Source organism: Oncorhynchus keta, chromosome 28 (assembly GCF_023373465.1).
Source record: "Oncorhynchus keta strain PuntledgeMale-10-30-2019 chromosome 28, Oket_V2, whole genome shotgun sequence".
NCBI lineage: Eukaryota > Metazoa > Chordata > Actinopteri > Salmoniformes > Salmonidae > Oncorhynchus > Oncorhynchus keta.
Window position 1 is genome coordinate 66,168,014 of NC_068448.1, and position 72,089 is coordinate 66,240,102.

General features: G+C 42.8%; 2 protein-coding genes and 1 pseudogene across 2 annotated transcripts; all 3 read right to left on the reverse strand.

The window, feature by feature from the left end:
* Positions 1-6,378: 6,378 nt before the first annotated feature.
* chrnd (cholinergic receptor, nicotinic, delta (muscle)) lies at positions 6,379-21,396 on the reverse strand. Its single transcript, XM_052483662.1, has 12 exons — positions 21,237-21,396; positions 20,378-20,523; positions 12,836-12,880; positions 12,600-12,709; positions 11,985-12,140; positions 11,766-11,875; positions 11,310-11,510; positions 11,087-11,198; positions 10,805-10,919; positions 10,418-10,628; positions 10,180-10,298; positions 6,379-9,927 (listed from the first exon to the last, which is right to left on the reverse strand). Exons 1-12 carry the CDS (start codon positions 21,292-21,294, stop codon positions 9,745-9,747), a joined length of 1,566 nt encoding a protein of 521 aa, XP_052339622.1. The 5' UTR covers positions 21,295-21,396; the 3' UTR covers positions 6,379-9,744.
* A 4,458-nt stretch (positions 21,397-25,854) lies between these two features.
* On the reverse strand, positions 25,855-28,779 carry LOC118361699 (protein CIP2A-like; annotated as a pseudogene).
* An 8,156-nt stretch (positions 28,780-36,935) lies between these two features.
* si:ch73-264p11.1 (uncharacterized protein LOC100000923 homolog) lies at positions 36,936-47,929 on the reverse strand. Its single transcript, XM_035739769.2, has 4 exons — positions 47,447-47,929; positions 39,351-39,414; positions 39,097-39,265; positions 36,936-38,951 (listed from the first exon to the last, which is right to left on the reverse strand). Exons 1-4 carry the CDS (start codon positions 47,584-47,586, stop codon positions 38,911-38,913), a joined length of 414 nt encoding a protein of 137 aa, XP_035595662.1. The 5' UTR covers positions 47,587-47,929; the 3' UTR covers positions 36,936-38,910.
* Positions 47,930-72,089: the final 24,160 nt, after the last annotated feature.

Consider the following 72,089-nt stretch of genomic DNA (forward strand, 5'->3'; position numbering starts at 1 on the left):
CAGTTCCCCAACTGGAACTGTGGGGGGAACTGTAATTCCAATCCCCCAAGAACCCTCCAATGCACCAACAACCAAGAGAATGAACTAAAGAAAAAAAGGAAAAGACAGAAGAAAACAGCAAACAACAATGCAATTAAAACATATATATAATAATACATTTCAAATCAAGGACAACTGAAGTCATAACAGCAATGCCTACTGTATATGTTTGTGTGCATGTCTGGCACTATTACATGTATGTGTGTGTTCTTCTATGTGTTTATTTGAATGAGAGTGTGTGTATATGCTTGTGTACAAACTCCTGCATGGCATCAGCCTCAGGCAAACCGGCATTAGTTGTAAAAACACTGCCACTTAGTGTTCAAATGTACTTTTATTATGTTTAACTTGGACTTTTCCCCACCCCCTTTATCTCAGACTCTGTGTCATGTACCATATGAGTACAAGGTACAAGGAGTGGAATGCAGCTGAACTGAAGGTAGCAACCAAGCTATCAGTTATTGTCCAAAGGTTTGAAATTACTCCTGGCATGACTCGACACACTGGATGGGCAACATTCTTTTACTTGGTAAACACCCAGATGAAAAAATACTATAGTATACTATGGAATAAATACAATAGTGTTCACTGTAGTGTTTTTGCGAACTTTACTGTCGTATTCAATGTGTTTTTAAGCACTAAATTCGGACAGGACTCAGCCTGGCCCAGCCACTCTGAGCTGAAGAAGGACTACTGAACCTTATTCCTCCCTCTTACTCACTCCCCTACTCACAGCACCACCTATTCCAGGAAACTCAAGCCGTATTTACTTATACTGGATAGTAAATAGCTGTGCTAAGTTCCCTGGCTATGAAGTGAATGTGAACATTCAGACTGTGCACTCACTCAGTATAACGTGTTCCTTTACCATGCTCCTTTTCCGAACGTCACAAACATTTTCACAATAATTAGAATAATGCAGTCTCCACCACACTGATTCAATTTACAATTGTAAGGATACACACATACACACCTAATCCTACTGTATAAAGGTCATGTTACAGCCAATCAAAAACACTTGTTTTTCCTATGAAGATCAGTCACTCTGGGTGGATGGTCTGGCTTTGATATGTGTGATGTTCAGTCTATTGATAATTTAGACTCAGTACTGATTTCTGACATTGACATTTATACGTTTGTGTTTTTAATACATATTTACAACTGACACACTTGTGTGTTTGAATACAGATACTGTAGGCAAATCCTGTGGTGTGTTTGAATACAGATACTAAAGGCAAATCCATTTTTTGTGTGTGGTACTATCATGATGAGAAAGATGGGGCCACTAGAGGGTGATGTTCAATTGTCTTTGACCAGCGACATCTTTGGGTGGGTAGGAGTTCCCTTTAGACACAGATCTAGGGTCAGCACTGGTTTCCTTACCTAAAGTCTAATCTAAACCATGAAGGAGATACAAAACTGACCTCAGATTATTGTCTAGCAGAACCTTCATCCTACTCTAACGCCAAATTTAGTACACATGGCCCATAAGGATGCAAGCCCCCTCCCAGAATTCAGGTTTCACTGACCAGTCTCAAGCAGGACAAATGGTATTAGATTAGACTCAAGACAAAACCAGTGGTTACTGGTTACTGGCAGGTTGCTATGGACCCAAGAGATCAGTAGACCTTCACCTTGCCCCCGTGGGCTCTGTAGGCTGGTGCAGTGGTCAATTGATTGTTTCAAGGACAAAATTACATGATATTTAACTGTCATTGTTAGTATTCTCAAAAAAGTATACTTTAGGAAAATGTTTTAATATATTTTTATGTTCAGTTCACGTACTATAATTTAATATTATGCATTAAGGTGTCTGTAATATAACATTTCTCTATAGCTTTACAATGGTGTAGGAGTATAAAAAAGGCTTCACAACAGCGCCTCTTATCTGTCATCTAGGGTATATTATACACATCACATTTCAGTTATTTAGAAGATGACATCTTTTCAGTCCAATATAATACAATCCTGTAAAAACATCCTGTAAACATCCACAGATAATAAATACATCTAGAAAGTAAAACACAAGCGTTTAATATAGAGCAGTTCAAATGAAGGCTATTAAAATACCTATTTCTTTTACTTATATTTGTATTAGTTTTCAAGCATAGGTTTATAGTTCAGTAATTCATCATAGAGGTAGTGGAAAAATCATTATCAACATCGTCATTATGATTGTCCAGCTCCCCTATCCATTCCCAACCACTGCGGAATGAATGCCAATACTATGTGTCTGTGCTATGTGCAGTCCACAAACCAGTATACTATAAACCAGAAACTATACAATAAGCAACAAAAGGAAATAAAATAACTCGAAAAAAGAAATACACAGTCATCAAATATGTATCATATGTATAGGTTGCTTCGAGACTAATGAATCTTACAGTATGTCTACACAATATTTCTTACTAGGAACGGTTCCCATTTTTTTTTTCACATACATCTGTTAGCGGTTTTATTTTATTGGTGATATTAATAATAAAATACATTTATTTCACTCTACAAGCCCACTCTTCCATAGCAGGAATGTCCTTATTAACCAATATGCTGTAATACATGTCTTTGCTGCAGTGGCGTGTATTCATGAACGCTAAGGGAAGCCAGGCTTCCCCCCAAAAATGACTTTTTGTGGGTAAAATCACTAGGGAAGCCAAGCCATAAAAAAGGCGTATTACAACCTGTAATGGTTGCGTTATTTGCTCTATAATGTTAGTTCATATGCCTTGCCACCATGATATATAGGCCTAAAGCCGAGACAAGAAAACACAAGCTAGGTTTCCATCCAATTGGCGACAGATTTTCATGCTGAATATTCATAAATACGCATAAAAACTATATGCGCATTTTCCCACCAGAGATGTTTCCATCAAATTGACTTGATGCAGATAAAACGCTGTGCGTGATAATGTAGTACACATAAAAATACCTTTTGTGGTTAAATGGGTTAAAAGTTAAATGGATTTCTATCACATTTTTTACTCTACTGATGTGTGTTATATAGCGAGTGTGCCCAGTCTGGTACTCTCTGGTATTGGCACGTGTGCTCTAGCCAACAACGCACATGTATCTATCTACATGCTGTTGGCTAGAGCACACATACGGCCTACGTGATGAGATTGCTATTATTATTATTATTATGATTATTATTTGACAAAAAGCAGCCAAGCATTGATGATCATGTCACCAGAATAAGACCCTATACGTTCCAAAATGCAATGCGGTTTGAGGGAAACACTTACATTCTGCCATGGAGATGAGTGACAGAGGCACGCAGACAGCAGGGGAGGCATTCATTCTGGTCTAATGACAATCACCAAATGTCTTTACAGTTATTGGTGTTTTGTGTAACAGGTATCTCTTTCCATTCAATACTGTTTGAAGGCTGGAAATATGTTGCAAGTGGATGAACGTGCCCAGGTAGCCTACGAAAGGAGCCCATTGAAGTGATTGTTTGAAAATCAGATGAAAACATCATGACTGGTAGTGTATATGCCACAATAAAAGGTCATACATTTTTAAAGTTAAAATTAGAAATCTTTATGACTAGGCCCACACAGACGCTATTGAATTAAATATAATTATATGATTAGGCCCCACAGCCGGCCCCACAGCCGGCCCATCCATCAGGATAACATGCTGATCACACTGCCCACTTGAGTCCACGAGCGTTGCAAAATAAATGTACGCATACATGTTATTCAAATAATTTCATCCAAACTGCTTGCGCTAGTCAATGAGCGTCTGTGTAGCCAGGCACTAAAATAGAACATGGATCAGAACATGCAGGTTGAAATATAAAAACAAACCTGGAGGGCGGAGCAGTTGCCGTACCAGGTGGTGATACAGCCCGACATGATGCTCTCAATTGTACATCTGTAAAAGTTTGTGAGGGTTTTAGGGGTCAATCCAAATTTCTTCAGCCTCCTGAGGTTGGGTGGACCATTTCAGATCGTCAGCGATGTGTACACTGAGGAACTTGAAGCATTCCACCTTCTCCACTGTGGTCCCGTCGATGTGGATAGGGGCGTGCTCCCTCTGCTGTTTCCTGAAGTCCATGATCAGCTTTTTTGCTTTGTTGACGTTGAGTGAGATTATCTTCCTGGCAAAACTCTCCCAGGGCCCTCATCTCCTCCCTGTAGACTGTCTCGTCATTGTTGGTAATCAGGCCTACTACTGTTGTGTCGTCTACAAACTTGATGATTGAGTTGGAGGCTTGCATGGCCACGCAGTCATGGGTGAACAGGGAGTACAGGAGGGGGCTGGGCACACACTCTTGTGGAGCCCCTGTGTTGATCAGCGAAGTGGAGGTGTTGTTTCCTACCTTCACCACCTGGGGGCGGCCGGCCAGTCAAAGTCCAGGACCCAGTTGCACAGGGCGGGGTTCAGACCCAGGGCACCGAGCTGAATGATCATGGAGGGTACTATGGTGTTGAATATTTAGCTATAGTCAATGACCAGCATTCTTACATAGGTATTCCTCTTATCCAGATGGAATAGGGTAGTGTGCAATGCGATGATGATTACATCGTCTGTGCATCTTTTGGGGCGGTAAGTGAATTGAAATGAGTCTAGGGTGTCAGGTAAGATAGAGTTGATATGATCCTTAACTAACTTTTCAAAGCACTTCATGATGACAGAAGTGAGTGCTCAGAGGTGATAGTCATTTAGTTCACTTACCTTTGCTTTCTGCAGGAACAATGGTGGACATCTTGAAGCAAGTGGGGACAGCAGACTGGGAAAGGGAGATATTGAATATGTCTGTAAACACCCCAGCCAGCTGGTCTGCGCATGCTGAGGAAACAGCTAGGGATGTCCTTTGGGCTGGCAGCCTTGCGAGGGTTAGCACTCTTAAATGTCTTACGTCAGTCATGGAGGAGAGCCCACAGTTCTTGGTAGAGGGCCGCACTGGTGGCAGGCACTGTGTTATCCCTAAAGCGGGAGAAAGAAGGTGATCAAAATCTTGAAGCATGGACTCCAATTGGTCAGACCAGCATTGAATAGACCTTAGCATGGGTACTTCCTGTTTGAGTTTCTGCCTATAGGAAGAGAGGAGCAAAATGGAGTTCTAATCAGATTTGCCGAAGGGAGGGCGGGGTAGGGCCTTGTAGGTATTTTTAAAAGTTGAGTAGCAGTGGACCAATGTTTTACCAGCGTGAGAATTACAGTCAATGTGTTGATAGAACTTTGGTAACATTTTCCTCAAATTTGCTTTGTTAAAATGCCCAGCTACAATAAATGTGTCCTCAGGATATGTGATTTCTAGTTTGCACAAAGTCCAGTGTAGTTCCTTCAGGGTTGTCATGGTATCGGCTTGAGGGGGAATATACACGGCTGTGGATATAACCGAAGATAATTATCTTGGGAGGTAATATGGTCGGCATTTGATTGTGAAGTATTCTAGGTCAGGTGAACAAAAGGACTTGAATTTCTGTGTTATCACAATCACACCATGAGAGGTTAATCATGAAACATACACCCCTGCCATTCTTCTTCTTCCCGGAGAGTTCTTTATTCCTGTCTGCATGATGTACCGAGAACTCAGATGGCTGTATGGACGGGGACAGTATGTTTCTGTGAAACAGAGCATGTTACAATCCCCGATGTCTTTCTGGAAGGAGATCCTCGTCCTGACCTCGTCTACTTTATTATCCAGAGACTGAACATTCACAAGTAATATACTCGGAAGCGGTGGATGGTGTGCATGCCTCCTGAGTCAGACTAGAAGTCCACTCTGAATACCTCTTCTCCACCGGTGGTATTTAGGAGCTGCCTCTGGAATGAGTTCAATTGCTCTGGTGGTACGAACAAAGGATCCAATTTGGGACATTCGTATTCCTTGTCGTAATGCTGGTAAGTTACTGCCATTCTGATATCCCAAAGTAATTTCTGTCTGTATGTAATAACATAAAACAATTATTGGCTAATATAATGTAAGAAATAACACACAAAAAACGAAATACCGCAAAGTTGCTTAGGAGCTAGAGGCAGAGCTGCCATATCTATCGGCGCCATCTCTGAGACCCGTCATTCCCCTGTCTTTTTACAACCTCTTCACATGATAATACCACACCGAACACAGATACAATAGGCAAATTGCTTTTTTAAACACACCTGTTGTAAATATTTATTAAAAGCGCACACATATATTAGTCATAAACAGTCAAGTTAATCCAAATTGCCAAGACACTACCCAGGGGAAGTTTTAAGTAAAAAAAAAAGTCTAGGCACCTAGGCAGTTAAAGATTACACATTGAAAGCAGGACGTCAACCCAGAGTGACTTAGCCTTATCGGGAAAGACAACAAATGTTTTTGATTGGCTGTAGCATGGCCTTTAAGCCTTTAGGTGTCTTGCGTGTGTGTGTGTGTGTGTGTGTGTGTGTGTGTGTGTGTGTGTGTGTGTGTGCGTGTGTGTGTGTGTGTGTGTGTGTGTGTGTGTGTGTGTGTGTGTGTGTGTGTGTGTGTGTGTGTGTGTGTGTGTGTGTGTGTTATGTGTGTGTGTGCGTGTGTGTGTGTGTGTGTGTGTGTGTGTGTGTGTGTGTGTGTGTGTGTGTGTGTGTGTGTGTGTGTGTGTGTGTGTGTGTGTTTGAGTGTTTGCGTATTTCCGTGCGTGCACTAGTGATGCGCGGTTGACTCAACCTGTATATATATATATATATATACGCGGATCGGGCGGGATTAGGGTCATGAAATATTGTGTGGATGGCGGGTTGAATAAAGAGGAAACAATGCATTAACATTCATATCTATATGCCACATTGTTTTCTATTTCAGAATCTGCTGTTAGTGTGTAGCATCCCCTGTATATAGCCTCCTTATTGTCATGTAATTTTGTAGAGTTACTTTAAAAAACATTTTTTTTACTTTAGTTTATTTATTAAATAGTTTCTTAACTCTATTTATTGAACTGCATTGTTGGTTAAGGGCTTGTAAGTAAGCATTTCACAGTCAGGTAATACCTGTTGAATTTGGCGCATGTGACAAATAAAATTTGATTTGAAGCCTAAACATTAGGGCCCAACTGTAGCGCTCCAAATTGTCCAACACGCCAATTGCGAACTTCTTTTAAAAAGTTAACGTCAATCCACTGAGGCAAAAAGGACAATGTCAGAGTTAATTCAATAAGAGAAAAGCTGCGAAATAGAGAGTTGAAAATAAATAGGAGGGCCAGAACAGTAGTCTAATGTTTGGGAAAGATTAGGTGAAGTGGTAAAAGAAGATGATAGCAGTGGTAACTATGTTATGTGTGATGATTGTGAGGCGCTATACAAATTCAACAGTCACATGACGGGGACTTCAAAATGGCACGTCAAGAGAATTGTACTGTTCAGATGGGTTCAATGGAATAGTAAGTAGCCTGACTGAAATCTGGACACTGACTGTAGGTCTATAACCTCCCACTTAGCCTAATAAAATATTAACTCCTGCAGAATAAAGAATTGCATGCAGTAAAATGATACACATCATTTTGACTCAGGAACAGAATTAGAAAAATGGTATTTACAGTGCATTCGGAAAGTATTCATACTTTAGATTTTTTTCCACATTTTGTTACGTTACAGCCTTATTCTAAAATGTATAAAATAATTATTTTCTGTCAACAATCTACACACAATACCTCATAATTACAAAGTGAAAATATTTTTTTTGAAATGTTTGCTAACTAAAAAAACATACCTTATTTATATAATATTCTGACCCTTTGCTATGAGACTCAATTAGAGTCCACCTATGGCAAATTCAATTGATTGGACATGATTTGGAAAGGCACACACATCACTATAAGGTCCCACAGTTGACAGTGCATGTCAGAGTAAAAACCAAGCCATGAGGAATTCGAAGGAATTGTCCGTAGAGCTCCGAGACAGGATTGTGTCGAGGCACAGATCTGGGTAAGGGTACCAAACATTTCTGCAACATTGAAAGTCCCAAAGAACACAGTGGCCTCCATTATTCTTAAATGGAAGAAGCTATGAACCACCAATACTCTTCCTAGAGCTGGCCGCCCAGCCAAACTGAGCAATAGGGGGAGAAGGGCCTTGGTCAGGTAGGTGACCAAGAACCCAATGGTCACTCCACAGAGTTCCTCTGTGGAGATGGGAGAACCTTACAGAAGGACAAACATCTCTGCAGTACTCCACCAATCAGACTTTATCATAGAGTGGCCAGACGGAAGCCACACCTCAGTAAAAGGCACATGACAGCTCACTTGGAGTTTGCTAAAAGGCACCTAAAGGACTCTCAGACCATGAGAAACAAGATTCTCTGGTCTGATGAAACCAAGATTGAAATGTTTGGCCTGAATGCCAAGCGTCACATCTGAAGGAAACTTGGCACTACCCCTACGGTGTGTGAAGCATGGCGGTGGCATTATCATGCTGTGGGGATGTTTTTCAGGGGCAGGGTTTGGGAGACTAGTCAGGATCGAGGCAAAGATGTACGGAGCAAAGTACAGACAGATCCTTGATGAAAACCTGCTCCAGAGCTCTCAGGATCTCAGACTGGGGTGAAGGTTCACCTTCCAACAGGACCACGACCCTAAGCACATAGCCATGACAATGCAGGAGTGGCTTTGGGACAAGTCTCTGAATGTCTTTGAGTGGCTTATCCGAGCCCGGACCTGAACCTCTGGAGAGACCGTAAAATAGCTGTCCAGCAACGCGCCCCATCCAACCTGACAGAGCTTGAGAGGATCTGCAGAGAATAATGGGAGAAACTCTCCAAATATAGGTGTGACAAGCTTGTACCATCATTCCCAAGAAGACTCATGGCTGTAATCGCTGCCAAAGGTGCTTCAACAAAGTACTGAGTAAAGGGTCTGTATACTTATGTAAATGTAATCTTTCATAATAATTTTTTTCTGTTTTTGCTTTGTCATTATGGAGTATTGTGTGTAGATTGATGAGGGAAAAAACAATTTAAGCAATTTTAGAATAAGGCTGTAATGTAACAAAATGTGGAAAAGTGAAGGGGTCAGAATACTTTCTGAATGTACTGTATTTCCTTCAGGATCTTGAGAGAATGAATGCACGTTTAGGGAACGTCTGTGAAGGTGGCGGTGCTATCTTTATCAGCATCATAAAAGCTGATAGCATTTCAATCACATAAAATATGCATCCAAGCCGAACTGAAATCTTATCAAAAACATGTTGGCTATTTTTAATAGCTTTTACATTTATAAAAACTGGTCAAACTGATGTCATTTGGAAATTTGGCAAAAAATCTTTCACGTTTTTTTTTTTTGTTATAGACTTTTCTCCCGGGTCCTACATGTCTTTGCTGCAAAACAAGCAGAGATGAAAGAGAAAACAAACTTTACCGATGTCAAGTAGACTGAAACATTAATTATATGGATTAATTACATTTTGGTTAAGGGATTACTTAGTCTTCTAGGTCAACTAGTAATGACAGTAGAGGAGCTACATTTAAGCCTATCTAATTACAAACAAGTTGACTAACAAATAACCTACCAAAATGTTGGAAATGATAAGCAGAAACATAGGCCTATATAAAAAGGCCTGTCCAAAAATAGTTCTGCCATCTGACTGTAGGCCCACAGTGCATTTTCTATATTTGTGGGTTAGGGTCGGGGGCAGGCCTCATATTTTATATTTGGGCGGTTGCGGATGTGTTAGTGAAGGTGAAGGTGAACAAACAGCAGAACCACACTTCACATGTGTGCGAACGTGTGTAAGCGTTGGTGTGTATCAGACGTAGCGCTTGTTCTCCTCCAGGTAGTTGTAGGGGTCTCCCTCGAAGGGCAGGGGCGGAGGGTGGTTGTAGATACCCATGAGGAAGATGACGATGGTGCCTGCTGTCATGACTGGGGTGACCAGGAACAGACACAGACGGTCCACCGTACGAGCTATACCAATCCAGTTATCCTTCTCCTATGGGGGGAGCAGAGAGAAGATGAGAGGAGGGGGGGGTCAGCAAGCATTGCATTCATGTATGTCATGATCACCTTTGTTGAGCCGTAATGACACATACTAGTGACTGAAGCCTTTGTTACAGACCCAAGTCCCACTGGGGAGTTTAACATGAATAGGATAATGTATTGTATTATATCTAATGTTCTGTGCCTCCCTCCTTTCCCCCTGCCCCTCCCTCTCTTTCTCTCCATTTCCCCCCTCCTCTCTTACCTCGTTGTAGTCATTCTTGTCATGCATGTGTTTGACAATGTAGTTGGCTCCATCCACACCAGGCTTCATCTCAGAGTACAGCTGCTCTGTCACCTCTCCATCTGACTGGGGCTTCACAGCTACACACACACAAAGTAAGGAATCATATACCTTCCCGTACATAACATTCAGTATAGAAGATTGTGCATGTTCATGTGTCTGTTCTCTGTGCCTATATATGTGTGTCTGCTCTGTGTACCTGCCGCAGGTGTAGCCCGTGTGGCCAGTCCATGTCTCTCAGACTGTTTCTCAAACATCAGCTCGCTGCGTGACTTCACACTGTAGTACTCTTCCGCCTTAGCAATGTAACCAACGGAGCTAGATCGCCTTGGCAACGCCCCCTCCCAGCTAGACTCTGACTCTGCAGGGCGGGACATCCGTAGCAGGCGGGGCAACCTCTCCAGGAAGAACTAGTGGAGGAGAGGACACAGACACACACAGAGACACAAACACAGACACACACACACAGACACACACACACACACAGACACACAAAACCATGTCACATTTTAGTTTAAATTGCAGTTGCAGGTATCCATGGAGTAACAATTAGGCCTGCTCTACTCCTTGTGTAGTCTGTGTGTACCTCTCTAGTCCACTCTGTCATGATGTGTGTACTGGGGCTCCTGAAGTGCAGGTTGAGGACCACCACACAGTGCAACACCACCACCGTAACCAGAACCATGATGAACATCAGATACCTACACGCATGTATGCACACACAGACAAAAGACACACACAAACACCATGATCATCATGGGGATTCTTCTCAAAATCAAACAACTGGTAACTGACAGTCTGCAACACAAACACACAAACAGTGTGTCTATGAAACACAAACACATACAAAAGGGTGTGTGTGTCCTACTTGACAATAAGTGGTATAGCCATGGAGGTCTCCGGCAGTCTCTGTGAGATCAGCAGCAGGAACACAGACTGAGCCAGCAGCACCGAGATGGACAGAGTCATCTTCTCCCCACCTAGACACACACACACACACAGTAATCACTGTGGACGTAGTGTGGTAGTTAGGTAGTAAGGTTCAGGGTTCATGGTAGAGGTAAGGGATAAGAGGTTAAGGGTATACTTACTGTCAGCTGGTAAGTAGTAGACCAGTGTAGCCATGAAGGAGATGAGGACAGAGGGGATTATGATGTTGACGATATAGAACAGAGGTTTGCGTTTGATGATGAGATAGAAGGTGATGTCCTGGTGCTTGTTGCTCTCTATAGGGATATTCTTATAGGTGTTCCTACGGGCCGGTTTATGAATGATCTCCCACTCTCCATTCTCTATAGGGGGAGGGAGAGATGAAAGTGAGCGATGAGTGAAAGAGTGGTTTATATACTGGCATTTCTATGGGCTGGCTTATGGATGATTCAGCAGAGAGAGAGAGAGAGAGAGAGAGAGAGTGTGAGAGTGTGAGAGTGTGAGAGTGTGAGAGTGTGAGAGTGTGTGTGTGTGTGTGTGTGTGTGTGTGTGTGTGTGTGTGTGTGTGTGTGTGTGTGTGTGTGTGTGTGTGTGTGTGTGTGTGTGTGTGTGTGTACCTGTGAACCCTGCAGGGTCTATGATGATCCACTCCACCTTGTAGGACTTGTCATCTTCCAGCTCCTCTTTCAGCTGCATGGTGATCTCCTTAGCATTGTAGGTCAGGGAGCTGCATCATGGGAAACAGAGTTTTACGTGTGTGTGTGTGTGTGTGTGTGTGTGCATGCCTGCGTTTGTGTGTATGTGTGTGGGGGGGGGGGGGTCAGACCCTTCCTTACGTGAACTTGAGAGTGCAGTTCTGCCAGTCGAAGGGGAAGTAGTTGACGTTGATGGCACAGGAGGATCTGAAGATGGCTGGCGGCAGCCAGTACACATAGCCTTCCGGATTGATCAATACGTTACAGTAGTATGCCACCTGGAACTGGGCATCGTTACTGACACACCCACAGCAATATATTAGAGTAGGAAACAGTCTGGAACTGGGCATCGTTACTGACACACACCCACAGCAATATATTAGAGTAGGAAACAGTCTGGAACTGGGCATCGTTACTGACACACCCACAGCAATATATTAGAGTAGGAAACAGTCTGGAATTGGGCATTGTTACTGACACACCCACAGCAATATATTAGAGTAGGAAACAGTCTGGAACTGGGCATCGTTACTGACACACCCACAGCAATATATTAGAGTAGGAAACAGTCTGGAACTGGGCATCGTTACTGACACACCCACAGCAATATATTAGAGTAGGAAACAGTCTGGAACTGGGCATCGTTACTGACACACCCACAGCAATATATTAGAGTAGGAAACAGTCTGGAACTGGGCATCGTAAGACAGAGGAGAAAAGGATAACAGACCCAGAGAAGATGAGGGTGTGTGTTACTTGTTCTCTAGGACGATCTCCGGCAGCCACACCATGCTGGGCGGGAGGCGCAGGACATCGATATCATCAAACTCAGTGGTGTTCCAAGACAGCCTGGTGTCATACCAGCCCTGGACACACACAGTGAATAATGTGAACGTGTATGTGAATAGGAAACTGTTATAGATGTATTATATTTATAAAGAGACACAGTGAAAAGACCAACTGGTTTAAATAAAGCAGAAGAATATACTCACATGTTCCATCCACACATTGGTCAGCAGAGTCTCGGTTACCTCTTTCTACAGAGAGAGAGAGAGAGAGAGAGAGAGAGAGAGAGAGAGAGAGAGAGAGAGAGAGAGAAGGCAGTGTCGGTTTTTCTACATTCTCCAGGTTGTTCAGGCTGACTGGATCGTGGTCCTCTGTGTGACATACAGTACCAGTCAAATGATTGGACGCACACAGGGTTTTTCTTTATTTTCACTATTTTCTACATTGTAGAATAATAGTGAAGACATCAAAACTATGAAATAACACATATGGAATCATGTAGTAACCAAGAAAGTGTTAAACAAATCTAAATATATTTTATATTTGAGATTCCTCAAAGTAGCCACCCTTTGCCATGATGACAGCTTTGGCATTCTCTCAACCAGCTTCAACCAGCTTCTCAACCAGTCACCTGGAATGTATTTCAAATAAAAGATGTGCCTTGCTAAAAGTTCATTTGTGGAATTTATTTCCTTCTCAATGCGTTCGAGCCAATCAATTGTGTTGTGACAAGGTAGGGGTAGTATACAGAAGATAGCCCTAATAGGTAAAAGACCAAGTCCATATTATGGCAAGAACAGCTCAAATAGGCAAAGAGAAACAACAGTCTATCATTACTTTAAGACATGAAGGTCAGTCAATCCGGAAAATGTCAAGAACTTTGAAAGTTTCTTCAAGTGCAGTCGCAAAAACCATCAAGCACTATGATGAAACTGGCTCTCATGAAGACCGCCACAGGAAAGGAAGACCCAGAGTTATCTCTGCTGCAGAGGATACGTTCATTAGAGATACCAGCCTCAGAAACTGCAGCCAAAATAAAAGTAACAGACATCTCAACATCAACTGTCCAGAGAAGACTGTGTGAATCAGGCCTTCATGGTCAAATTTCTGCAAAGAAACCACTACTAAAGGACACCAAGAAACGCAAGCAATGGACATTAGACCGGTGGAAATCTCTCCTTTGGTCTGATGAGTCCAAATTTGAGATTTTTGGTTCCAACCGCTGTGTCTTTGTGAGACGCAGAGTAGGTGAACGGATGATCTCCGTACTTGTGGTTCCCACCGTGAAGCATGGAGGAGGTGGTGTGATGGTGTGGGAGTGCTTTGCTGGTGACACTCACTGTGTGTGGTTTATTTAGAATTCAAGGCATACTGAACTAGCATGGCGACCACAGCATTCTGCAGCGATAGGCCATCCCATCCCATCCCATCCCATCTTTTATTTATTTATTTTTATTTAACCTTTATTTAACCAGGTAGGCTAGTTGAGAACAAGTTCTCATTTGCAACTGCGACCTGGCCAAGATAAAGCGTAGCAATTCGACACATACAACAACACCGAGTTAGATATGGAATAAACAAAACATACAGTCAATAATACAGTAGAACAAAAGAAAACAAAAAGTCTATATACAGGGAGTGCAAATGAGGTAAGTTAAGGAAATAAACAGGCCATGGTGGCGAAGTAATTACAATATAGCAATTAACCTCTTAAGTCGACCCTCTACTTTTTCGAACATTCTGTTAAAAATCGCGCAACATTTCAGCGCCCTGCTACTCATGCCAGGAATATAGTATATGCATATGATTAGTATGTGTGCATAGAAAACACTCAGACGTTTATAAAACTGGTTAAATCACGGCTGTGACTATAACAGAACGTGCGTTTCATCGAAAAGTGCAGGAAAATCTGATCACTGAAAATGGAAAAATATATCCATGCGCCACTTCAACCCATTGATAAAGGTGAACCACATTAAATGGGGCCAAGGTTGCAATACCTACAGCTTCCACACGATGTCAACAGTCATGTCATTTGCCTACTATTTGTTTCTTGGTCAAACAGACGCAAAGCAACTCCTTTCTTTGGTTGAGATTTACCCGGACATTATTTCCAGACGTACAGCTATAGAATATACATCGCCTCGTGATCAATTTGATCGCTTATTAACGTTTACTAATACCTAAAGTTGCATTACAAAAGTATTTCGAAGTGTTTTGTGAAAGTTTATCGTCTACTTTTTTAATTTAAAAAAATGACGTTACGTTATAAAACGATATTTTTTTTGTTGATCACACAGTCTTCATAGATCGATATCTAGGCTATATATGGACCGATTTAATCGAAAAAAAAGACCCAATAGTGATGTTTATGGGACATCTAGGAGTGCCAACAAAGAAGATGGTCAAAGGTAATGAATGTTTTATATTTTATTTGTGCGTTTTGTGTAGCGCCGACTATGCTAATTATTTTGTTTACGTCCCCTGCGGGTATTTTGGCGTGTTACATGCTATCAGATAATAGCTTCTCATGCTTTCGCCGAAAAGCATTTTAAAAATCAGCCTACTATTTTGTTGCCTGTATTCACAACGAGTGTAGCTTTAATTCAATACCCTGCATGTGTATTTTAATGAACGTTTGAGTTTTAACTAGTACTATTAGCATTTAGCGTAGCGCATTTGCATTTCCAGATGTCTAGATGGGACGCCTGCGTGTCAGGTAGGAGCAAGAGGTTAAACACTGGAATGGTAGATCGGCAGAAGACGAATGTGCAGGCAGAGATATTGGGGTGCAAAGGAGCAAAATAAATAAATAAATAACAGTATGGGGATGAGGTAGGTAGATGGGCTGTTTACAGATAGGCTAAGTACAGGTGCAGTGATCTGTAAACTGCTCTGACAGCTGGTGCTTAAAGCTAGTGAGGGAGATGTGAGTCTCCAGCTTCAGAGATTTATGCAATTCTTTCCAGTCATGGGCAGCAGAGAACTGGAAGGAAAGACGACCAAAGGAGGAATTGGCTTTGGGGGTGACCAGTGAGATATACCTGCTGGAGCGTGTGCTACGAGTGGGTGCTGCTATGGTGACCAGTGAGCTGAGATAAGGCGGGGCTTTTCCTAGCAGAGACTTGTAGATAACCTGTAGCCAATAGGTTTGGCGACGAGTATGAAGCGAGGGCCAACCAACGAGAGCGTACAGGTTGCAATGATGGGTAGTGTATGTGGCTTTGGTGACAAAACGGATGGAACTGTGATAGACTGCATCCAGTTTGTTGAGTAGAGTGTTGGAGGCTATTTTATAGATGACATCACCAAAGTCGAGGATCGGTAGGATGGTCAGTTTTACGAGGGTATGTTTGGCAGCATGAGTGAAGGATGCTTTGTTGCGATATAGGAAGCCGATTCTAGATTTAATTTTGGATTGGAGAAGTGAGTCTGGAAGGAGAGTTTACAGTCTAACCAGACACCCAGGTATTTGTAGTTGTCCACGTATTCTAAGTCAGAGCCGTCCAGAGTAGTGATGCTGGACGGGCGAGCAGGTGCGGGCAGCGATCGAAAAAAAAGCATGCATTTAGTTTTACTTGCATTTAAGAGCAGTTGGAGGCCACGGAAGGAGAGTTGTATGGCATTGAAGCTCGTCTGGAGGTTAGTTAACACAGTGTCCAAGAAGGGGCCAGAAGTATACAGAATGGTGTCGTCTGCGTAGAGGTGGATCAGAGAATCACCAGCAGCAAGAGCAACATCATTGATGTATACATAAAAGAGAGTCGGCCCGAGAATTGAACCCTGTGGCACACCCATAGAGACTGTCAGAGGCAGTCAGGCCCTCCGATTTGACACACTGAACTCTATCAGAGAAGTAGTTGGTAAACCAAGCAAGGCAATCATTTGAGAAACCAAGGCTGTCGAGTCTGCCAATAAGAATGTTGTGATTGACAGAGTCGAAAGCCTAAGCCAGGTCGATGAATACGGCTGCACAGTAATGTTTCTTATCGATGGCGGTTATGATGTCGTTTAGAACCTTGAGCATGGCTGAGGTGCACCCATGACCAGCTCTGAAACCAGATTGCATAGCGGAGAAGGTATAGTGGGATTCGAAATGGTCAGTTATCTGTTTGTTAACTTGGCTTTCGAAGACCTTAGAAAGGCAGGTTAGGATAGATATAGGTCTGTAGCAGTTTGGGTCTAGAGTGTCTCCCCCTTTGAAGAGGGGGATGACCACGGCAGCTTTCCAATCTTTGGGAATCTCAGATGATACGAAAGAGAGGTTGAACAGGCTAGTAATAGAGGTTGCAACAATTTTGGCAGATAACTTTAGAAAGAGAGGGTCCAGATTGTCTAGCCCGGCTGATTTGAAGGGGTCCAGATTTTGCAGCTCTTTCCGAACATCGGCTATCTGAATTTGGGTAAAGGAGAAATGGTGGGGACTTTGGCGCGTTGCTGTGAAGGGTGCCGGGCAGTTGACCGGGGTAGGGGTAGCCATGTGGAAAGCATGGCCAGCTGTAGAGAAATGCTTATTGAAATTCTCAATTATAGTGGATTTATCGGTGGTGACAATGTTTCCTAGCCTCAGAGCAGTGGGCAGCTGGGAGGAGGTGCTCTTATTCTCCATGAACTTTACAGTGTCCCAGAACTTTTTTGAGTTAGTACTACAGGATGCAAATTTCTGTTTGAAAAAGTTTGTGTTAGCTTTTCTAACTGCCTGTGTATATTTGTTCCTAACTTCCCTGAAAAGTTTCATATCACGGGGACTATTCGATGCTAATGCAGAACGCCACAGGATGTTTTTGTGCTGGTCAAGGGCAGACAGGTCTGGCGTGAACCAAGGACTATATCTATTCCTAGTTCTACATTTTTTCAGAGGGGCATGCTTATTTAAGATGGTGAGGAAGGCACTTTTAAAGAATAGCCAGGCATCATCTACTGACGGGATGAGGTCAATGTCATTCCAGGATACCCCGGCCAGGTCGATTAGAAAGGCCTGCTCACAGAAGTGTTTCAGGGAGCATTTGACAGTGATGAGGGGTGTTAGTTTGGTCGCAGACCCATTACGGATGCAGGCAATGAAGTTATCGCTGAGATCTTGATTGAAAACAGCAGAGGTGTATTTGGAGAGCGAATTAGTTAGGATGACATCTATGAGGGTGCCCCTGTTTACTGATTTTGGGTTGTACCTGGTAGGTTCATTGATCATTTGTGTGAGATTGAGGGCATCAAAATTAGTTTGTAGGATGGCCGGGTGTTAAACATATCCCAGTTTAGGTCATCTAGTAGCACGAGCTCAGAAGATAGATGGGGGGCAATCAGTTCACATATAGTATCGAGGGCACAGCTGGGGGCAGAGGGAGGTCTATAGCAAGCGGAAACAGTGAGAGACTTGTTTCTGGAAAGGTTCATTTTTAGAAGTAGAAGCTCAAATTGTTTGGGTACAGACTTAGAAAGTAATACAGAACTCTGCAGGCTATCTTTGCAGTAGATTGCAACACCGCCCCCTTTGGCAGTTCTATCTTGGCGGAAAACGTTATATTTAGAAATGGAGATTTCAGGGTTTTTGGTGGTTTTCCAAAGCCAGGATTCAGACAAGGCTAAGACATCTGGGTTGGCAGAGTGTGCTAAAGCAGTGAGTAAAACACACTTAGGGAGTAGGCTTCTAATGTTAACATGCATGAAACCAAGGCTTTACGTTTATAGAAGTCAACAAATGAGAGCACCTGGGGGGTGGGAGTGGAGCTAGGCACTGCAGGACCTGGATTAACCTCCACATCACCAGAGGAACAGAGGAGAAGTAGGATAAGGGTACGGCTAAAAACTATACGAACTGGCCGTCTAGCACGTTCAGAACAGAGAGTAAAAGGAGCAGGTTTCTGGGCACGATAGCATAGATTCAAGGCATAGTGTACAGACAAAGGTAAGGTAGGATAATAATAATAATAATATATGCCATTTCGCATTGGAGGTAAACCTAGGCATTGAGTAATGAAGAGAGAGATATAGTCTCTAGAGATGTTTAAACCAGGTGATGTCATCGCATATGTAGGAGGTGGAACAACATGGTTGCCTTGAGCAGGGCTAGAGACTCTACAGTGAAATAAGACAGTAATCACTAACCAGGACAGTTCCAAGTAGCTCTAGGTAGCTAGCAGGCCGATATTGTAGCCCAGGAGTATGCTTCGGTGGTAGCACAGGAGCCCTGGCCAGGCTAGCTTCAAGCTAAATTGGTGCTTGCTCTGGGATGGAAACGCTAGCCAGGAGTAGTCATCCGGGATTGCGGTTAGCTAGTTGTGAAGATCCAGATGAAAATGTTCAGTTTGCGGTAGGAATCCGTGGATAAAAATAACAGGTCCGTTATGCTCTGGTTAGAGTCACGTTGTTCGAACTGGCGAGAGCTTTCAGAGCTGAAGGTTAGCTGATGACAATGGTTTGCTGACTGATATCTGGTAGTTAGCTGGCTAGATTGTAGTTAGCTGGCTAGCTTCAGTTGAGAGATTCCAGATCAGAAGTAAATATAAATACTTTAGGAAAAAAAAGCAGATCCACGCCATATTGAGGCGGTGAGGCGGGTTGCAGGAGAGTATTTAGATGATGAGGTTTAGCAAAATATTTTAAAGGATATGCGAAGAAAAATATGTAAAACAATATATACAAGGGACACGACAGGACAAAGACGTCTGACTGCTACGCCATCTTGGATCATAAGTTGGGTTGCACTTAGCGGTGTAACAAATGTCTTTGGGAGAAGGAGAGGAGGACCAAAGTGCAGCGTGCTACATATCCATTATACTTTTAATCCAGAATGAATACACGAACAAAAACAACAAAACGATAAACGAACAGTTCTGAAAGTTGCAACAAACACTAACCCGAAAATAACTACCCACCAGCCATAGTGGAAAAACAGGCTGCCTAAGTATGGTTCTCATTGAGAGACAACGATCGACAGCTGCCTCTGATTGGGAACCATACCAGGCTAAACAAAGAAATACAAAACCTAGACTACACAACATAGAATGCCCACCCCAACTCACGCCCTGACCAAACTCAAATAGAGACATACAAAAGGAACTAAGGTCAGGAGTGGGACTAGCATTTGTTTTTCAACAGGACAATGACCCAACACACCTCCATGCCGTGTAAGGGCTATTTGACCAAGAAGGAGAGTGATGGAGTGCGGAGGCAGATGACCTGACGTCCGCAATCCCCCAAGCTCAACCCAATTGAGATGGTTGGGATGAGTTTGACCGCAGGGTGAAGGAAAAGCAACCAAAAAGTGTTCAGCATAACTGGAACTCCTTCAAGGTTGTTGGAAAAGCATTCTGGGTGTAGCTGGTTGAGAGAATGCCAAGAGTGTGCAAAGCTGTCATCAAGTCAAAGGGTGGCTATTAGAAAATATATTTAGATTTGTTTAACACTCTATTGGTTACTACATGATTCCATATGTGTTATTTCATAGATGTGATGTATTCACTATTATTCTACAATGTAGAAAATAGTACAAATAAAGAAAAAACCCTTGAATGAGTAGGTGTGTCTAAAACTTTTGACTGGTACTGTGTACATCCATGAGGATCAAACTGGGCTATTAATAACACACACACACACACACACACACACACACACACACACACACACACACACACACACACACACACACACACACACACACAGGAGCAGAGGACCCAGAAACACCACAGAGACGCATACCAGTCACAAACACATTGACACACACACACACACACACAGAGTGGTCATACCAGAGAGATGAGGTTAGAGAGTGTGAGGGCGATGTACACAACGACAGCTTCACCCTGTTTTTCTACGGGCCGGAGGTCCTTGTTGTAAGCCTTCTCCTTGAACAGATGTTGAATCAACCGCTCTTCCTCATTCCTGGCCAAACACTCTGACACACACACAGAAGTCAATGCACAGATACATTCATTATAGGCTTCGAACAGCAATATTCATAGGATTGAATAATAGGGTACTTGTATTAAATAGCCCACATAGTAGCCTCAATCCAATGGAGAGTAGCCCTTTGCTGCAGTCAAATGACCTAGTGGCATCATGGGTTGAATATTATTCATACTTTTCATATTTAATAAATATAAATAAATCAAATAAACAATCCAAATCCAGTGTTTCTATGTCAGTTTTGTTACATTTCAGTCTTATGTGACATATAGTATATAAAGTGTAATATTGGGATGCAAACTCAAAATGTAATATCTTTCAACTTTGTATGTGACATGGTACAGGCGTCTTCTTTTTTTAAGCCCATAACCATGTGTTTGAGGTATATACTTTTGTTTCATGGTAGATTTGTTTAAGACTACCAAGAAACACTGTGACTCTGATTTAGCCCACTGCAGTAAAATGTTTTAAGAAGTCTTGGACATTGAACCAGTGTGTGTAGTAAATCACAGGCCTAATACTGGTCATAACTCACTTTTAGGCTACAATTAGGCATCGGCTACAGAAAATATAGTCCACTTTCAATAGAACATGTTGAAGGATAAACGTTATTTTGGGAATAAATAGTCTTAATTGAACAAAAACAATATATCCAAAATGCTCACGAGGAAAAAATAAAACGTTACACTTCAACGGACTTACCTGTTACAAGGACCGCGAACAGAACCAGGGCTCCCGGTCCCAATAAACGGCAGTTCATGGCTGTTCGGCACCGGACAGACTCTGGAACTTTAAAAAAAGTTATCCATTCTCTCCTTGTGCTCGTGACGTGACCCCCGGAGCCGTGAGTGGCGGGAACAGGTGGAGACAGGCCGGGGTAGGCATGCAATCCCCCACTTCCGCCACAGAGATACAGGATAGGGGGTAGGGTGTGTGAGAGACAGAAAGTATGTAAGGGGACACAGTACACGTATGAGCTTTGCTTCACTAATGTGCGGCCTTCCAGGCAATGAATTTACAGAAATGGTTCCTGCATTATAGATACATTCATTGAGGACTGCAGAATATAAAGAGCAATTACAGGCCTACTGGGTCCCTATACAGTACTGTAGCTTTTGGATGGGTAAGTTGGATGTGTATAAAACTCCTTCATTTTAATGTACCTCCCTGTTGAGCTTTGTCTACTACAGAGGTCTGGACTTGTATAACAGGTCAGGTTCTGGTTGCTGGTTCAAACCCCACTCCAGTTGTTCCCACTACAGGTGAAATGTAGGCGTTTTGATCAAACAATGAATACACTGATCATCTGACCAATCAATATTTATTTCAATATCAATACAGTGGACAGTAAAACAGCGACAGCCCACTGGGCACACACTGGTTGAATCAATGTTATTTCCACGTAATTCCAATGCAATTACATTGAACCAAAGTGGACTAGACATAGAATTTATGTCCGTGCCCAGTGGAAGAACTTGACATTAACTTCTTTAGACGCTTGTCCCTCTGACATGCAGAACAGATTTTTTACTTGTCCCAGAAAGCTGAAGTCACTTGTCCCAGAAAGCTGAAGTCACTTGTCCCAGAAAGCTGAAGTCTCTTGTCCCAACACGAACAAAAGGTATGTAACACCATTGGGTGACTGTAAATGAGTGAAGTACATAGGAGGGATCTGAAAACAAATCTGTGCTTGCCCATAGACGATGTTAAAATAGTTTTAAATAAAAAGACAGCTACACATTTGGGGAGGGATTACAGGAATCATGACATTGTACAAAGATATTCAGGGAGTGGTTGAAATTTACACAATTGTTACCCAGAGGAAAATGTATGTTTTTTACATTTCAGTCAGAAGAGGGTTTAGTATTTTTGATTTAGTCCACAGGAGGGTCATGCAATTTGTAATCGACACCACATCAGTCACTGGCTTCATCAAAAAGTGCATCGACGACGTCGTCCCCGCAGTGACACTACGTACCTCAACCAGAAGCCATGGATTACAGGCAACATCCGCAATGAGCTAAAGGGTAGAGCTGCCACTTTCAATGAGCGGGACCCAGAAGCTTAAAAGAAATCCCGCTATGCCTGCCCGACAAACCATCAAGCTTGGCATCCAACCGCAAGGCGCCACAGAGGGTAGTGCGGACGGAGCACTACATCACTGGGACCAAAATCCTTGCCTTCTAGGAGTTATATACCAGGTGGTGTCAGAGGAAGACCCTCAAAATTGTCAGACTCCAGCCACCTGTTCTCTCTGCTACCGCACAGCAAGTAGTACCGATGGACCAAATCTGGAACCAACAGGACCCTGAACAGCTTCTACCCCCAAGCCCTAAGACTGCTAAATAGTTTGTTTAATAGTTAGCAAAATAACTACCAGGACAATCTGTATGGATCCTTTTTGCACAAACTTTGACTCGTCACATACACTGCTGCTACTGTCACTTTATTCCTAGGTTTATGTACATATCTACCTCAATTACCTCGTACCCCTGCACATCGACTAGGTACAGTGTGAAAACGGCACACTTCCGCATTGTTGTGCTGCTTGTTGTGACTTGATACCTACCAAACTTTTCATTTTTTAAACTTTAAATAACCGTTTAAATCAAAACTCTGCATTTTACACATCTGCTTTAGTACCTGGACACCGACAACCGAGCCAGGCTACCAAGAGCTCAACATACAACGCTCTCTATAGAACTACTAAAGGAAATAGCTTTTTTCCAGTGTGTGAGTGTGACTCCAGTTGTTGGACAGTACATGCTGTAACTTGTGTATTCCCCACGACTACACACACTGGGGATACGCCCGACACGTAGCAAGGAACAGCCGGCAACCTGTCACTGACAACTGACCCAGCCATCACCTGCCTCCCTGCTCTCTCGCTCTTCACATTCAACTAGACAGACAACACAATTGTGCGAGGCGCTGGTAGGGAAGGCCATGGAGGGTGCATCTAAGTCCCCGGCGGCATGGCAAATGTTTGTTCCCTTGGACTGTCAGCTTTCAGCAGTGAAAACTCCTTTGAATCTGATGGGCACTAGCCCATCAGTGTATATTAAGTGTATTAAGTATATTAAGTGTATAATCTGCGACATGTTCGCAGTAGTCACCGGGAAAGGTCAGATGGATACCTTCATTTGTGAAAAAAGGAATTGAACTTGATGCAGCTAAAGAAAGGATTATTATTCTTCATGAAGAAACACCTGGCCGTGCTGCTTCTCCAGTTTCAACTGTTCTGCCTCGGCTATGGAATCCTGACCTGTTCACCGGACGTGCTACCTGTCCCAGACCTGTTGTTTTCAACTCTCTAGAGACAGCAGGAGTGGTAGAGATACTCTTAATGATTGGCTATGAAAAGCCAACTGACATTTACTCCTGAAGTTCTGACTTGCTGCACCCTCGACAAATACTGTGATTATTATTATTTGACCATGCTGGTCATTTATTAACATTTGAACATCTTGGCCATGTTCTGTTATAATCTCCACCCGGCACAGCCAGAAGAGGCCACCCCTCATAGCCTGGTTCCTCTCTAGGTTTCTTCTTAGATTTTGGCCTTTCTAGGGAGTTTTTCCTAGCCACCGTGCGTCTACACCTGCATTGCTTGCTGTTTGAGGTTTTAGGCTGGGTTTCTGTACAGCACTTTGAGATATCAGCTGATGTACGAAGGAATATATAAATACATTTGATTTGATTTGAAATACAAACTTTGACCAAGCGCCTTGAACTGAATAAGGATCAGCATCTTTAAATGATTCCTATCAAAACATACAAGAGGATCATAATGGGGCCTTCCTGGACTATTATCAGTTTCTGCCTCTGCACCCCTCTACTAGCTTGAATCAGAAAATGGCTGCTCATTGTTGGACTCCAGGTGAGCGTAAATGGCTGCTCATTGTTGGACTCCAGGTGAGCGTAAATGGCTGCTCATTGTTGGACTCCAGGTGAGCGTAAATGGCTGCTCATTGTTGGACTCCAGGTGAGCGTAAATGGCTGCTCATTGTTGGACTCCAGGTGAGCGTAAATGGCTGCTCATTGTTGGACTCCAGGTGAGCGTAAATGGCTGCTCATTGTTGGACTCCAGGTGAGCGTAAATGGATGTGTGTTGGAACCAGAAAGAAGAATCATTCTCGCCACATCTGCCTTCTTCCCCCGATTCATGAAATCCATAATTTGCTAGATGACAGATGACATACATATTCTGACAATTTCTGAAACTCACTTAGATAATACCTTTGATGATACAGTGGTAGCAATACATGGTTATAAGATCTACAGTAAAGACAGAAATGCCCAAGGTATATGTAAAGCTTAAGAGGATCTCGTGTTAAATGCTATTGAAGTAATATGGCTCCAGGTTAATCTGCCTCACCTAAAGCCCATTCTTGTGGGAAGCTACTGTAGATCACCAAGTGCTAACAGTCAGTATCTGGATAAAGTGTGAAATTCTTGATAATGTATATGATATAAACAGAGAGGTACATTTTCTGGGTGATTAAAATTTTGACTGGCTTTCATCAGGCTGCCCACTCAAGAGAAAGCTTCAAACTGTAACTAATGCCTGCAAGCTGGTTCAGGTTATCAAGTTAGCAAATTTAGGCATGACATGCCAGCAACAAACGCTGACACTACACATCCAAGTATATCTGACCAAATTATGAAAGACAAGCATTGTAATTTTGAATTCCGTAAAGTAGGTGTGGAAGAGGTGAAAAAATGGTTGTCTATCAACAATGACAAACCACCGGAGTCTGACAACTTGGATGGAAAATTACTGAGGACAATAGCGGACGATATTGCCAATTCTATTTGCCACATCTTCAATTTAAATCTACTAGAAAGTATGTGCCCTCAGGCCTGGAGGGAAGCAACAGTTATTCCCTTTTTTACTGGCTCAAATAGCCAACCAATCAGCCTGTTACCAACCCTTTGTAAACTTTTGGAAAGAACTGTGTTTTACCAGATACGATGCTATTTTACAGTAAACAAGTTGACAACAGACTTTCAGCACACTTATAGGGAAGGACATTCAACAAGCACAGCACTTACATTTTGTTAGACTTCAGTGCAGCTTTTGACATTATCGATCATAATCTTGAGTAAAGCCAGTGTGTCTATGTATGCGGATGACTCAACTCTATACACGTCAGCTACCACAGCGACTGAAATGACTGCAACACTTAACAAAGAGCTGCAGTTAGTTTCAGAATGGGTGGCAAAGGAATAAGTTAGTACGTACACATGGATTTTGTGTTGTAGATATGTGGTAGTAGAGTAGGGGCCTTGGCAGCAGCTAATGGCGATCCATAATAAATACAAATAGCCAAGTTATTTATTATTACTTTCATCATTACATGTTATTACTTTTCTATATTTTATTTCTCTCTACATTGTTGGGAAGGGCCTGTAAGTAAGCATTTCACTGTTAGTCTACACCTGTTGTTTACAAAGCATGTGACAAATAACATTTGATTTAATTGTGCTTGTTTATGTTTGTGTTCAGTCCCTCACGCTAGTGAAGGAAAGTCTGGGAGAGGCGTGGCCTCAAACAGTAGACAAAGCCCGGTCTGAACATGTTCTTAGTGATTGAACGTGAGAGCCAGAGAGAGGATTGTGACCATCCTCTGGTCCTAGAGGGAGAGAGATTTAACGTGTCAATCATTTAGCTCAGCTCCACAGGTGTGTGTGTGTACCTGTATTATTCTGTAGAAGCTGGTCTCCATGTCTTTCACCTTCTGTCTCAGTTTACTCATCAACTCCAGAGTCTTCAACACCGCCTCACCACACACTTGACTGAAACACACACACATCATTTTGAGCCCATCTCTTTGGTATGAGAATGCTTGATGCCTGTGTTGATGCATTTGCAGTCGTGGCTGGTGAGGGGGTTATTGTTATGGCAACAGGAGAGCAGCATTTGAACCTGAGAGAGACAGACCTGGGAGCTCACCTGATGAGACACCATGCTAAACACAATCCTCATTATACAGCAGTGGAAGAATTAAGGCTGATCACACACGCACACACACACACACACACACACACACACACGCACAGACCAACACACAGACCAGTCCCCCCCATGTAATGTGTGTGGTGCGTATGCAGTGTGTTCTGAGCAGTCTGTCTGGTGCGGCTGGGTCCCGTCCCTGTTGTAGACCCAACACCATTAGAACCAACAACTCAACGAAGCCCAACACACGCACACAACCTCAACCCAACCCCTCCTGAAGAGAAACACATAAGAAAGGACGAAGAAAAATCACTTTGTATGTACATACAGGAGTTATCAACGATTTAGACTGGATGATGAAGCTATGTAGATACAAGCTTCCACTTTTAGTTCTGTACGTCCACGTTGGGTTGCCGTGCCTCCAGTAGTTCAGTCAGCAGCTGCAGCGCCTGTAGACAGCATGACTCCTCCCCGTCAGCCAGAGAGCTGTAGCCATTGGATGAGAGCTAAGCCCGGCTCTGTTTTCTGGCCTGCATCTAGGCCCGCCCCCTGTCTGCGACTTGCAGCTCGGAGCCGTGGGGCGGCGGGACGGAACACGACCTCACACAGCAGAGACCTTAGGCCTAACGAACCACACAGAGCCAGGAGCAGCTCCAACACCTTGGCAGCAGAGTCCAGGTCTTTGATATGTAGCAGACCCAACACCTGGGACACGCACACTGAGAAGTGTTCATACCTACAGAGAGAAAGGAGAGACATAAACAACATCACTTTTATTGTTTTATTAAAGTGTGTGAGTGTGTGTTTGTGTGTGTACCTGGTCAGGTAGTCAGCTATCTTGGGGTTCCTCAGTAAGTCCACCAGTAGGTCAACAGAGTGGTTCCTGGTTATGGTTCCGTCGCCATTGACGATGATGTTGAAGATCAGCTGGAATGTCAGGTGGATGTTCTTAGCATGGAATAGCTGACACACACACACACACACACACACACACACAAACACACAAACCAGAGAGATAGTAGTTACAACCAGAACCAAAGATAGAGAAAACATTGGTGTGTATGTGTGTGTTACCTACTCCCCCACCTCCTCATTGAGAGTGAGGCTGACCAGTATGGGGAGAGCGAACACCACCACCGCCAAAACTGTTGTCGGCCAGGAAGGTAATCAGGGTACGGTGGAACGCCTTGACATTACTCCGTAGGAACCCACCCACACACAGGTTAATCAACGTACAGTAGAACTTCTTCACATTACAACAACCTGTTACATCAAAGAGTAGCGAGAAAAAGAGAAGGAAGAAGAGAGGATGAGTACTACAAAAAGAGAGAGAAAGGGTGGACAGACAGTTGTAGATAAGATGAAGAATGTTCCTCACCAGAGCTTTGATGTGAGTCTGTACCAACAGGTTGTAGTGACACAGGTTAGCCATCAGACCCAGGCACAGCATGGTGATGTGATCCTTGTGCAACGGGCTGGAAGGGGGGGGGGGGGCATAGGAGACTAAATTAATACTTTCATGTACACATTCATATCTGCTATACTGTAGAGTGGAAAAAGAGAGGAGGGGGAGGAGGAGGGAAAAGAGGAGAGGAGTCGAGAGGTATCTCACATGTTGGTCATGAGAAAGTCTGCGTTCATAGATTTAGTTGGCACAGTGGATTATCCGGGTGTTGTACGTGAGCCTCTGTAGCACCTGTACACACACACACACACACACACACACACACACACACACACACACACACACACAGAGTTACTACAGCAAAAACTGAACACATTACATCTTACAGCCATGTTCCTCACCAGAGCTAGAGCTTTGTGTAGCTCCATTGTTCTCCAAGACCAGGGTTCATGACCACTGGTTTAGTCTCTTTATGTCATTTCGGTGACTGTTGTCTTACCTGTAGTACCAACAGCTCCCTGGGGGTGCCACTGTGGTAGTGGATGATGGAGGCCAGAGTGCTGGTCAGGTTATAACTGCTCTGGAGAACATCTCTGCTTTCATCAACACAGGCTGGGAGAGAGAACACACACACATCATAGTATAGCTGTAAGACAAGGTCAATCATTTGTCAAGACATTATAGAACAGAAATGCATTGGGAACTCATCAGAACCAAGTTGGACCAGTAGAGAGATGATGGTTCCTGTGAGTGCAGGGATAGTATTGGGGTCTCCTGCCAGCTCCACTGACACACTCACTGGTCAGCACCTGGCCCGATGACAACAGACAACCGCGCTGCAGTCCTGACAGCTCCTACACACCTTGATTCATATCTTCCATTTTGTGTGCTTCGCCACAGTGTAGACATGTTGAAACTGACCTCCACTTGTTTCTGCAATAGGGCAGTGTTATGGGCCGTCCTATTGTCTCTGTACTGGTGGATGGCCAGCAGGAGAGACTTCAGACATGTTGTTATTTATTTTTTATTTAACTAGGCAAGTCAGTTAAGAACAAATTCTTATTTACAATGACGGCCTACCGGTGAACAGTAGGTTAACTGCCTTGTTCAGGGGCAGAACGATAGATTTACCTTGTCAGCTGGGGATTCCATCCAGCAACCTTTCGGTTACTGACCCAACGCTCTAACCACTAGGCTACCAGCAACCCCAAAACAACAATCCTGACCTCAGTAGCAGATAGGATCAACTGGCTGTATGATACTATTCATCAGCTTAGCCAAAAACTATAGCTAGCTAAAAAAACGTTATCTAAGTGGCTGAGCTACAGCTGATAGCTAGCTTGACAACTTGTTAGCTGACGTTAGCAAAAGGACTTTAGCTAGGAAAGGAGCACACATTTTTCAGACAAGACGAGGCAAATTATAACATTAGCTAGCTAACATTGTGACCATTATTTAAGTAACTTAAACACACATACACCCATATATTCACTAACTTGCTAAGAAATTATATTGTACATTCAGTTAATTTAACTCTGTTCGCTTCTACTTCCTCCCGCTTTTAATTTTGAATAGCGGAACAGTCCATGAGGTACAACTCTGTTTGCTTCTACTTCCTCCCGCTTTTAATTTTGAATAGCGGAACAGCCCATGAGGTACTGAAGATGGATCACAGCCCATTCGTGCAACCAAATGGTAATTGTCTAAACAAATTACACAAATGTATTTATTCTGCTACTAATAGAACGATATCAAACCAAAGTAAAGGGTTGTTTAAAAATAATTTAGATAACAATTTAAATAATTGCTGTAATAAAAGAAACCAGCCTTAGAACTATCATCACCCCCTAGTTTAGCACACACTTTCAAGATTCTAAGTATTATGTAGGCAGGTGCCATGCAAAACATGACCGAAATGCGCAAACAAGGCAAGTCGGTGCCACGCTGTGCTGCTCGGTTTCCTTAATTAACTATAATAAGGATAAATCTAATTGTGGTCATGGAAAAACTCACTAATAAAAAAACACTTCCGTGTTTTCTATAAGGAATTTGAGCTGTACATTCTTTGTCACGTTCTGACCTTAGTTATTTTATTATGTCTTTGTTTTAGTATGGTCAGGGCGTGAGTTGGGTGGGTTGTCTATGTTCCTTTTTCTATGTTTTGGGATTTCTGTGTTTGGCCTGGTATGGTCCTCAATCACAGGCAGCTGTTTATCGTTGTCCCTGTTTGAGAACCATATCGGTTGTTTCTCTTTGTTATTTTGTTATCTCCGTGTTCATTTGAATAAATATGGACACGTACCACGCTGTACCTTGGTCCTCACCTTCTTCCACCCACTACGGCGGTTACATTCTTCTAATAAGAAAGCTGTTAAAACAATCTATATGTGTGTATCTTTTAAGGTCATTGTATAGTCTGTCATTTTTTTTCGTGGTATCCAGTGTTAATAGTTACTATCTTGCCTCATCGCTACAACTCCCGTACTGTATACTTCTTGCATGTTTACTGTTTTTTCTGAATTAAAAAAAAAAAAAAAATTATTAAAATAAAGTTGGTGCCACGCACTTCTATAGACCCCTTTCAATCAGCCAGTAAAATGTCACTTTGGCTAGCTTTTGCTACAGCCTTATTCAATGAGTGTTAGCATTCTAGCTAACAATTGCTGCATACAAAATAATTATTTTGCAAATATCACAACCAAATATAATATTAGAGACTGTTCAAGCAATAATCAAAATATAATTGTAAGTGTATGAGAACCCTAAAGGGTTATTATGTTTAGAAGTAATATAAATGTACATCTAGGCTATGTTGAATGGGCAAAGATGGCGATTGCTTTCTTACTGTCGCCAATAGTCTGCTAGCATCTGAGCATGAAGTCAGTGTGTTGTATACTGGAAAGGGGTCTATAGAGTGCCACATGAGTCATAATACCCATAAAACCTACCGGTCAATCAGGGAAATAGTTCCAATCATTTTTCCACCTTTCATTTTTCCCATAGGGGATTTTAGAAACACTTCAAATAAGGGCTGGGTTTCGTGTAGGCTTACCCTGATATGACATTTTGATAACTGTGTAAATCTCTCTAGGACAAGGTGACTTTTATCAATATTATAATGAAACAGCAGGGAGCAGGTCTCGAACCCTCGACCTTCTAGCCCGAGGTCCGGCGCGATATCGACTGCATGCTTGTGCGGCAGAGTCGATTTCCGCGCTTATAAACCCAGTGTCGTTACACTATATTTGACTATATTATATTTGACTATATTTAACCCCCCAAAAAAACAAAAACGCTAATTATCTGCTCATGTGGCAATAATTTAAAAAAGTCACGCCAGGGTAAGCCTACACAAACACAGCACTTATTTGAAGTGTTTCTAATTCCTATATGGGAAAAATTAGTGATGTAAAAATTATTGGAACCATTTCCCTGTTTGACCGCTTTGTTTAACGGGTTTTATGACACCTCCACGGTGGGGCTTTATGGCTTGAGCAAAAACCGTACAATATGAAGTAAGGCTAAAATTGCTTCTCCAATAGCAATCCCCAATCCCGCTTGCAGCCGTTGTCATGGCGACGTTGGCTAGCTAATGCTGCATTCAAAATAACTGGGAACGAGGGAAAAAAAGAGCTCAGACTGGAAATCTTTTTTGAAAGGTCATCCAACTCGTGCCTCTTTCCAGATCTCAGACTTTCCGACCTGAAGATCACTGACGTCATGATTTGACCACGTATTTTTCCGAGTTCCCATATGTCGTGAACGCACCATAAACTCAAGCATAGAAAAACGTAATGGAGTCCAACAGTCGTCTTGTGCCGAACTGTCCATGTGCAGCCTGTCAATTCCGAAGGCAGCCCTTCGATATCCTTTTTCACAAAAATGAACACTCCACAGTAATTATGCAAGTAAAGTCATAATTGTTTTCTTTTTTTTTTATCATGAAAGCTGCGATGGAAACAGGTATCCATAATAATTTAGTTATGTATACTAGCCTACCAATACAGCCCACCTGCATTGTATCCGCAAACTGTTGGCTAGAGCGCATGTGCCAAGTCCAGAGTAGACACATTTGCGATTCAATTACAGTTTTTGTGACAAATCTATAGGTAGAGTTGAAAATGTGATGGAAACACATTGAACTTTAGAACTGTATTCGGTACATGAAAACTTAAGTGAAACGGTACATTTTGTGTGCACTATGTCATAGGCACACTGACTTTTATCTGCAACAAGCGTGTTGGGTGGAAACACACCACTGGTGAAAAAATGCATATATTTTTTATGCCGATATTAGAATATTTGCATGAAAATCCTTCGCCAATTGGATGGAAACCTAGCTAGTTTGTCACTTTCACGAAGTTGGAGTAATAACATATTCAACTACTTATGACGATAGCTATGTTAACATGAATGTGCAGAGAGAATTTTAGGTCAACATTTCGAAAGTTCGCATTGAAAATAGATGCAACAATTGCTTGCTAGGGTACGTCTCCATTGAACTATATTGTGTCAATAAATACAGCTGAAAGTCATGTCACTTATATTAAAAAATATAAAAAATCAAAAAAACCTACAGAGGCAATTCAAAATGTACTGATTGAAGTGTTTCTATTACCCATTTATACAAATTGCACATTAATAAATTGGCGACAGCCTGATACGCCCTTCCACCGATCTGTTTTATGTCTCAGGTAGCCCACAAAAGCCAGCATGGATGGAATGCAATAATTGACTAATATTTGCCATATTCAAATCATTCTTTAACGTATTGCCAGCCAACCAGAACAGCAAGGCAAAGCAATTTAGGCATTCTTGAAAGTTAGGACAATCCTTGTCCTGCAAATAAACATTCTTTTTTATAGTTTAACAATGTTATTTTGCAAGCACTAGGCATTTAGAATTGAAGATGGAGTGGAGCTTATAGTTACGCGATAACATTAAGTGCCCCGTGTACCTTCAAAAGAATTTGGCAATCAGAATTTATTAAACAAAAAAAAACACAGTTTCCATCATAATTTGCCGCAATAACGGAAGTTAGACAAAAGAAAATCTATAGAGCTATAGAAAATGTATCCTACAGTGCCTTCAGGTCTCTCTAGAGATGTTAGATCGGGTTCAAGTCTGGGCTCTGGCTGGGCCACTCAAGGACATTCAGTGACCACTCCTGCATCGTCTTGGCTGTATGATTAGGGTTGTTGTCCTGTTGGAAGGTGAACCTTCACCCCAGTCTGAGATCCTGAGCACTCTTGAGCAGGTTTTCATCGAGGATCTCTCTGTATTTTGCTCCGTTCATCTTTGCCTCGATCCTGACTAGTCTCCCAGTCCCTACCGCTGAAAAACATCCCCACAACATGATGCTGCCACCACCATCCTTCACCGTAGGGATGGTGCCAGGTTTCCTCCAGACATGACGCTTGGCATTCAGGCCCAAGAGTTCAATCTTGGTTTCATCAGACCAGAGAATCTGGTTTCTCATGGTCTGAGAATTCTTTAGGTGCCTTTTGGCAAACTCCAAGCGGGCTGTCATTTGCCTTTTACCTAGGAGTGGCTTCTGTCTGGCCACTACCATAAAGACCTGATTGGTGGAGTGCTGCAGAGATGGTTGTCCTTTTGGAAGGTTCTCCCATCTCCACAGAGGAGTTCTAGAGCTCTGTCAGAATGACCATCGGTTTCTTGGTCACCTCTCTGACCAAGGCCCTTCTCCACTGATTGCTCAGTTTGGCTGGGCGACGAGCTCTAGGAAGAGTCTTGGTGGTTCCAAACTTCTTCCATTTAAGAATGATGGAGGCCACTGTGTTCTTGTGGACCTTCAATGCCACAGACATTTTTTGGTACCCTTCCCCAGATCTGTGCCTCGACACAATCCTCTCTAGGAGCTCTACGGACAAATCCTTCAACCTCATGGCTTGGTTTTTACTCTGACATGCACTGTCAACTGTGGGACATTATATAGACAGGGGAGTGCCTTTCCAAATCATGTCCAATCAATTGAATTTAACAGAGGTGAACTCCAATCAAGTTGTAGAAACAGCTCAAGGATGATCAATGGAAACAGGATGCACCTGAGCTCAATTTTGAGTCTCATAGTAAAGGGTCTGAATACTTATGTAAATAAGATATTTCTAAAAACCTGTTTTCGCTATGTCATTATGGGGTATCGTGCATAGATTGCTGAGGGAAATGTTTTATTTAATACATTTACAGTAAGGCTGTAACGTAACAAAATGTGGAAAAAGTCAAGGGGTCTGAATACTTTCTGAAGGCACCGTATATCTGCTGTTTCCATTATCCATGTCGCAATGAATTTTTTTGCTACATTGCTTTTGTCGAACAAACCTGGGTCAATGGAAATTAGCTTAATGGCTTGAATCTAGGTTGTGCCTTTAGAAAAAGGAACAACTAAGGAAGAATTCTTCACTTCTTTCATTGACTTCTCAAACCCCAAACCATTTGGTATTTTTGCATGCATTCCCGGAAGTCTTGTGATGTTGCATACTTAGAAGCTCTGTGGTTTGTGCATTTCAGTTGGTCATGACATGGGTGGCCCGATTGGGGTGGAAACTGTGGTTGGACAGCATTGGAGTATTGTAGCGTCAGTAAACCCAGAAAAGTCAGCAGGCCTATAAATATCACTTATTTGGTCAACCACATGCAGCCATTTTCTTCTAATGCTGTTTTAATGTTTCCATTCTCTGTAGATAAATTCAGGCAAGAAACATTATTAGTGAGACATTTTATCTTTCACACAAAATGTTCCTATTGGCTTGGCAATATTTACACATAAGTAGATGGTAATTTCCATTAAGAAAAATTGGTGGGACTTGCTTCAACTCTTTACAAGTATTTTTGTGTTAGTGGAAGAAGTTTAAACTGTTTTACTTAAGGCAAGCAGTTAAATATAGTTAAAGTGAAATTTAATAAAATAATTGGTCTGATTACTTTGATACACCACCCTATCAACCTTATTACTTTGGATTGTGGGGCAGTTAGAGCACATATTTCATCACAAATAACAACACTTTGACTACAACACTTTTCAGACAGTCTCCTGCTAGAATACCACAGTATAGGCAAACTGTAATAGTAGAGTACAGAAAACAAGGAGGCATTGTTGAAGTTTCAAAGAAATTAATCAACTTTATCTCAAGCATTTATCCCTTACTTCAAACATATGTTAATTATTAATCAAATGATAAATCTGTTAAAAGATAGTTATTACTGGATAGATAAATAAAGTAAGGATAATGGGATGGAAGACCTAATGGATGGAGGGTTGAAGGTGAGGATGGTGTGTGTCTGTCTGTTTTTATCTACGACGCATTGTTGAGAAAAGTGATTATTCATGTCAAAAGTCACAATATTTACTCATTGTCTCATGCTTAGCATGTGGTCTCCCATTGTTATCATTTGAATGTTCCATGGAAGTTAGCTAAATTAGTTAGAAGTAGACCAAGATGTCATACCCTCAATTTTTTTGTCTAATTAATGGGGAAATTGATCGAAGTAGCTGATTTGTGTCAAAAACTAAATTGTTTACAGTGAATATTGAAGTCATGAGTTTTAGAATGTTGAGGAAATGCCATGGAAGTGGATGGAGGACAAAAAGAAGCCCAAAAAGTTCAATAGTTTAAAAAGTATAAATATTTTATAATGTCAAATAATGTAAGCAACTCAATGCAGACAAGTCCGCATGTTTTAAAGTTTGAACGGTGTTTTTAGCTAAAACGGTGTAAGAGGAGTAGCGTGCAGAAGAATTATAAGAAGAAGAGGAGTCGCAAGTCCCACCTAATTAATGAATAGATATTTGGTTATCAGGGGTGTATTCATTACGCATATTCTGTTGCAAAATGTTTTGCAATAGAAACTGTTTCTCGACACAGAAACCATTTTGCAACGATAAAAGAGAGTGCATATTGGACAAATTCAGGTAGGTCTATTCCCATTTCGTTCCGTTTGCTCCGTTTGCTTTCATTAAGTTTTTAGACGGTAAACGGTTTCCATTGCAAGACGTAATGACTACACCCCTCTGGTTCAGGGAAGGCTGAAAGTGAAACACACTGTCTACAGCAGGGGACCTTGCAGAGAGGTGAGAAAACAAGTGTGACAAAAACAAGTGGATGTGTGTGAGCATGAGTGTGTATGTCTATGAAGCCCAGGCTGAGTATGAGGGGGGGGGGGGTTTATGTTACAACAACACACAGTTGGTTACATAACAGCATTTTAATTTAGTTAGGGGAAAAGTAGATAAATACTGGTGTTTACAAACTTTTTTATTTAAGCTAGGAACATTTACACATTACAGCTTAGTCTTATCCAGAGTAGGCCTAAATCTTTACAAGTAAATAAACTCTATTCGGAATGCCATAGTGACAAAAAGATATTCATGTTTCTATGGGATGTTTCTATGGAGTGTATGTGCACTGATACTATTCACTCACAGGATGATATATACATATTATACATACACTGACTCTCTCACAAACCCACATACATTTAGATACACTGCATTCGCACAACACATACACGCATACTGACGCCGCACACACACATATGCTGCTCTGTTCTTTATTTCACTCTTTCACTCTTATTATCTATCCCGATGTCTAGTCACTTTACGCTGCCTTTATGTACATATCTACCTCAAAAACCTCGTACTTCTACACATTGATATGATACTGATACTGGTACTCCCTGTTACCCCACTCTTCGAAGGTGTCTCCGGGAGAGTGGATTATGCAAAAAAACGAATTTCCAATTCACACATGCGTATTAATACACACCTGTAGATGTGTAAGACAGGACAAATATAAGCACCCACCAAAATATTATTTTTATGATATAGCTTCATTCTTGTTTTTTTTCTTCCTCTTGTGTTACTATATATTTTATAGTATATAAATATATACAGTGCCTTGCGAAAGTATTCGGCCCCCTTGAACTTTGCGACCTTTTGCCACATTTCAGGCTTCAAACATAAAGATATAAAACTGTATTTTTTTAGTGAAGAATCAACAACAAGTGGGACACAATCATGAAGTGCAATGACATTTATTGGATATTTCAAACTTTTTTAACAAATCAAAAACTGAAGAATTGGGCGTGCAAAATTATTCAGCCCCCTTAAGTTAATACTTTGTAGCGCCACCTTTTGTTGCGATTACAGCTGTAAGTCGCTTAGGGTATATGTCTATCAGTTTTGCACATCGAGAGATTGACATTTTTTCCCATTCCTCCTTGCAAAACAGCTCGAGCTCAGTGAGGTTGGATGGAGAGCATTTGTGAACAGCAGTTTTCAGTTCTTTCCACAGATTCTCGATTGGATTCAGGTCTGGACTTTGACTTGGCCATTCTAACACCTGGATATGTTTATTTTTGAACCATTCCATTGTAGATTTTGCTTTATGTTTGGGATCATTGTCTTGTTGGAAGACAAATCTCCGTCCCAGTCTCAGGTCTTTTGCAGACTCCATCAGGTTTTCATCCAGAATGGTCCTGTATTTGGCTACATCCATCTTCCCATCAATTTTAACCATCTTCCCTGTCCCTGCTGAAGAAAAGCAGGCCCAAACCATGATGTTTGACAGTGGGGATGGTGTGTTCAGGGTGATGGGCTGTGTTGCTTTTACACCAAACATAACGTTTTGCATTGTTGCCAAAAAGTTCAATTTTGGTTTCATCTGACCAGAGCACCTTCTTCCACATGTTTGGTGTGTCTCCCAGGTGGCTTGTGGCAAACTTTAAACAACACTTTTTATGGATATCTTTAAGAAATGGCTTTCTTCTTGCCACTCTTCCATAAAGGCCAGATTTGTGCAATATACGACTGATTGTTGTCCTATGGACAGAGTCTCCCACCTCAGCTGTAGATCTCTGCAGTTCATCCAGAGTGATCATGGGCCTCTTGGCTGCATCTCTGATCAATCTTCTCCTTGTATGAGCTGAAAGTTTAGAGGGACGGCCAGGTCTTGGTAGATTTGCAGTGGTCTGATACTCCTTCCATTTCAATATTATCGCTTGCACAGTGCTCCTTGGGATGTTTAAAGCTTGGGAAATCTTTTTGTATCCAAATCCGGCTTTAAGCTTCTTCACAACAGTATCTCGGACCTGCCTGGTGTGTTCCTTGTTCTTCATGATGCTCTCTGCGCTTTTAACGGACCTCTGAGACTATCACAGTGCAGGTGCATTTATACGGAGACTTGATTACACACAGGTGGAATGTATTTATCATCATTAGTCATTTAGGTCAACATTGGATCATTCAGAGATCCTCACTGAACTTCCGGAGAGAGTTTGCTGCACTGAAAGTAAAGGGGCTGAATAATTTTGCACGGCCAATTTTTCCGTTTTTGATTTGTTAAAAAAGTTTGAAATATCCAATAAATGTCGGTCCACTTCATGATTGTGTCCCACTTGTTGTTGAATCTTCACAAAAAAATACAGTTTTATATCTTTATGTTTGAAGCCTGAAATGTGGCATAAGGTCGCAAAGTTCAAGGTGGCCGAATACTTTCGCAAGGCACTGTATATATATTTTGACTCAGCATAGTAGGGAAGGGCTCGTAAGCAAGCATTTCACAGTAAGTCTACACACGTTGTATGTGACAAATAAAATTTGATTTTAACTTCCACTTCAACAACCAGACAAACACTATTCTCTCTGACAATCTCAGTATCCCTAGCACACAGAACAGCACACAACACATTGCATAAGGAAGAGGCGGACTGAGACCAAAAATCAGCCCTGGCATTTCTAACACACCAGCCCATTTTTTTCCTTAGAGGCCCCAATTACAGTATTAGCCAGATAATGATAATTTAGTTTAAAAAAAATGAATTAGACAGGCCCTATGGGCTAACATTTGACCAGCTCATCTGGCATTTAGAGCAAAACCCTCCATCCATGCCCCTGGCATTAGGATTAAAAAAATAAAATAAAAACCTGTCTGCAGGCACCACACCTAGATATTTACAGGCTCATAGATGATGTAGGTCAGGGGTGTGCTGCTGAATCAAGAGGGCAGGACAACAACGTAGTCTGATGCATCCACATCTAGACAAGAGAGGGACAGAGAAAGGACAAGTAGTGAGTGTATATTTAAGGATGATAACGATCTGGACATCTGATAAAGGTCTGAAAAAAAGTCAGTGACAGATGGAAGTGAAACTAACAGACAGACAGACAGAGTGTTACTTACTTTCATAATCAGGCACCTCGTCAATGACATTGGGGGCGGGAAGTTGTAGCAGTGTCTTCCGCTTGACTGAGTGGCGCAGATGCTGAGCCAATCCCTGCCTCCGACGCTTATAATGGCGGACCAGCTCCTCTAACGTCTTAAAAAATTTCTCCTCTACACCAGATGCTGTCTACACACAGACAGACAGACCATCAGAAACACATACAAACGTAAGCGCGCACACACACACACACACACACACACACAGGGTGTACCTGCAGGGTGTAGCTTCCAGTGTGGGTCTGGAGGATTCTGTAGGTATACACCACCTTCTTTTTACTGCAGAAACACAACACACAAATAGAGCAGCAGTCAAACGTTTGAACACCTACTCATTCAAGGGTTTTTCTTTATTTGTACTATTTTCTACATTGTAGAATAATGGTGAAGACATAAACTATGAAATAACACATATGGAATCATATAGTAACCAAAAAAGTGCTAAACAAATCAAAATATATTTTATATTTGAGATTCTTCAAAGTAGCCACCCTTTGCCTTGATGACAGCTTTGCACACTCTTGGCATTCTAACAACCAGCTTCATCTGGAATGCTTTTCCAGCAGTCTTGAAGGAGTTCCCACATATGCTGAGCACTTGTTGGCTGCTTTTCCTTCACTCTGTGGTCCAACTCATCCCAAACCATCTCAATTGGTTTGAGATCGGGTGATTGATTGTGGAGGCCAGGTCATCTGATGCAGCACTCCATCGCTCTCTTTCTTGGTCAAGTAGCCCTTACACAGCCTGGAAGTGTGTTGGGTCATTGTCCTGTTGAAAAACAAATGATAGTCCCACTAAGTGCAAACCAGATGGGATGGCGTATCGCTGCAGAACGTGCATTGAATTCTAAATAAATCACAGACAGTGTCACCAGCAAAGCACCTTCCTACTACATGCTTCATGGTGAGAACCACACATGCGGAGATCATCTGTTCAAGTACTATGCGTCTCAAAGACACGGTGGTTGGAACCAAAAATCTCTAATTTTGTCACGCCCTGACCTTAGAGAGCCATTTTATTTCTCTATTTGGGTTGGTCAGGGTGTGATTTGGGTGGGCATTCTGTTTTCTATTTCTTTGTTTTTGGCCGAGTGTGGTTCCCAATCAGAGGCAGCTATCGTTGTCTCTGATTGGGAATAATACTTAGGCAGCCTTTTTCCCACCTAATGTTGTGGATAATTAATCATTTTCTGTGTGTGTTTGTGTGCACCACGGTTGCATCACGTTCGGGTTTCTGTTTACCTGTTTTTTATGTGAAAGTTTCACTTTATTAAAAGATGTGGAATTACATGCACGCTGCGCCTTGGCTCATCTATGACAGGGAGTTTGAAGACAGTGAACGTGACAAATTTGGACTCATCAGACCAAAGGACAGATTTCCACCGATCTAATGTCCATTGCTCGTGTTTCTTGGCCCAAGCAAGTCTCTTCTTCTTATTGGTGTCCTTTAGTAGTGGTTTCTTTGCAGCAATTCGACCATGAAGGCCTGATTCACGTAGTCTCCTCTGAACAGTTGATGTTGAGATTGTCTGTTACTTGAACTCTGTGAAGCATTTATTTGGACTGCAATTTCTGAGGCTGGTAAATCTAATGAACTTTTCCTCTGCAGCAGAAGTACCTCTGGGCCTTCCTTTCCTGTGGCGGTCCTCATTAGAGCCAGTTTCATCATAGCGCTTGATGGTTTTTGCGTAATGACTGACCATGTCTTAAAGTAATGATGGACTGTCATTTCTCTTTGCTTATTTTAGCTGTTCTTGCCATAATATGGACTTGGTGTAGCGATGTGCGCTGAGAGTCGGGAAGCAAGTACAGTGAGTGAATATTTAATAAAGAAACGGAACATAATACAAAACAAGAAACACTAACAGCATACAGACATGAAACAGAAACAACATCTGGGGAATGAACCAAAGGGAGTGACACAAATAGGGGAGGTAATTAAGGAGGTGATGGAGTCCAGGTGAGTGTCATTAGGAGCTGATGCACGTGACAGGTGTGCAAACAGCAGCCTGGTGACCTAGAGGCCAGAGAGGGAGCACACGTGACACTTGGTCTTTTACCAAATAGAGCTATCTTCTGTATACAAACTCTGACTTGTCACAACACAACTGATTGGCTCAAATGCATTAATAAGGAAGGAAATTCCATAAATTAACTTTTAATAAGGCACACCTGATAATTGAAATGCATTCCAGCTGACTACCTCATGAAGCTGGCTGAGAGAATGCTAAGAGTGTGCAACGCTGTCATCAAGGCAAAGGGTGACTACATTGAAGAATCTCAAATATAAAATATTTTTTGATTTGTTTATCACTTTTTTGGTTAGCAGATGATTCCATATTTGTTATTTCATAGTTCTGAAGTCTTCACTATTATTCTGCAATGTAGAAAATAGTACAAATATCGGGACACTGTCAGTACAGAGCTTGCTCAGGATTGGCAGTAGGCAGGTGTGAGTGCATCTGCACGCACAGTGAGGCAAAGACTTTTGGAGGATGGCCTGGTGTCAAGAAGGGTAGCAAAGAAGTCACTTCTCTCCAGGAAAAACATTTGGGACAGACTGATATTCTGCAAAAGGTACAGCGATTGGACTGCTGAGGACTGAGGTAAAGTTATTTTCTCTGATGAATCTTGTTTGGTGCATCCGGAGAAGACAAGGTGAGCGCTACCATCAGTCCTGTGTCATGCCAACAGTAAAGCATCCTGAGACCATTCATGTGTGGGCTTGCTTCTCAGCCAAGGGAGTGGGCTCACTCACAATGTTTCCTAAGAACACAGCCATGAATAAAGAATGGTACCAACCCATCCTCTTGAGAGCAACTTCTCCCAACCTTCCAGGAACAGTTTGGTGACGAACAGTACCTTTTTATTTAACTAGGCAAGTTAGTTAAGAACAAATTCTTATTTTCGATGACTACAGTGGGTTAACTGCCTGTTCAGAGGCAGAACGACAGATTTTTACCTTGTCCGCTCGGGATTTGAACTTGCAACCTTCCGGTTACTAGCCCAACGCTCTAACCACTAGGCTACCCTGCCACCCCTGTTCCAGCATGCCATAAGGCAAAAGTGATAACTAAGTGGCTCGGGGAACGAAACACATATACACTGCTCAAAAAAATAAAGGGAACACTAAAATAACACATCCTAGATCTGAATGAATGAAATATTCTTATTAAATACTTTTTTCTTTACATAGTTGAATGTGCTGACAACAAAATCACACAAATTATAAATGGAAATCAAATGTATCAACCCATGGAGGTCTGGGTTTGGAGTCAAACTCAAAATTAAAGTGAAAAACCACACTACAGGCTGATCCAACTTTGATGTAATGTCCTTAAAACAAGTTCAAATTAGGCTCAGTAGTGTGTGTGGCCTCCACGTGCCTGTATGACCTCCCTACAACGCCTGGGCATGCTCCTGATGAGGTGGCAGATGGTCTCCTGAGGGATCTCCTCCCAGACCTGGACTAAAGCATCCGCCAACTCCTGGACAGTCTGTGGTGCAACGTGGCGTTGGTGGATGGAGCGAGACATGATGTCCCAGATGTGCTCAATTGGATTCAGGTCAGGGGAACGGGCGGGCCAGTCCATAGCATCAATGCCTTCCTCTTGCAGGAACTGCTGACACACTCCAGCCACATGAGGTCTAGCATTGTCTTGCATTAAGAGGAACCCAGGGCCAACCGCACCAGCATATGGTCTCACAAGGGGTCTCATCTCGGTACCTAATGGCAGTCAGGCTACCTCTGGCGAGCACATGGAGGGCTGTGCGGCCCACCAAAGAAATGCCACCCCACACCATGACTGACCCACCGCCAAACCGGTCATGCTGGAGGATGTTGCAGGCAGCAGAACGTTCTCCACGGCGTCTCCAGACTCTGTCCCGTCTGTCACATGTGCTCAGTGTGAACCTGCTTTCATCTGTGAAGAGCACAGGGCGCCAGTGGCGAATTTGCCAATCTTGGTGTTCTCTGGCAAATGCCAAACGTCCGGCACGGTGTTGGGCTGTAAGCACAACCCCCACCTGTGGACGTCGGGCCCTCATACCACCCTCATGGTCCTGCTGCTGGGTTGTTGCCCTCCTACGGCCTCCTCCACGTCTCCTGATGTACTGGCCTGTCTCCTGGTAGCGCCTCCATGCTCTGGACACTACGCTGACAGACACAGCAAACCTTCTTGCCACAGCTCGCATTGATATCCCATCCTGGATGAGCTGCATTACCTGAGCCACTTGTGTGGGTTATAGACTCCTTCTCATGCTACCACTAGAGTGAAAGCACCGCCAGCATTCAAAAGTGACCAAAACATCAGCCAGGAAGAATAGGAACTGAGAAGTGGTCTGTGGTCACCACCTGCAGAACCACTCCTTTATTGGGGGTGTCTTGCTAATTGCCTATAATTTCCATTTCACATAAGTGTGATTGACTTGGACTTACATTGTGTTGTTTAAGTGTTCCCTTTATTTTTTTGAGCAGTGTATTTTGGGTCCATGGCCAGGAAACTCCCCAGAACTTTGTCCCATTGAGAACTTGTGGTTAATCCTCAAGAGGCTGGTGGACAAACAAAAACTCACAAATTCTGACAAACTCCAAGCATTGATTATGCAAGAATGGGCTGCCATCAGCCAGGATGTGACCCAGATGTTAATTGACAGCATGCCAGGGCGGATTGCAGAGGTCTTGAAAAAGAAGGGTCAACACAAATGATTCAAATATTGACTCTTTGCATCAACTTCATGTAATTATCAATAAAAGCCTTTGACACTTATGAAATGCTTGTAATTATACTTCAGTATTCCATAGTAACATCTGACAAAAAATATCTAAAGACACTGAGGCAGCAGGCTTTATGAAAATTAATATTTGTGTTATTCTCAAAACGTTTGGCCATGACTGTACATGGCCAAAAGTAGGTGGAAATCCCTTCAAATTTGAGCCACACCCATTGCTGACAGGTGTACAAAATCGAGCACACAGCCATACAATCTCCAGAGACAAACCCTGGCAGTAGATATATAGCAATTAAATCTGTACCATAGAATAAGAATAAGTTAGAGGAAAAACTAAAAGAACTGGAGGAACTTATTCAAGAAAGAAGATATTATAACAAAGCGAACTGGATGGAATATGGGGAAAAATGCACCAAATTATTTTTTAAATCTTCAACATAAAATAGTAAATAATGTATATTTCTCAGAAAGTATTAAACTGTCAAGAGGAGTAAAACAAGGTTGTCCACTATCGGCATATCTATTTATTATGGTATCAAAATGTTATCTATTAAAATCAGATCCAATAATACTATCAAGGGCCTAGAAATCCAGTGCTTAAAAAAAGGTGTTTTCTTTTAAATCCACAATTTGGATCCCTCCACAGCCTCATAGAGGATCTAAATACATTTTCTAACCTTTCTGGATTACAATCAAATTATAATAAATGAACCATATTACTTATTGCATCAATAAAAAATATCTAACTTTTACATTACCGTATAGTTTACTAATAAAATGGTCTGATGGTGAAATGCACATACTCAGTGTTCATACCCCGAAAGAAAAAAATGCTCTCATTACAATACATTTTTATAGTAAGTTAGCAAAATAAATAAGATCTTGCTACCGTGAAAAGGAAGATACCTGCCCATTTGTGGACAAATCACCATGATATCTCTTTAGTCATATCCCGTTTACCTATTTGCTTATGGCCTTGCCTACACCTAGCAAACAGTTTTTTGAATTATATGAGCAAAAAATATTAAATTTTATTTGGAATGGCAAGGCAGACAAAATTAAACGGGACTATTGATATAATATGGCACACCTGTAGCTAATATATGCTCTATTGTAAATATATGCTCTATTGTAAATATATGCTCTATTGTAAATATATGCTCTATTGTAAATATATGCTCTATTGTAAATATATGCTCTATTGTAAATATATGCTCTATTGTAAATATATGCTCTATTGTAAATATGTATCTATGTCTATGTAAATATATGCTCTATTAAAAATTACAACCAACTAATTGCAGCATTACTGCAAAAATGGAAGAGGCAAGTGGAAGGGGGAGAAAGTTAGGCAGTTGTCTGTCTGCCCCACATTAAAGAGCAAAATTGGCTAAAGAAAAGTGTGATAAATAAAAAAAGTATACCAGTTTCATTTAAGGTCCAAAACATTTACAGCTGTGCCATATAGATTGCATAATAGTTGGGAAGAGCTTTTCAATGTACTGATTCCATGGCACATGGTTTATGGACTGATACACAAAACAACTCTGGATTCAAAACTTAAAAGAGTTTTTCCATTTAAATGATTATACAAAATTATTGCAACCAATAGAATGTTATATATATGGGGGATACAACCATGCCAGTTCTGCAGATTTAGCTGCGAAGAGACAGAATCATTAGATAATTTTCCGTTTTTGGTCACAGGTTCAGGAATGGCTGAAGAATTGCAACATTTACCTGGGGCTAACTCTGCAAATAGCACTGCTGGGTGATTTTAAAAGTCATAGTCAATCGATCAATACTATAATAGTACTCTTAGCAAAAATGTTTATCTTTAATTTAAAATATGTAGAATCTGTAAGATTAGAAAGGTTCAGATCTTTTGTGAAACATCATAGCACAGTTGAAAATGTATGGCAAATAGAACCTGGATGGTGTTCAGAGATAGATGGGAGGGGTTGAGTGGGAGGGAGGATGGGACTAAAAACAAACTAAAGATAACTATTGTAATATATACTGTATCCGTAAAATGTATATAGTATGTATAAGCTGGAAGTAGAAGCCTAAGTGTTGTTGTCCATTAGTTTACTCCAATTAGGGGAGGGGTGGCAGGGTTAGGGGAAAATAATATAGGACTTTTTTTTCTTAAAAACATTTAAAAATATATATATATTTACAGAAAAAATATATGGGAGATTGGAAATGATGGAGACAATTACAATTACATACATTGCGGAAGCCACAATCTATATGCAACAAAATAAAATAAAATAATAAAACATAGAATGACTTTCAACATGGCACCGTTATAGGATGCCACCTTTCCTACAAGTTAGTTCATCACATTTCTGCCCTGCTTGAGCTGCCTGGTCAACTGTAAGTGCTGTTATTGTGAAGTGGAAACATGTAGGAGTAACAACGTCTCAGTCACGACGTGGTAGGCCACACAAGCTCACAAAATGGGACCGCCCAGAGTGCTGAAGCGCATAGCTCGTAAAAATTGTCTGTCCTCAGTTGCAACACTCAATACAGAGTTCCAAACTGCCTCTGGAAGCAATGTCAGCACAATAACTGTTCATCGGGAGTTTCATGAAATGGGTTTCCTGGCCAATCAGCCACACACAAGCCTAAGATCCCCATGAGCAATGCGAAGCGTCGGCTGGAGTGGTGTAAAGCTCACCGCCATTGGGATCTGGAGCAATGGAAACGCATTCTCTGGAGTGATGAATCATGCTTCACCATCTGGCAGTCAGGTGGATGAATCTTGGTTTGGCAGATGCCAGGAGAACACTACCTGCCCGAATACATAGTGCCAACTATAAAGTTTGATGGAGGAAGAATAATGGTCTGGGGCTGTTTTTCATGGTTTAGAGTAGGCCCCTTAGTTCCAGTGCAGGGAAGTCTTAATGCTACAGAATACAATGACCTTCTAGACAATTCTGTGCGTCCAACCTTGTGGCAACAGTTTGGGAAAGGTTCTTTCCTGTTGCAGCATGACAATGCACCCATGCACAAAGTGAGGTCCATACAGAAACGGTTTGTTGAGATCGATGTGGAAGAACTTGACTGACCTGCACAGATCCCTGACCTCAACTCCATTGAACACCTTTGGGATGAATAGGAATGCTGACTGTGAGACAGGCCTAAAAACCCAACATTAGTGCCCAACCTCACTAATGCTCTTCTGGATGAATGGAAGCAAGTCCCTGCAGCAATGTTTCAACATCTAGTGGAAAGCCTTCCAAGAAGAGTGGACGCTGTTATAGCAGCAACGGGGGGAACAACTCCTTATTAATGCCCATGTTTGACGAGCAGGTGTCCACATAAAATTAGCCATGGAGGGTATGGGGCTGTACTGATCATCGAGTGTGTAATGTGTAATTTCTTTATAGATGTCACAGGGGTTCCTGGCTTTCTCCAATGAGTACTGACTAGTGTTCCCTAAAGCACCAAACCACCCTGCAATATTAAAACTAGGATGGATTCTATAAAGCATTTATAAAATGCTTGGATGATGGATTGGTGTACATTTAAATGTCCTACATTTCTGTAAAAAGAACAAGGAGTGTAATACTCACTAGACACACAGACACATGGCTCCTTGGATTGTTTCGCTGTCTCTGATGAGGTAGGCTCCATCCTTTCCCTTCTTCCCCAGCAGATCCTCACAGTCCAGTTTACTGATTGCCCCGTGGTACATCAATGGAGGCGATGCCATTGTAACTATCCCAACAGCGGGGCAACAGGGGGTCAACACCCTCCCTCTCTACCGCTCTTCCTGTATCAGTCCACTCAGAGGCTTGGTCCTCCCACTCTCCTCAGTCAGTCCTCACCTCTTCTTTTGATACTCTTCCCTGCTTTTTCACTCCACTCTTCTCTTTCTCGCCTGTCCTCTCCTCTCCCTGTGTTCTCTGTCTCCTCACCCCAGAGAGAAGCTAGCAGAGGTAGCGTTGGTAAAGTTACTCTCTGATAATCAATCAACCAATCTCTCCATAATCTGCAGTGAGAGCAGAGACAGACACAGACAGAGAACACTCTTCAAAGGTTCAATATATCACAGACCCTCTTTCAAACGCGCCTCTGCGGCCACAAGATCACAGGAAGTGTGTGCAAGATAAAGAGAGAGAGAGAGAGAGACAAGAAAAGGGCAACCAGTGAAGAACAAACACCATTGTGAATACAACCATATTTATGTTTATTTATTTTCCCTTTTGTAATTGAACTATTTGCACATAATATGACATTTGAAATGTCTTTATTGTTTTGAAAATGTTTACTGTAATGTTTACTGTTCATTTTGATTGTTTATTCCACTTTTGTTTATTATTTACTTCACTTGCTTTGGCAATGTTAACATATGTTTAAAATGCCAATAAAGCCCCTTGAATTGAATTCAAAACTGAATTGAGAAAGAGAGAGACATACCCTAACCCTCTTCCTCATCTTAACTTAATTATTCTAACCTGTTATGTTAATTCTCCAAACCTACCACCAGGTTAGATAATCAGTGTTGCTGCGAGTCACTCTCGAGATAACTCAGTTGCTGGACAGTAGCTCATACTTCGTTTTCCAATGTTTACAGACTGGTTAACCTACTTCTATTCAACCAGAGTCAGAATGCCCCGTAACCAGTGTTGGGGATAACACGTTACTTTTATGAGTAAAAGAGTAATGTAACAAGTAACATTATTACAGTTACTTTTTCAAACAACTTGTGCGGAAAAGGATACTGATAGCCGAAAAGTTCAACTGGCACAATCATCAGGTTGTGTGTGTGTGTGTGTGTGTGTGTGTGTGTGTGTGTGTGTGTGTGTGTGTGTGTGTGTGTGTGTGTGTGTGTGTGTGTGTGTGTGTGTGTGTGTTTACAAAAAAACTGTAACCAATTGCATTACCAGCAAAAATATTATAATCAGATTACATATACTTTACATATACTTTCTGTTTTCTCAATGACATTCAATTTTGCATTAAAAAAGCGCAAGTTTAAGTTTATTCCACCTGAGCGAGTCTGACCACAAGTCAGAGACCACTATATGATGACACCCCAAATGCTTTTGATGGATCCTTTGGTTAATTGGTTAATCCAAAAGTTATATGACTGATTCCAATTTTGTGCAGGTAAAGGTGTGTGTGTGTTGGGGGGGATTCATAAACATGCGCTGAATACAACAGGTGAAACACTTACAAGCCCTTAACCAAAGATGCCATTTTAAGAAAAATACCCCAAAAAATAAAAATAAAAGTAACAAATAATTAGCAGCAGTAAAATAACAATAGTGAGACTATATACAGGGGGTACTGGTACAGAGTCAATGTGCACGGGCACTGGTTAGTCGGGGTAATATGTACATGTAGGTAGAGTTATTAAAGTGACTATGCATAGATACTAAACAGAGTAGCAGCAGCATAAAAGAGGGGGGTGCAAATAGTCTGGGTAGCCATTTGATTAGATGTTCAGGTGTCTAATGGCTTGGGGGTAGAAGCTGTTGAGAAGCCTCTTGGACCTAGACTTGGCGCTCCGGTACCACTTGGCATACGGTAGCAGAGAGAATCAATCAATCAATCAAATGAATTTATAAAGCCCTTTATACATCCGCCGATGTCACAAAGTGCTATACAGAAACCCAGCCTAAAACCCCAAACTGTCACATGGGATGACGCTGGCGAGAGGAAGCAGGTACGGGGAGTCAAACATTTAGTATAGAACGGACATTGAACGAGACAGGAACAGCATCAGCAAACGAGTAACACAGAAGAAAAAAAACAATTAATGCAGCAGCAGGGAACAGAGCAGGGGAACTGACAAATATAGGGGTGGTAATAAACAGGTGATGAGTGAGTCCAGGGGAGTTCAATACCGCTGATGCGCGTGACGAGGGAAGGCAGGTGTGCATAATAGATGGCAGGAGTGCGTGATGCAGGGCAGCCTGGCGCCCTCAAGTGCCAGGCGGGGGAAGAGCGGGAGCAGACGTGACAGTACCCCCCCCCCTAGGGGTGCCACCCGGCATCCCACCTGGGAGAACCGGCCGAGACATGGGCGCTGGGCAAGCCGGTTGGGGCATAGAAGCCCAACGAACCGGCAGGAGCATGGGAGCCTGGCGAGCCGACTAGAGGGATATCTTCAAACCACCGGTTTACTACCCTGAGACAAGGCTGAGCATAGCCCATGAAGATCTTCCCCACGGCACGAACCTGAGGGGGCGCCAACACAGTCAGGAAGATCACGTCAGTGACTCAACCCATTTAAGTGACGCCTTCACGCGTCTGGGCCAGACTACACTCAATTATAGGATCTACTGAAGAGATGAGTCTTCAATAAAGACTTAAAGGTTGAGACCGAGTCTGTGTCTCTCACATGGATAGGCAGACCATTCCATAAAAATAGAGCTCTATGGGAGAAAGCCCTGCCTCCAGCTGTTTTCTTAGAAATTCTAGGGACAGTAAGGAGGCCTGCGTCTTGTGACCGTAGTGTACTTGTAGGTATGTATGGCAGGACCAAATCGGAGAGATAGGGAAAAGCAAGCCCATGTTATTCTTTATAGGTTCGCAGTAAAACCTTGATATCAGCCCTAGCCTTAACAGGAAGCCAGGGTAGGGAGGCTAGCACTGGAATAATATGATCACATTGTTTGGCTCTAGTCAAGATTCTAGCAGCAGTGTTTAGCACTAACTGAAGTTTATTTAGTGCTTTATCCGGGTAGCCGGAAAGTAAATCATTGCAGTAGTCTAATCTAGAAGTGACAAAAGCATGGTTTAACTTTCTTGTATCATTTTAGGAAAGAAAGTTTCTGATTTTTGCAATATTACATTAATGGAAAAAAAGCTGTCCTTGAAACAGTCTTGATATGCTAGTCAAAAGAGAGATCAGGGTCTAGAGTAACAACGAGGTTCTTAACAGTTTATTTGAGACGACTGTACAACCATCAAGATTAATTGTCAGATCCAACAGAAGATATCTTTGTTTCTTTGGACCTAGAACAAACATCTCTGTTTTGTCCGAGTTTAAAAATAAAACATTTGCCACCATCCACTTCCTTATGTCTGAAACACAGGCTTCCAGGGAGGGCAATTTTGGGGCTTCACCATGTTTCATCGAAATGTAATATAATAATATAATAATATATGCCATTTAGCAGACGCTTTTATCCAAAGCGACTTACAGTCATGTGTGCATACATTCTACGTATGGGTGGTCCCGGGAATCGAACCCACTACCCTGGCGTTACAAGCGCCATGCTCTACCAACTGAGCCACAGAAGGACCACTAATGTACAGCTGTGTATCGTCCGCATAGCAGTGAAAGTTAACATTACGTTTCTGAATGACATCACCAAGAGGTAAAATATATAGTGAAAACAATAGTGGTCCTAAAACAGAACCTTGAGGAACACCGAAATTTACTGTTAATTTGGACAAACAGCCGCAGAGACAAACTGATATCTTTCAGGCAGATAAGATCTAAACCAGGCCAGAACTTGTCTGTGCGGACCAATTTGGGTTTCCAATCTCTCCAAAATAATTTTGTGATCGATTGTGTCAAAAGCAGCACTAAGGCCTAGGAGCACAAGGACATATGCAGAGCCTTGGTCTGACGCCATTAAAAGGCAATTTATCACCTTCATGAGTGCAGTCTCAGTGCTATGATGGGGTCTAAAACCAGAATGAAGTGTTTCATATACATTGTTTGTCTTCAGGAAGGCAGTGAGTTGCTGCGCAACAGCTTTTTCTAACAGCTATGAGAGGAATGGGAGATTCAATATAGGCCGATAGTATTTTTATATTTTCTGTGTCAAGGTTTGGCTTTTTCAAGAGAGGCTTTATTACTACCACTTTTAGTGAGTTTGGTACACAGCCGGTGGATAGAGAGCCGTTTATTATGTTCAACATAGGAGGACCAAGCATAGGAAGAAGCTCTTTCAGTAGTTTAGTTGGAATAAGGTCCAGTATGCAGCTTGAAGGTTTAGAGGCGATGACTATTTTCATCAATGTGTCAAGAGATATAGTATTAAAACACTTGAGTGTCTCCCTTGATCCTAGATCCTGGCAGTGTTATGCAGACTCAGGACAACCTAGCTTTGGAAAAATATGCCGATTTAAAGAGGAGCCCATCATTTGCTTTCTTTTTTAAAATTTTACATTTTAATTTTACCCCTTTTTCTCCCCAATTTCGTGGTATCCAATTGTTGTAGTAGCTACTATCTTGTCTCATCCCTACAACTCCCGTACGGGCTCAGGAGAGGCGAAGGTTGAAAGTCATGCGTCCTCCGATACACAACCCAACCAAGCCACACTGCTTCTTAACACAGCATGCATCCAACCCGGAAGCCAGCCGCACCAATGCGCCGGAGGAAACACCGTGCACCCGGCCACCTTGGTTAGCGCACACTGCACATTGCTTTCTAATGATCATAATCTTTTCTTCAGAGGTACATGAATTCATCACTGCTGAAGTGAAAGCCATCCTCTCTTGGGGAATGCTGCTTTTTAGTTAGCTTTGCGACAGTATCAAAAATATATTTAAGATTTTTCTTATTCTCCTCAATTAAGCTGGAAAAATAGGATGATCGAGCAGCAGGCTCTTCGATACTGCATGGTACTGTCTTTCCAAGCTAGTCGGAAGACTTCCAGTTTGGTGTGGCACCATTTCCGTTCCAATTATCTGGAAGCTTGCTTCAGGGTTTGAGTATTTTCTGTATACCAGGGAGCTAGTTTCTTATGACAAATGTTTTTTGTTTTTAGGGGTGTGACTGCATCTAGGGTATTACGCAAGGTCATATTTATTTCCCCAGTTAGGTGGTTAACCGATTTTTGTACTCTGACATCCTTGGGTAGGTGGAGGGAGTCTGGAAGGGCATCTACAGTAGGAATCTTTGGGTTATCCGAGAATTTATAGTAGTACAGCTTTTGATGATCCTTGGTTGGGGTCTAATCAGATTGTTTGTTGCGATTGCAAACGTAATAAAATGGTGGTCCGATAGTCCAGGATCATAAGGGAAAACATTAAGATCCACAATATTTATTCCACGAGACAAAACTTGGTCCAGAGTATGAGTGTGGCAGTGACTAGGTCTGGAGACATATTGGACAAAACCGACTGAGGCGATGATGGCTCCGAAAGCCTTTTGGAGTGGGTCTGTGGACTTTTCTATGTGAATATTAAAGTCACCAAAAATGTGAATTTTATCCGCCATGACTCCAAGGTCAGATAGGAATTCAGGGAACTCAGTGAGAAACGCTGTATATGGCCTAGGAGGCCTGTAAACAGTAGCTATAAAAAGTGATTGAGTAGGCTGCAAAGATTTCATCTGTCACGACGTGGTTGGGGTATATACCATGGCTCTCTCACATCACATGTTTTATGACTTTACGACAGGTCATAAGTTCCTGGCAGAGACTCTCTCCCCCTGTTCATGCAGAAAGAGAGGGGAAATAAACATATGGAACAAAGAGCTTCTCTTTGTTCAACTCCTAATCCCCAAAATTGGAGTATTGAACAATATTTATTATTTTGAGAATGTGGGAATGGTCCGTGGGTATTTAAAGAATAATCCTGTCGAAGTTGTTTTATTTTGTGACATCAGGAAGGAGGGTAGCACAGAATAACGGTAGCTTTGGAAGTGTACATTTATCAGTTAGTAGTTTTCTATCTGAATGTTGTGTAAAATACATGATTGAATATGGAACTATTTGTGAGATGATGTAATGTTATGTTGACCTTCTAAACGAGATACTTGTTTAGTTATAAAGTTTTAACTAGTCAGTGGCCACGCCCACATGAGACCAGACATTGCATCAGGCGTCATGGAACCGCCCCTTCTTCCACAGAGTATAAAGCACACTTCATACAAAATATAGATTAAGTCAGAGAACGCCGAGTCCCCACGTTGGAATAGCTACAATTCTATAGACCATTAGACCATACAGTTCTAGTTTTGGCTACATGGCTGGAAATGGTTCAACTCTGAGACTATTGATCACTACAAAATAAGAGCAAATCTTAGACGTATAATTACTAGTCTGCAGCTAGAAATTACGTGAATCTAGTATGAGAATACTGACAACCGTGGAAGCATCTACAGTCGTATGAAAACGTTTGGGCACCCCTGACAATTTCCATGATTTCCATTTATAAATAATTGGGTGTTTGAATCAGCAATTTCATTTTGATCTATTAAATAACTGATGGACACAGTAATATTTCAGTAGTGAAATGAGGTTTATTGGATTAACAGAAAATGTGCAATATGCATCAAAACAAAATTAGACAGGTGCAAAAATTTGGGCACCCCAATTGAAAAATCACATCAATATTTAGTAGAGCCTCCTTTTGCTAAAATAACAGCCTCTAGATGCTTCCCATAGCCTCAAATGAGTGTCTGGATTCTGGATGAAGGTATTTTGGACCATTCCTCCTTACAAAACATCTCCTGTTCAGTTAGAGTTAGGGACTGGGATGGCCATTCCACAACATTGTACTTGTTCCTCTGCATAAATGCCCAGGTAGAATTTGAGCAGTGTTTTGGGTCATTGTCTTGTTGGTCCTTCTGTAGCACAGTTGGTAGAGCATGGCGCTTGTAACGCCAGGGTAGTGGGTTCGATTCCCGGGACCACCCATACGTAGAATGTATGCACACATGACTGTAAGTCGCTTTGGATAAAAGTGTCTGCTAAATGGCATATATTATTATTATTATTATATTATTATTATATTATATCCAGCCCCGGCGTAACTTCAACTTTGTGACTGATTCTTCAACATTATTCCCAAGAATCTGCTGATATTGAGTGGAATCCATGCGACCCTCAACTTTAACAAGATTCCCAGTACCGGCACTGGCCAGACAGCCCCACAGCATGATGGAACCCCCACCAAATTTTACTGTGGGTAGCAAGTGTTTTTCTTGGAACGCTGTGTTCTTTTGCCACCATACATAACGTCCCTTGTTATGACTAAATAACTCAATCTTTGTTTCATCAGTCCACAGCACCTTATTCCAAAATGAAGCTGGCTTGTCCAAATGTGCGTTTGCATACCTCAAGCGACTCTGTTTGTGGCATGTGTGCAGAAAAGACTTCTTCCGCATCCCTCTCCCATACAGCTTCTCCTTGTGCAAAGTGCTCAGTGACACCATCTACAGCAAGATGATGTTGTAGGTCTTTGGAGGTGGTCTGTGGGCTGTTTTTGACCGTTCTCACCATCCTTTGCCTCTCCGATATTTTACATGGCCTGCCACTTCTGGCCTTAACAAGATCTGTGCCTATGGTCTTCCATTTCTTCACTATGTTCCTCACAGTGGACACTGACAGCTTAATCAGACTCTAGGGGCAGTATTTTATTTTTGGATAAAAGGACGTGCCCGTTTTAAGCGCAATATTTTGTCACGAAAAGATGCTCGACTATGCATGGAATTGATAGCTTTGGAAAGAAAACACTCTGACGTTTCCAGAACTGCAAAGATTTTCACTGTAAGTGCCCTAGAACAAAAGCTTCAGGCAAAACCAAGATGTTTCTGCAACCAGGAAATGAACAGGATTTCTGAGGCTACGTTTTGCATTATCTCCTTATATGGCTGTGAATGCAACAGGAATGAGCCTACCCTTTCTATCGTTTCCCCAAGGGGTCTGGAGCATTGTGACGTATTTGCAGGCATATCATTGGAAGATTGACCATATGAGACTACATTTGCCAAGTGTCCGCACGGTGTCCTGCGTGGAAATTGGTGCGCAAAACTCAGCTGCTGGTATTTTTCCATGGGATTCTGAGAAAAACCATGCTTCCACGAACATATCAATGAAGAGATATTTGACAAAACACCTTGAGGATTGATTCAAACAACGTTTGCCATGTTTCGGTCGATATTATGGAGTTAATTCGGAAAAAAGTTCGACGTTTAGGTGACTGAATTTTCGGTTCGTTTCGGTAGCCAAATGTGTAGTAACAAAACGGAGCGATTTGTCCTACACAAAGAATCTTTCAGGAAAAACTGGACATCTGCTATGTAACTGAGAGTCTCCTTATTGAAACATCTGAAGTTCTTCAAAGGTAAATTATTTTATTTGATTCCTTTGCTGGTTTTTGTGAATATGTTGCGTGCTAAATGCTACGCTAAATGCTAAGCTAGCCATCAACACTCTTACACAAATTATTGATTTTCTATGGTTCAAAAGCATATTTTGAAAATCTGAGATGACAGTGTTGTTAAGAAAAGGCTAAGCTTGAGAGCAGGCATATTTATTTCATTTCATTTGCGATTTTTAGAAATCGTTAACGTTGCGTTATGGTAATGAGCTTGAGGCTGTAGTCACGATACCGGATCCGGGATGGCTCGGCGCAAGAGGTTAAATCTCTGCGATAGCTTTTTGTAGCCTTCCTCTAAACCATAATGTTGAACAATCTTTGTTTTCAGGTCATTTGAGAGTTGTCTTGAGGCCCCCATGTTGCCACTCTTCAGAGGAGAGTCAAAGAGAACAACAACGTGCAATTGGCCACCTTAAATACCTTTTCTCATGATTGGATGCACTTGTCTATGAAGTTCGAGGCTTAATGAGCTCACCAAACCAATTGTGTGTTCCAATTAATCAGTGCTAAGTAGTTACAGGTATTCAAATCAACAGAATGACAAGGGTGCCCACATTTTTGCATAGCTTATTTTTCACAAATTTCATACAACTTAATATTGCTACGCTAAAAATCTTTGTCTGGACAATACCCCAGTACTCAGCTTTTATTAGAAAATGAATGGCATGCCACTGTGATCATTTTCTGTGACGACAGTAAATTACTATGCAGCCTCAGAGGGGTGCCCAAACTTTTTCATACGACTGTATTGTATGCAACGACCATCTGTAGGCCTGACGTATCCATTACAACAGACACTATCCAGAGCCGCGAAGAAAGCTACAACCACGAAGGACATTGTGACTTCTGGGGAAGTTAACCAGAGACTCTCTGATGAACTGACTCTCCAGCAGACGGACCGGCGATTCCAACAGAGAAGACAACAACGATATATGGACGTAAATATATACATTGCAATTATTTTCGAATGTGCGGCCGTTTATGTGCAAAGGATTAGCATTTCAATGAATATAATTGTCAACTGTGTGTAGTGAATCCATTTTGTCTTTCCCACTCTTTCTCAGTCCCCACCCCCTTTCCTTTGTCTACCAAGCCGTCATATTGGTTTCGTCCGCTAGGGACTTTACCTTTGTATCATGTAGAAACCCAAATATCTACTGTGTGTTTGCTATGTAATTATGTGTGATTATTTAGTTAGTTAATAAATAATTAAGCCAATTTGTATATTGCTGATTCATGATTTAGGCTAGGGTTCGTGCAGATATCCAAGGATTTACGACGTTCATTAAGAACTGGTGAGGTAATAAAAAAATATATAATTAACTGACTTGCCTAGTTAAATAAAGGTAAAAAAAAAGGTTAATATTCAGATTCAGACAGATTACCAGGACGCATACTCAGAGCATGTGCTGACCAGCTCGCAAGTGTCTTCACGGACATTTTAAACCTCTCCCTGACCCAGTCTGTAATAGCTACATGTTTAAAGCACACCACCACAGTCTCTGTACCAAGAATGCCAAGGTAACCTGTCTAAATGAATATCACCCTTTGGCTCTCACATCTGTAGCCATGAAATGATTCGAAAGGCTGGTCATGGCTCACATCAACACCATCATCCCAGACACCCTGGACCCACTCCAAATTGCATACCGCCCCAACACATTGACCTTTCCCACTTGGACAAGAGGAACACCTTCGTGAGAATGCTGTTCATTGACTACAGCTCAGCAGTCAATACCATAATACCCTCAAAGCTCATCACTAAGCTAAGGCCCCTGGGACTGAACAACTCCCTCTGCAACTGGATCCTGTACTTCCTGACGGGCCGCCCCTAAGTGGTGAAGGTAGGCAATAATACATCCACCACGCTGACCCTCAACACGGGGACCCTCAAGGGTGAGTGCTTAGTACCCTCCTGTACCGCCTGTTCACCCACAACTGTGTGGTCGCGCGCGACTCCAACACCACCGATAATGACAGGGTAGCCTAGTGGTTAGAGTGTTGGACTAGTAACCGAAAGGATGCAAGTTCAAATCCCCGAGCTGACAAGGTCTATGAAGTTCTGTCCCTGAACAGGCAGTTAACCCACTGTTCCTAGGCCGTCATTGAAAATAAGAATTTGTTCTTAACTGACTTACCTAGTTAAATAAAGGAAGAAGAAAAAAATCAAATCAAATCAAATTTTATTTGTCACATACACATGGTTAGCAGATGTTAATGCGAGTGTAGCGAAATGCTTTTGCTTCTAGTTCCGACAATGCAGTAATAACCAACAAGTAATCTAACTAACAATTCCCAAAACTACTGTCTTATACACAGTGTAAGGGGATAAAGAATATGTACATCAGGATATATGAATGAGTGATGGTACAGAGCAGCATAGGCAAGATACAGTAGATGGTATCGAGTACAGTATATACATATGAGATGAGTATGTAAACAAAGTGGCATAGTTAAAGTGGCTAGTGATACATGTATTACATAAGGATGCAGTCGATGATAGAGTACAGTATATACGTATGCATATGAGATGAATAATGTAGGGTAAGTAACATTATATAAGGTAGCATTGTTTAAAGTGGCTAGTGATATATTTACATCATTTCCCATCAATTCCCATTATTAAAGTGGCTGGAGTTGAGTCAGTGTCAGTGTGTTGGCAGCAGCCACTCAATGTTAGTGGTGGCTGTTTAACAGTCTGATGGCTTTGAGATAGAAGCTGTTTTTCAGTCTCTCGGTCCCAGCTTTGATGCACCTGTACTGACCTCGCCTTCTGGATGATAGCGGGGTAAACAGGCAGTGGCTCGGGTGGTTGATGTCCTTGAGGAACTTTATGGCCTTCCTGTAACATCGGGTGGTGTAGGTGTCCTGGAGGGCAGGTAGTTTGCCCCCTGTGATGCGTTGTGCAGACCTCACTACCCTCTGGAGAGCCTTACGGTTGAGGGCGGAGCAGTTTCCGTACCAGGCGGTGATACAGCCCGCCAGGATGCTCTCGATTGTGCATCTGTAGAAGTTTGTGAGTGCTTTTGGTGACAAGCCAAATTTCTTCAGCCTCCTGAGGTTGAAGAGGCGCTGCTGCGCCTTCTTCACGATGCTGTCTGTGTGAGTGGACCAATTCAGTTTGTCCGTGATGTGTATGCCGAGGAACTTAAAACTTGCGACCCTCTCCACTACTGTTCCATCGATGTGGATAGGGGGGTGTTCCCTCTGCTGTTTCCTGAAGTCCACAATCATCTCCTTAGTTTTGTTGACGTTGAGTGTGAGGTTATTTTCCTGACACCACACTCCGAGGGCCCTCATCTCCTCCCTGTAGGCCGTCTCATCGTTGTTGGTAATCAAGCCTACCACTGTTGTGTCGTCTGCAAACTTGATGATTGAGTTGGAGGCGTGCGTGGCCACTCAGTCGTGGATGAACAGGGAGTACAGGAGAGGGCTCAGAACGCACCCTTGTGGGGCCCCAGTGTTGAGGATCAGCGGGGAGGAGATGTTGCCTACCCTCACCACCTGTGGTAGGCCTGATCATCAACAACGATGAGACGGCCTAAAGGGAGGAGGTCAGAGACCTGGCAATGTGGTGCCAAGACAACAACCTCTCCATCAACGTCAGCAAGACAAAGGTGATCATGGACTACAGGAAACGGAGGGCCGAGCACACCCCCCATGCACATCGATGGGGCTGTAGTGGAGTGGGTCGAGATCTTCAAGTTCCTCTCTGTTCACATAACTAAGGATCTATCATTGTCCAAGCACACCAACACTGCCGTGAAGAGGGCAAGACAACGCCTCTTCTCCCTCAGGAGGCTGAAACAGTTCCACAGCTGCACCATCAGCTGTACCATCGATAGCATCTTGACTGACTGCATCACCACTTGATATGGCAAATGCTTGGCATCCCACCTCAAGGCGCTACAGAGGGTAGTGCGTACGGCCCAGTACATCAAAGGGGCCGAGCCCTCTGCCATCCAGGACCTATGCCAGGCGGTGTCTTAGGAAGGCCAAAAAAATTGTAAAACACTCCAACCACCCAAGCCACAGATTGTTTTCTCTGATACCACACCGCAAGTAGTACCAATGCGCAAATTCTGAAACAAACAGGACCCTGAACAGCTTCTACCCCAAAGCCATAAGACTTCTGTACAAGACTGGTAAATAGCTAAACAAATAGTTACCCGGAATACTTGCATTGATCCTTTTTTTCTCTGACTCTATGCACACACACTGGACTCTACCCACAAACTCACACATACTTACACTGAAACCCAACACACACATACACACACACTACATACGCCCACACAAACATAACATGCACACACATGCATACTGATGCCGCACACTCACACACACCACATACATTGCTGCTACTGTCTATTATCTATCCTGTTGCCTAGTCACTTTATTCCTACCTATATGTACAGTAAATAGCTACCTCAATTACCTCGTACCTCTGCACATTGACTCGGTGCTGGTACTCTCTGTATGTAGCCATGTTATTTCTACTTATTTATTTGTATTAGTTATTCACTGTGTATTCATTCCTCTTGTCAGTATTTCTATTTTTTATTGTATTTTATCTTTAACTTGTTGTCTACAAAGCATGTGATAAATAAAATTTGATTTTAAATGTGCTCCTGCAGTGCGCCCAATTTTTCCGTTTTTGATTTGTTAAAAAAGTTTGAAATATCCAATAAATGTCGTTCCACTTCATGATTGTGTCCCACTTGTTGTTGAATCTTCACAAAAAAATACAGTTTTATATCTTTATGTTTGAAGCCTGAAATGTGGCAAAAGGTCGCAAAGTTCAAGGGGGCCGAATACTTTCGCAAGGCACTGTAGCGATTAAATAAATCACTTACCTTTGAAGATCTTCCTCTGTTTGCAATCCCAAGGATCCCAGATACAACATGAATGGTCCCAAAAACGATGTTTAGTTGGCGCCATTGATTTCAGTAATCCACTTGTTCAACATGCAGACAACGGAGTCTAAAAAGCTACCGGTAAACTTTGTCCAAACAAGTCAAACGACATGTCTATTTAATCCTCAGGTAGTCTAAAATGTAAATAAACTATAATATTTCACACGGAAAGTACTATGTTCAATAGGAAAGGTGTCACGTTCTGACCTTAGTTCTTTTGTTTTGTCTTTGTTTTAGTATGGTCAAGGCGTGAGTTGGGTGGGTTGTCTATGTTAGTTTTTCTATGATTTGCTATTTCTGTGTTTGGCCTGGTATGGTTCTCAATCAGAGGCAGCTGTCAATCATTGTCCCTGATTGAGAACCATATTTAGGAAGCCTGTTTTCTATTGTGTTTCGTGGGTGATTGTTTTCTGTTGTGTGTCTGCACCAGCCAGAACTGTTTTCGGTCATTTCTCTTTGGTATTTTTGTTATTTCCGTATTAATTTTAATAAATATGGACACATTCTACGCTGCACCTTGGTCCTCTTCTTTCTTCCACCAACATCGGCCATTACAAAAGGAAAATTCCTAAGCTTGCGCTGAAAGACTGATTTGCTCTAGGTGGTCCTATCACAAAAACTCCAAATACTTGTTCGTTTTTCAAAAAAGAAGCCTGAAACATTGAATAAAGACTGTTGACATCTAGTGGAAGCCAAATGAATTGAAATTTGGGTGACAGATATATAGAAGCAATAGGTTTCCATAATAAGAGCCTAGGAGCTGAAAATCAAATGTCTGGTCAGATTTTCGCCTGCCAAATCAATTCTGTTATAGTCTCAGACATTATTTTTAACAGTTTTAGAAACTTCAGAGTGTTTTATATCCAATGTTACCAATTATATGCTTATCCTGGCTTCTGGGCCAGAGTAACAGACAGTTTACTTTGGGCACGTCAGTCAGGCGGAAATTCAGGAAACTAGACCTTAGCCCTAACAAGTTTTAAAAGAGCCTTTGGTTGTGGATAGTGTAGTCTATGGTGTTGCCGGGGAACAGCACCCTCTTCCAAGAATTAGGAGGTGAAGATCTCCCGCACAAGGGTTGCCTCACTTGTTACATTGTTGGACCCCATCCTTGAAACATCCAGCAGAGCAGCAGACTACTCCTCTGGCACACGGCGGTGAGCTGCAGATCCTCTCCTGGTCCTCGTGTCCATCCTCATGAAGTTATGCAGGACATAGTTACCCTTTACTAGCCTGAATTCCTCCAGGAGGCAGTCCCAGATGGCCATGGTCACCCAACCTTGCAGTGCCCTATATGGTAACTGTAGGCAATCCGTTTGAAAAAATCAGATACCTGTACACAAGGTATCTGTAGGAATATGGAAGATAATGTAATTATTAGACTTTTACACCAGGTAATTGTGGATTACTAATCCCTATATATATCCCTTATAACAAATCATGATAACATTGGATTGATAGATGCATGTGCGCGCACGCATGTGCATGTGTAGCATGTGACAATAACAGGACCAGATCAAGGATAGCATCACAAATGAATACATATATAAATACCACTTGAAGCTTCATGATTAGTTGATCGTTTGAATCAGCTGTGCAGTACTAAGGCAAAAACATGCACCCCTTTGAGTCCCCAGGACCAGGACTGAGAACCACTGCTCTTCATTGGGACCTCTTCATATGTAGAGAGACTTTCATAGCTCTCTTTATCTGAGGACAGAAAACCTCACAAGAAACCTCAGACTTTCTTATATTCAAATTACACTGCACTGAATATTATGTTACTATTATCTCCATCCTCACTTCTAGGGCCTACACAAAAGTACCTGCCCTATCCAGAATAGCCTACTCTCTCACTTTAGCAGTTGGGGCTGCTAAACATGATCCTTTCACCTTCCTCCATGGCTGTTAGCTAGCTACCTACAAATGCATTTGGAGTTTGTTATTTACAGTGATAAATACATCAAGATAGCTAGCTAATATGAAGTTAGGTAGCTGGTGATATTTAATTCACTTAGCCAGCTATCTATACAGTATGTAAAGTTGTCTAGATAGCTAGCTAGCCAAGTATCTAGCTCATTTGAGTTAGCCGACACTGTGGCTAGTTAGCTAATAATATATATATTTTTTTTTTACATTTTCGAAATGTATTTATATACTTGAATAGGTTCTCCCAGCGATGTGGACAATTGGAAACAGGGCAGAATTACAGACCATATTACTATTGAAATATTTACCCATTTAATAACCAGACCTTCATACAAACTTGCTATGCTGAATTCTTGATGCACAATCGAATATGCTGTCATATGCGTCCTGCACGCCCACAAGCGAGTCACAATGGGCGGTCTAAGCAGCACGCCCACAAGCGAGTCACAATGGGCGGTCTAAGCAGCACGCCCACAAGCGAGTCACAATGGGCGGTCTAAGCAGCACGCGGAAATTTACTGCTTGCTTGCTAGAGAACATGCCCCGTAATTGCTCACACAAAAAAGCTTAAGTTTGTAGAATTTGTTTCAGGTGGATGATGGTAGTTATTTGGTAGTTATTTAATAACATTTAACAGGCAGGATATAACCCCACCCACTTTGCCAAAGCAACAGCCCACACACCACTAGAGAGATATCTTCAACCACCAACTTAATATCCTGAGACAAGGCCGAATATAGCCCACAAAGATCTCCCTCACGGCACAAACCTGAGGGGGGGAGCCAACATGGACAGGAAGATCACGTCAGGGAGTCAACCCACTCAAGTGACGCACCCCTCCAAGGAACGGCATGGAAGAGGACCAGTAAGCCAGTGACTTAGCCCCCGTAACAGGGTTAGAGGCAGAGAATTCCAGTGGAGAGAGAACCCTATTACGGGGGCCGAGTCACTGAATTACTGGTCCTCTTCCATGCCGTCCCTCGGAGGGGTGCGTCACTTGAGTGGGTTGAGTCACTGACGTGATCTTCCTGTCTGGGTTGCCTCCCCCTCTTGGGTTGTGTCGTGGCGGAGATCTTTGTGGACTATACTCGGCCTTGTCTCAGGATGGTAAATTGGTGGTTGAAGATATCCCTCTATTGGTGTGGGTGCTGTGCTTTTGCAAAGTGGGTGGGTTTATATCCTGCCTGTCTGGCCCTGTCCGGGGGTATCATTGGATGGGGCCACAGTGTCTCCTGACCCCTCCTGTCTCAGCCTGCAGTATTTATTCTGTTGGGGGGCTAGGGTCAGTCCTGTCTTATCCGGTGTCCTGTGTGAATTTAAGTATGCTCTCTCTGATTCTCTCTTTCTCTCGGAGGACCTGAGCCCTAGGACCATGCTTCAGGACTACCTGGCATGATGACTCCTTGTTGTCCACCTGGCCGTGCTGCTTCTCCAGTTTCAACTATTCTGCCTGTGGCTATGGAACCCTGACCTGTTCACTGTGATTACTATTATTTGACCGTGCTGGTCATCTATGAACATTTGAACATCTTGGCCATGTTCTGTTATAATCTCCACCCGGCACAGGCAGAAGAGGACTGGCCACCCCTCAAAGCCTGGTTCCTCTCTAGGTTTCTTCCTAGGTGCTGGCCTTTCTAGGGAGTCTTTCCTAGCCACTGTGCTTCTACACCTGCATTGCTTGCTGTTTGGGGTTTTAGGCTGGGTTTCTGTACAGCACTTTGATATATCAGCTGATGTAAGAAGGGCTATATAAATACATTTGACATACATTTGAACAAAACGCTCATCGTAAATAAGGATATTTAGCACCCCAACAACCGCTCATTCGGATTTAAAATCACATTTCATCTTCTCACAAATAGTTTAATATTTAATCATATATGTTTTACAACATTAGATGTAAACCTGACAACTGGGACATATACATTTTTAGAGTTACTGCTTTTGACATGATTGTTCTTTAAGTACTTCCCACCATTTTCTCACATTATTTAGGTTAGAAATATTGTTTCAATGTCTAACCTTTTGATGTTACAGTATTGCAAAATCTCTCTCTGTGGTAATAACATTTTTAACTTCCATTTCTGCAGAGTGGGAGAGAGAGTTCCTGCAAGGTATTTACGACCCTGTTGTTAAGTCATAAAACTCTGGTGGGAGGGAGGGTCTGTCTATCTGTCAGCTCTGTGCCGAGCTGATCTGGCGTCTATGATCCTCACTGATAGAGGAATTTTAGATTCCTATGTATTTTGTTGCCAAAACCAAATTCGCACTCGTTTCTAATTCATTAATGAGGTGTAAGTTCATTAATTATGCATGAAGTAGATCGAGACCAGTCTTAAAAGTCAGGTACGAGCGTTTAATTCCAGAGAGTACTCACCAAATACACAGATTTCCACAGGTTATAAACCGAAAATGACATCATCAGTTTCCCACAATAGCCCCGTGTTTTTTAGGTCCAGAGATGCTTTCTACTCCCCTCATAAACCAGACATTCCAATCTGTCTAACAGATATACTTTTCTCCTACTAATGGAACATAATCCAAACATTCTTAGCTTGTCTGAAAAGCTATATCATCGCTTCCCCTTAAACCTCCCAAGAGGCACAGACAATTAATTCGTTCTGCTTACATTTTCAGTAACAGCTTAACCAAGAACTCATACTTTTCATACCATAACATAATAGTATTAGAATAAATGGTTCTAATCAATAATGTATACATAATTAATCATTTCAACTCTAATTTCCTCTATCACTCACCCAAGAGGGAAAGTCATGACAATACAATAAATACCCCATAATGACAAAGCGAAAATAGTTTTTTTGAAAATGTTGCAAGCATGGGTTAGACCACTGAGCTACAGCCTAGTCTTCAAATCTGAGACCAGCACCACCTTGGTCTTCCCATTCACCACAGGACTGGATCAGCCCACTGAGATTATTATTTCAAAAATGACATGAGAAAATGTTGTACATATATAATATAATCATGTTGATAGATTATATCATGTTGTTATGTAGTGCAGAGATGGGCAACTTTGATGGAGGTGGGGGCCAACAAAAATCAGAACTGATCATGATGGGCTGCAGTGGCTCGCAGGTCTGCGTACCCACATCCACACATGCAATGGGTCTTTTGGGGGTCCTAATTTCCTGGTCGGTAGTTTGACCATGATTACTACAAGTTTAGATAGCTAGCCACTGTACTAATTTACTAATCTAAAAATAGTTAGCTGACATGGGCTAATTGAGTTACTGTCAGTGACTGACATAACAAGAGAAAAGCTGATGATGCAAAACCACATAACAAATGTCACCTTGTGTATTGCACTGTTCTAACTCTCAACAGCAAGTTGAGACCCCAACTGAGTTCCCCCCCCAAAGAAATGGAAATGGAATCACGGCCTACAAAAGGGGTGGGTGATGTTATAGGGTGAACTACAACACACAAATACACCGTTTGTTTGAGTGGATATCTCATGCTCTAGTTCCCCAGAGAGGTTAATATTCTGAGAGGTTTAATCTCTGATTACCTAATCACCTAATGAGACTAATCACTGACTAACTAACCATAGAACATCCACTGAGGTTAGAGGTTAGCCTCGCTATGACCTGCATGTGTGTGTGTATCCGTGTCTCTGACCAGGGCTAGGCCCATAGACCAACCACTTAGCCAGTTTATGGTAAGTAAGCATTTAAATGTTAGTCTACAGCTTCTGTTTACGAAGCATGTGACAAATGCATTTGATTTGACACACACAGTCACCTACAATCTCTCTCTCTACAGTGTTATCCAGTCAAAGCCAGATGACAGAGGAGGGCGTGACTTCAGGGTTAAGATCTTAATCCAGAGGTGAAACAGAATGACCTGGTAGTGGCCTCAGCCTGGCTCTTCGCCGAGAGAATGATCAGGACCTGACTCTTCAACAGGAGAATAATCAGGACCTGGCTCCCCACCTGGAGAATGATCAGGACCTGACTCTTCACCTGGAGAATGATCAGGACCTGACTCTTCAACTGGAGAATGATCAGGACCTGGCTCCCCACCTGGAGAATGATCAGGACCTGACTCTTCACCTGGAGAATGATCAGGACCTGACTCTTCAACTGGAGAATGATCAGGACCTGGCTCCCCACCTGGAGAATGATCAGGACCTGACTCTTCACCTGGAGAATGATGAGGACCTGACTCATCACCTAGAGAATGATCAGGACCTGACTCTCCTTTGGAGAATGATCAGGACCTGACTCTTCAACTGGAGAATGATCAGGACCTGGCTCCCCACCTGGAGAATGATCAGGACCTGACTCTTCACCTGGAGAATGATGAGGACCTGACTTCCCACCTGGAGAATGATCAGGACCTGACTCTTCAACTGGAGAATAATCAGGACCTGGCTCCCCACCTGGAGAATGATCAGGATCTGACTCTTCACCTGGAGAATGATCAGGACCTGACTCTTCAACTGGAGAATGATCAGGACCTAACTCTTCAACTGGAGAATGCTCAGGACTTGGCTCCCCACCTGGAGAATGATCAGGACCTGACTCTTCACCTGGAGAATGATCAGGACCTGACTCTTCACCTGGAGAATGATCGGGACCTGGCTCCCCACCTGGAGAATGATCAGGACCTGACTCTTCAACTTTAGAATGATCAGGACCTGGCTCCTCACCTAGAGAATGATCAGGACCTGACTCTTCAACTGGAGAATGATCAGGACCTGACTCTTCAACTGGAGAATGATCAGGACCTGACTCTTCAACTGGAGAATGATCAGGACCTGACTCTTCAACTGGAGAATGATCAGGACCTGACTCTTCAACTGGAGAATGATCAGGACCTGGCTCCCCACCTGGAGAATGATCAGGACCTGACTCTTCAACTGGAGAATGATCAGGACCTGGCTCCTCACCTGGAGAATGATCAGGACCTGGCTCCTAACCTGGAGAATGATCAGGACCTGACTCTTCAACTGGAGAATGATCAGGACCTGGATCCCCACCTGGAGAATGATGAGGACCTGACTCCCCACCTGGAGAATGATCAGGACCTGACTCCCCACCTGGAGAATAATCAGGACCTGGCTCCCCACCTGGAGAATGATCAGGATCTGACTCTTCACCTGGAGAATGATCAGGACCTGACTCTTCAACTGGAGAATGAACAGGACCTGACTCTTCAACTGGAGAATGATCAGGACCTGACTCTTCAACTGGAGAATGATCAGGACCTGACTCTTCAACTGGAGAATGATCAGGACCTGACTCTTCAACTGGAGAATGATCAGGACCTGACTCTTCAACTGGAGAATGATCAGGACCTGACTCTTCAACTGGAGAATGATCAGGACCTGACTCTTCAACTGGAGAATGATCAGGACCTGACTCTTCAACTGGAGAATGATCAGGACCTGACTCTTCAACTGGAGAATGATCAGGACCTGACACTTCAACTGGAGAATGATCAGGACCTGACTCTTCAACTGAAGAATGATCAGGACCTGGCTACCCACCTGGAGAATGATCAGGACCTGACTCTTCAACTGGAGAATGATCAGGACCTGGCTCCTCACCTGGAGAATGATCAGGACCTAACTCTTCAACTGGAGAATGCTCAGGACTTGGCTCCCCACCTGGAGAATGATCAGGACCTGACTCTTCACCTGGAGAATGATCAGGACCTGACTCTTCACCTGGAGAATGATCGGGACCTGGCTCCCCACCTGGAGAATGATCAGGACCTGACTCTTCAACTTTAGAATGATCAGGACCTGGCTCCTCACCTAGAGAATGATCAGGACCTGACTCTTCAACTGGAGAATGATCAGGACCTGACTCTTCAACTGGAGAATGATCAGGACCTGACTCTTCAACTGGAGAATGATCAGGACCTGACTCTTCAACTGGAGAATGATCAGGACCTGGCTCCCCACCTGGAGAATGATCAGGACCTGGCTCCACATATGGAGAATGATCAGGACCTGGCTCCACATATGGAGAATGATCAGGACCTGGCTCCACATATGGAGAATGTTCAGGACCTGACTCTTCAACTGGAGAATGATTGGGGCCTGGCTCCCCACCTGGAGAATGATTTGGACATGGCTCCTCGCCTGGAGAATGATCAGGACCTGACTCTTCAACTGGAGAATGATCAGGACCTGACTCTTCAACTGGAGAATGATCAGGACCTGACTCTTCAACTGGAGAATGATCAGAACCTGGCTCCACACATGGAGAATGATCAGGACCTGACGCTTCAACTGGAGAATGATCAGGACCTGGCTCCCCACCTCGAGAATGATCAGGACCTGGCCCCTCACCTGGAGAATGATCAGGACCTGGCTCCTCACCTGGAGAATGATCAGGACCTAACTCTTCAACTGGAGAATGCTCCGGACTTGGCTCCCCACCTGGAGAATGATCAGGACCTGGCTCCTCACCTGGAGAATGATCAGGACCTAACTCTTCAACTGGAGAATGCTCCGGACTTGGCTCCCCACCTGGAGGATGATCAGGACCTGACTTCACCTGGAGAATGATCAGGACCTGACTATTCAACTGGAGAATGATCGGGACCTGGCTCCCCAACTTTAGAATGATCAGGACCTGGCTCCTCACCTAGAGAATGATCAGGACCTGACTCTTCAACTGGAGAATGATCAGGACCTGACTCTTCAACTGGAGAATGATCAGGACCTGACTCTTCAACTGGAAAATGATCAGGACCTGGCTCCCCACCTGGAGAATGATCAGGACCTGACTCTTCAACTGGAGAAGGATCAGGACCTGACTCTTCAACTGGAGAAGGATCAGGACCTGACCCTTCAACTGGAGAATTATCAGGACCTGGCTCCCCACCTGGAGAATGATCCGGACCTGACTCTTCAACTGGAGAATGATCAGGACCTGACTCTTCAACTGGAGAATGATCAGGACCTGACTCTTCAACTGGAGAATGATCAGGACCTGACTCTTCAACTGGAGAATGATCAGGACCTGACTCTTCAACTGGAGAATGATCAGGACCTGACCCTTCATCTGGAGAATGATCAGGACCTGACTCTTCAACTGGAGAATGATCCGGACCTGGCTCCTCACCTAGAGAATGATCAGGACCTGACTCTTCACCTAGAGAATGATCAGGACTTGACTCTTCAACTGGAGAATGATCAGGACCTGGCTCCACATATGGAGAATGATCAGGACCTGGCTCCACATATGGAGAATGATCAGGACCTGGCTCCCCACCTCGAGAATGATCAGGACCTGGCCCCTCACCTGGAGAATGATCAGGACCTGGCTCCTCACCTGGAGAATGATCAGGACCTAACTCTTCAACTGGAGAATGCTCCGGACTTGGCTCCCCACCTGGAGAATGATCAGGGCCTGACTCTTCACCTGGAGGATGATCAGGACCTGACTCTTCACCTGGAGAATGATCAGGACCTGACTATTCAACTGGAGAATGATCGGGACCTGGCTCCCCACCTGGAGAATGATCAGGACCTGACTCTTCAACTTTAGAATGATCAGGACCTGGCTCCTCACCTAGAGAATGATCAGGACCTGACTCTTCAACTGGAGAATGATCAGGACCTGACTCTTCAACTGGAGAATGATCAGGACCTGACTCTTCAACTGGAGAATGATCAGGACCTGACTCTTCAACTGGAAAATGATCAGGACCTGGCTCCCCACCTGGAGAATGATCAGAACCTGACTCTTCAACTGGAGAAGGATCAGGACCTGACTCTTCAACTGGAGAAGGATCAGGACCTGACCCTTCAACTGGAGAATTATCAGGACCTGGCTCCCCACCTGGAGAATGATCCGGACCTGACTCTTCAACTGGAGAATGATCAGGACCTGACTCTTCAACTGGAGAATGATCAGGACCTGACTCTTCAACTGGAGAATGATCAGGACCTGACTCTTCAACTGGAGAATGATCAGGACCTGACTCTTCAACTGGAGAATGATCAGGACCTGACTCTTCAACTGGAGAATGATCAGGACCTGACTCTTCAACTGGAGAATGATCAGGACCTGACTCTTCAACTGGAGAATGATCAGGACCTGACCCTTCATCTGGAGAATGATCAGGACCTGACTCTTCAACTGGAGAATGATCCGGACCTGGCTCCTCACCTAGAGAATGATCAGGACCTGACTCTTCACCTAGAGAATGATCAGGACTTGACTCTTCAACTGGAGAATGATCAGGACCTGGCTCCACATATGGAGAATGATCAGGACCTGGCTCCACATATGGAGAATGTTCAGGACCTGACTCTTCAACTGGAGAATGATCAGGGCCTGGCTCCCCACCTGGAGAATGCTCAGGACTTGGCTCCCCACCTGGAGAATGATCAGGACCTGACTCTTCAACTGGAGAATGATCAGGACCTGGCTCCCCACCTGGAGAATGATCAGGACGTGGCTCCTCACCTGGAGAATGATCAGGACCTGGCTCCACATATGGAGAATGTTCAGGACCTGACTCTTCAACTGGAGAATGATCAGGGCCTGGCTCCCCACCTGGAGAATGATTGGGGCCTGGCTCCCCACCTGGAGAATGATTTGGACATGGCTCCTCGCCTGGAGAATAATCAGGACCTGACTCTTCACCTGGAGAATGCTCAGGACCTGACTCTTCAACTGGAGAATGATCAGGACCTGGCTCCCCACCTGGAAAATGATCAGGACCTGACTCTTCAACTGGAGAATGATCAGGACCTGGCTCCCCACCTGGAGAATGATCAGGACCTGACTCTTCAACTAGAGAATGATCCGGACCTGGCTCCTCACCTGGAGAATGATCAGGAACTGACTCTTCAACGTTAGAATGATCCGGACCTGGCTCCTCACCTGGAGAATGATCAGGATCTGACCCTTCACCTGGAGAATGATCTGGTCCTAGCTCCTCACCTGGAGAATGATCAGGATCTGACTCTTCACCTGGAGAATGATCTTGTCCTTGCTCCTCACCTGGAGAATGATCAGGACCTGGCTCCCCACCTGGAGAATCAAGGTCCTCTGGAGAGTAGCTCTTCAGGAGGAATGCTGGATGACCCTGCCCTAAACTTGGTGGTCTAAGACTCCATAGACCAACCCCTTACACAGTCCATGGTCCAGATCATCGACCCCCAAAGTCTACAGAATGAACAGAAGGCCACTGCATTGGCCCCTGAACTAAACCATCTCAACTGGTATTAGCCTACACAATTGAAGTTCAACTAGATGGGAAACTTTGAACCAGGCAGCAATGGGACATACAATAAGTATTCATAAG

Bases quoted from the DNA above. Each gene is read 5' to 3' on its own strand.
- chrnd (XM_052483662.1), bottom strand. From the start codon at position 21,294: ATGAACTGCCGTTTATTGGGACCGGGAGCCCTGGTTCTGTTCGCGGTC. The intron at 10,920-11,086 runs GTAGGACACACA...ACATGCGTGTAG, and splicing joins GCTATACCACTTATTGTCAA to GTATCTGATGTTCATCATGG. The intron at 10,629-10,804 runs GTACACACAGAC...CTCCTCCACTAG, and splicing joins TGACAGAGTGGACTAGAGAG to TTCTTCCTGGAGAGGTTGCC.
- si:ch73-264p11.1 (XM_035739769.2), bottom strand. From the start codon at position 47,586: ATGGCATCGCCTCCATTGATGTACCACGGGGCAATCAGTAAACTGGAC. The intron at 39,415-47,446 runs GTGAGTATTACA...GTGTTTCTGCAG, and splicing joins GCCATGTGTCTGTGTGTCTA to TAAAAAGAAGGTGGTGTATA. The intron at 38,952-39,096 runs GTAAGTAACACT...TCTCTTGTCTAG, and splicing joins CGAGGTGCCTGATTATGAAA to ATGTGGATGCATCAGACTAC.